At 38.4% G+C, this 72,089-nt stretch overlaps 4 protein-coding genes and 1 pseudogene across 4 annotated transcripts; 1 reads left to right on the top strand and 4 right to left on the bottom strand.

The window, feature by feature from the left end:
- Window positions 1-12,733: 12,733 nt before the first annotated feature.
- On the bottom strand, window positions 12,734-13,372 carry LOC18009138 (annotated as a pseudogene).
- Window positions 13,373-44,280: 30,908 nt separating this feature from the next.
- Window positions 44,281-44,715, top strand: LOC112086121. The gene has a single exon (XM_024154899.1). The coding sequence runs from the start codon at window positions 44,281-44,283 to the stop codon at window positions 44,713-44,715; it is 435 nt and encodes a 144-aa protein (XP_024010667.1).
- A 2,208-nt stretch (window positions 44,716-46,923) lies between these two features.
- Window positions 46,924-47,705, bottom strand: LOC112086116. The gene is made up of 2 exons (XM_024154893.1): window positions 47,082-47,705; window positions 46,924-46,998 (listed from the first exon to the last, which is right to left on the bottom strand). The coding sequence occupies exons 1-2, from the start codon at window positions 47,703-47,705 to the stop codon at window positions 46,924-46,926; spliced, it is 699 nt and encodes a 232-aa protein (XP_024010661.1).
- A 101-nt stretch (window positions 47,706-47,806) lies between these two features.
- On the bottom strand, window positions 47,807-50,847 carry LOC112086111. The gene is made up of 6 exons (XM_024154890.1): window positions 50,836-50,847; window positions 49,771-50,386; window positions 49,333-49,664; window positions 49,105-49,233; window positions 48,618-48,948; window positions 47,807-48,519 (listed from the first exon to the last, which is right to left on the bottom strand). The coding sequence occupies exons 1-6, from the start codon at window positions 50,845-50,847 to the stop codon at window positions 47,807-47,809; spliced, it is 2,133 nt and encodes a 710-aa protein (XP_024010658.1).
- Window positions 50,848-57,678: 6,831 nt separating this feature from the next.
- On the bottom strand, window positions 57,679-58,416 carry LOC112086108. Its single transcript, XM_024154884.1, has one exon. It carries the CDS (start codon window positions 58,414-58,416, stop codon window positions 57,679-57,681), a length of 738 nt encoding a protein of 245 aa, XP_024010652.1.
- Window positions 58,417-72,089: the final 13,673 nt, after the last annotated feature.

The raw sequence follows: 72,089 nt of genomic DNA, 5'->3' as shown, positions 1-72,089 counted from the left end.
CCCAACATCAAAGCCCACTTTGCCATTTCTCTTCAGAAGCCCTAAATGAGACTTGAAAGACCTTATGACCTATAAATACATTGTTTAACAGCCCTAAACGGTGTGTGCTCCTGTAATGAGATTTTGAGCCACCAAACTTTGTTTTTCTAGGGTTAGGCGATGGATATGGGGATTCTTCCCCAAATCCATTGTTCTTCCTCCTTTTTATCTTACTAACTTTTCTGTTTCATTCGTTTGCATTCTTCTATGTGTTTCATTATTCATTGCATCATGTAGATTAGTCTTAGAGAGTCAAGTTGTTTGAAGATATCGACAAGCTTATATATATCGATTAGGATTTCTATTGTTCTTAAACATATTCTGGATCTTATCTCTTCTAACTTATTCGTAAAGCATGAAAGTAGATTCATGACCTATTCTCTGAGCCTAGGATCGATCAGAGCCACGAGAGTGCTGTATCAGATCATCCGTACCTAGCTTCAGAAGAACATAATCGCTATAGGAGTCGAAAGCTACCTACAGAGAAGATGTGAGCAAACAAATTCAATGTCCAATGCATGATCTTAAGTTTAGCATGAGAACGAGAGTTAATTGCTAGATCTAAGAGATTAGTTGATTAAGGTGACGACAAATAGTTAATCATACATATGTCTTTTCTAGTTCAATGCAGATTCCCAGAAACAGATGAAGATAAATCGCCCAGAAGCTAATTGGAAATGCCACCATACATTGATTAGAGTAAATCGGAGAAGTCTAAATCGCCACCTATGAGTTCAAGAGTCTTTAGTTTGAGTCGATATGGTTTAGATGTTCTTTTAACAATTCATCCTGCATTGCATTTCTTGTGAATACTAGATTAGGCTTAGTTTAGGATCTTAACCAAAAACCCCAAATCTTTTATTGGTTTATGAGTTTGCTTACTTCCCAGTTTGTTGTTTCTTGCAGATTAGACATCCTCCCTGTGAATCGACACCCTAAGTCCTACAACGAACATCTGTGCACTTGCAGACACTAGGGTTTTATAAATTGAAAACTTTTGGAGGACCAACAGGCTTGTTAAAAAACAACCCTAGGCCCGCAAGCCCATCAAGTTTTTGGAGCCGTTGCCGGGGAGGGGTTTAAGCCGGGAGGTTGAAGCCGCAGACGACTATGTATATGTCGAGTTTCTGCCAAAGCAACATAGGAAGTAAACCAAATTCATAAACACCCTAACTTTTTCTTTTTGTACTTATTCTTTCTTCTGTTTGCCCTAGTTTCAGAAACCTTTGAAGCATGGATCATCCAAGAAGAAACCCTAACCCCGAGCGAAGGTCCTGCAACCTGTGTGAAGCTCCCTGCGCATGCGAATCACCCTCCAGGCGTGATTTTGATCATCATCTTTGAAACCCTAATCTGAACCACCATCATGGAGACTCGCGACCTCCACACCACCGAGATGAGCCTTATTCGCCACACCTGGTGAACCGTCGACCATCTCACCCTCTTCCTCATCAGATTCTGCACCAGAACTATGAGAACAATCGACTTAACATCCTGATTAATCGATTGGAAGCCAAGCTGAATCAGTTCCTTGCCTCCCAAGCCCTCATTGATGCTGCACTGCGAACAAGGATATATGACATCACCATCGGCCTCAACAAAAGGTTTGATGAACTCTCTGAGCATGTGAAGACAATGGAGGATCAGAGAACCAAAGATAATGATGTGTTAGATCAGAGAATAGAGTCTGTCAGGGAAGAACAAGATAAAAACAAGTTCAACTTTCAGCAAAACGAAAGGGAGCTACAAACCCTAACCTTCAAGATCGATGACTTGGATAAGGAGCTGAATGAGAGCAAAACCCAGACCTACGACTACACATTGGAGCTGTGGCAATGCGTAGAAAAGGTTAAAAACAAGACAGAAGAGCTTGATGCTACTTTAGACAAAGTTGTCTATGCTTTGGATGAAGTAGAAGAGAAAGTTGAAAAAAATTCTAAAGATCATAAGGAGTGTGATCTGAACTCTGGAATCAATGATTTGGATACCCAAGACGTGCCTGACAACCACTGGAAGCAAGAGAATAACAATGGAAAAAAAAGAGATTGAAGAAGCAAGCATGGATAGCCGGAGGGAGCTGACCGCGGCTGCAAGCTCTTCACCCGCGGCCAGAGCCACTCCCACCGCGGCTCCGAGCTTCTCACCCGTGGTGGAGCACGACTTCTCAGACTGGGAGAGTTTTCAACCTCTTTCTGAAGCATGTTCATCAGAAAACCGACCTCATGTGACCAGACCTAGGTTGTTTGATCAAGCTGTCTTCTCAATCACTGCACAAGCATCAAAGGAAAAGGAAGAATCCAACACTTATGCATCTTGCAACATGGTTTACACTTGTGACAATGAGCTTCAAGAGCAATTCTCAGAAGATGAAGAGTATGGTTTGTTTGTAAAAGATCCAAACCCTGGGGACGATTCATCTGATGACAACACCAAACCAATAACCAAGAGCATATCTAGGGAGAGACTGATCAAATTCAACAAGTTTGTGAAGTCCATTCCTCTCTATCTCTCATTCGACGATGTCTGGAAGCAAGGCTGCCTTCAAGTCTTTTTCAGATACAGCAAAGAGACTAAGGAGAACATCTCTACATATTTCAGAAGAGCCATGTATCTATCTTTTCCTAGATCATCACCTGATGCAGCTGTTTACAGGATCCATCTCAAAGATCCCCAAGAAGCCAGTGATTACACAAACAAGATCAGCAAAGAAGCACTTGAAGAGTTCAACCAAGTAGTTCAGACATGCCAGAAGGAATTCGTTTGCCAAAGCATGTAGAGACTACATGATAGGTCACTTCTTTTGTGACAGCAAAGAGTCAATCCAAGAGATGAAAGACTTGTTCACACACGCCCAAGAAGGAATACCAGTTCGAACTCTGCACAAAGTTCAAGAAAAAGGTCAATTTCTTATCTCTTGTGACATTAGTGGTGGAAGATTCTTCAATATTCTTTGTGATTCTGGAGCTTGCATTAACATGATGTCCAAAGCAACTGCTTTGAGACTTGGCATTAAGCACATCTCAAGTACCAGGACAAAGATTAGCTTAGCAGATGATTCAAGTCCAACACCAAGAGGGATAGCCCGAGACATTCCTCTAAGGATTGGAGATTGCATTGCACCTGTCGATTTATATATAGTGAAGACCAAAGATGACTCTTATCCAGTTATTTTTGGATGGCCTTTCTTAGCAACTGCTGGAGCCATCATGGATTGGCCCAACAGGCGAGTTTCTTTTGCCAACATCGACAAGGACATCATCTATGAAGCTACACCACTTAAGAGCAAAATAAGAGAGCAAATAGCCCAAGCATTTGAACCAGAAGAACTCTAGAGTGATGAAGAACCTGCTAGACAGAACATGAGGATTTCGAAAAGGACTTGTCTTAGGACAATATCCTATTTGAACTAAGTCTTTTTCTTCGCAAAGTCTAGCTAAAGACTATAAACCAAAGCGCTTGATGGGAGGCAACCCATTTTAGGTACTTATTTGTTTTTGTTTAAGCTTTCTTTTTCTATTAAAATTTTTGTTTTTCTTATTTAAGACAGGCCTTAGTATGCCACATAAAAAAAAAAAGAAAAGAAGGAAGAAAAGGAGCTGACCGCGACCAAAGGAGGTTCGGCCGCGGCCAACAGGTGTTTTACCGCGGCCACGACGTCCTCAACCGCGGCCGGCGCACGTCCTACCACGGCCAGGATGTCTTCATCCGCGGCCAGCACAGCCGGCCACCTTGGCCACCTCCATTTCATCCTTGGCCACTTTCACCACTACCACCACCTTGTTCAAATCAGTTGTGGATCCCTAACATCCAAGTTTGATTAAGCATCACCAACACCAGGTAAGTTTTCTTTTTCCCAATCTTTTTAATCTTTCACATACTCTATTTCTCATCCTTGCCTAATTTATTTCACACTGGGGGCAGTGTGATTTAATTATGGGGGAGGATTTCATCTCTTTCTAACTACTTTTTCTTGCATGAGCCATTGCATTCTGCATTTTCTTTAAAAAAATTTCTTTTTTTTTTGATTTTCTTAAACCTTTTCAAAGTCTTTTGAGTTTCAAAAAGTGTTTTCAAAGGTCAAAAATATTTGAGGGAATAATGACAAAATCGATGATGATAACCAACCTATTTGCTTCTACACCAATCACTCATAAAAGCTCTTTCAAGGTTTAGTACTAGACTGGGCGATAGCTAGAGTACTTACACTACTAAATCCCACCAGATGACTTCTATTCATGAAGATCTTTTCTGACAGGATATACTAGCTCATTTTACTTGAACTTATCTTGACATCTAATTTTCTCACCAATGGTTTTAAAAAGGCATCATGATATACATCTAGGACATCTTTTCTTTATTGATACCACTCTTTTTTGTCCTAGATGGCTAGTTCATCTTTAGCTGGTACCACACCCTTAACCCAAACCTTCATGTTCGAACCTCATGCATTCTCTCTTAGGTTTATATTGACAGATATGTGCAAAAACGTCGGAGAGGGAGGAACAACATAGTTTTCAGTCACTCAAGAGAAATACTGAAAGAGACCAGAAGGGAGTGTGCCAGAAATCTTATGATGACTCAGAAAAACTCATTTTTAAATGTAATTTTCTTGCTCCCTAAGACTCCAAATCAAAAGGCAGTTTCCCCTTTCTTAAAAAAAAACGAAAGAAGAGAAAAAGAAAGAAAGGAAAGGAAACTAAAAGCCTAAAGAGTCTTAGAAGCCGAAATCACTTGAGCCAAGGCAGTAGGTATTTACTTAAGGGGTTATGGATTCACAACCTGGACAAAAATCTAAGTCTGGGGGAAATATAAGGAGAACCTGAAGAAAGGAGATCAGAAATCTTGAAGCAAGAAGAGTGTGACTGAAACTGTGGGGGCATTTACAGTTCCATCCTCTCTTGCTGTTTTGCATAATGTCCTGTCTCTCCAGAAAAAGGTAACCGTAAACACATCAGCCTTACCATTAAAAAGCCTTTTTGATACCTAACCTTGAATGCCTTGTTTAATATCCTTTTGATGAGAACCACTGAAACCTTTAATGAATGTTAAGAGCTAGTTGACTGGAAGTTAGTTCTAAGTGTGTGGATTTTCGCATGACGGATTAACGGACTAGTTATGTTTGTATTTTGCTGAGAATTTTCTAGACTTGATCTGATTGATGCATTGTCCATAATTAAGGTCTATAAGTATGGTTGCTGATATTTTTGAGTTCCCTCTCATTTTTGTTGAATGATATTTTTCCAGATTAGATCTTGTTTTGTTTGAGGACAAGCAAAGTCTTAAGTCTAGGGGAGTTGATAACACCTGATTTTGACCACTTTTCACCATTGATTTCAAATGCTTTTTCAAAGGTTTTACTTCGTTTTAGGAACTTTTATTATGATTTCCATATATTTGTAGTTTCAAAGCTTTTTTCAGGAAACTTAGGGAATATGATGGGAAAATGGAAGAAATCCACATTTTTAGCTCAGAGTCAGATCGACTTTCTCACCGTCCGATCAGCTCAAATTTGGAGACAATCAAGAGGAGACAACCCGATTTCCATAGCACTTTACATCACAAAGATCCAACGGTACAATCAAAAGATACATGGAGAACAAGTTGACCAAGTTCACCAGTCCCGGAAGACTCTCACCCGCGGAAAACACATGTTTTACCTGCCCTGGAAGACTCTCACCCCTGGAAGACTCTCACCCCTGGTGGACCTTAGGACGAGCCACAAGGCCCAACATCAAAGCCCACTTCGCCATTTCTCTTCAGAGAAGCCCTAAATGAGACCTGGGAGACCTTAGGGCCTATAAATACATTGTTTAGCAGTCCTAAACGGGTGTGTGCTCCTATAATGAGATTTTGAGCCACCAAACTTTTTTTTCTAGGGTTAGGCGATGGAGATGGGGATTTCCCCAGATCCATTGTTCTTCCTTTTTTTTATCTTACTAACTTTTCTGTTTCATTCTTTTGCATTCTTCTGTGTCTTTTATCATTCATTGCATCATGTAGATTAGTCCCAAAGAGTCAAGTTGTTTGAAGATATCGACAAGCATATATATCCATTAGGATTTCTATTGTTCTTAGCCATATTCTGGATCTCATCTCTTCTAAGTTATTCGTAAAGCATGAGAGTAGATTCATGACCTATTCTCTGAGCCTAGGATCGATCAGAGCCACGAGAGTGCTGTATCAGATCATCCGTACCTAGCTTCAGAAAAACATAGTCGTTATAGGAGTCGAAAGCTACCTATAGAGAAGATGTGAGGAGACGAATTCAATGTCTAATGCATGATCTTAAGGTTAGCATGAGAGCTAATTGCTAGATCTAAGAGATTAGTTGATTAAAGTGACGACAATTGGTTAATCATACATATGTTTATTCTAGTTCAATGCAGATTCCCAGAAACAGATGAAGATAAATCGCCTGGAAGCTAATTGGAAATGCCACCATACATCGATTAGAGTAAACCGGAGAAGTCTAAATCGCCATCTATGAGTTCAAGAGTCTTTAGTTTGACTCGATATGGTTTAGATGTTCTTTTAACAATTCATCCTGCATTGCATTTCTTGTGAATACTAGATTAGGCTTAGTTTAGGATCTTAACCAAAAACCCCAAATCTTTTATTGGTTTATGAGTTTGCTTAATTCTCAGTTTGTTGTTTCTTGCAGATTAGACATCCTCCCTGTGGATCAACACCCTAAGTCCTACAACGTACATCTGTGCACTTGCAGACACTAGGGTTTTATAAATTTAAAACTTTTGGAGGACCAACGGGCTTGTTAAAAAACAACCCTAAGCCCGCAAGCCCATCAGAATTCTAAGATTTATAAGGAGATGAAAGCATATAATGACAAGAAGATGGTTCCTAGGACGTTGTCACCTAATGATCTAGTTCTACTCTTCAACTCACGCCTAAAAATCTTTTCCGAGAAGTTTAGGTCACGATGGTCTAGGCCTTTCAAGATCAAAGAGGTTCTACCATACGGTGCTGTAGTTCTCTGGAACCGTCAAGGAGGCGACTTCACTGTCAATAGACAACGTCTTAAGCCATATCTTGCAAACATTGAAGAGGACAAGGAAGATCCAATTTCCTTAGTAGACGCGCCTAACGCCTAAAAGACGATCAAGTCAAGCTAATGACTTTAAGCAAGTGCTTAGTGGAGACAACACACTTGATATTTTATCTAATCTCTTTTAATTTCATTTTAGATTTTTGATGCTTTGCTTTTGTTTCTTTTTTATTTAAGGATTTTAGACAAAAAAACAAAAAACAATTAGAGATGAGTAAAAATCACAAACTAGAAAATATAGCATCACCACGGCTGCGCACAGCTCACCCGCAGCAGACTCAAGATCAACCAGACCCGCGACACTTTCACCCGTGGTAGACCATAGTTCACCCGCAAGCTTGGTCCACAGCAATGGTAAGATCGACCATAAAACACTGCAAGGTAAGTACACCTAAACACTTCAAATCTCAATCCATTTCTTTCTAGTCCTCTCATAGATTTTTCACACTAGAAGACTTTGTGATTTAAGTACGAGGGAGGATATAATCCATTACTAACGAAATTAGGTTTGTTTTGAGTAGTCTTTCATAAAAATTTAAAAAGTTTCAAAAGGTTTTAAAATCAGGAACATAAGAAATAAATATATGATGATTTCAACCAGCGTGACACTATTTCCTCATGCTAGCTCTTTTGTGGTTTAGAACTACGCTAGGCGGTAGCTAAAGTATCTGCACTACGAACTCCCACCAGAGGACTTCAATCCATGGAGATTATTTCTGACAAGATATACTAGCTCATTTTATTTGGACTTAATTTGATATCTAATTTGTTCATCACTGACTATAGGCAGGCATCGAGATTACATCCAGGACATCTTTTCTTCATCTTTATCATTCTTTGTTGTTCTCGATGGCCAGTTCATCTTTAGCTGGTACCATGCCCTTAACCCAAAACCTTTATTTTTTGAACCTCATGCATTCTCTCTTTAGTTTTTATCAGCAGATATATGCAAAAACGCCGGAGAGGAGGAACGATACAATTTTCCATCAATCAAGAGAAAGACTGAATGGAATTTGGGGAAGAAGTGTACCAGCATCTTATCTAGCTTCGTGATGCTTCAGAAACCTCACTATTGTTGGTAATTTTCGTGCTATCTAAGACTCCATATCTAAAAGTGTTTCCTCTTTCTAAAAAAAAATCGAGAAAAGGAAAGAAAAGAAAGAAAAAGAATAAAGGAAAGAAAAAAAGCCTAAAGAGTCTTAGAAAAATGTAACCAATATTCATTCATGGGAGATATAAGGTTATAACCTAGACAAAAATGTAAGCCTAGAGGAGTTATGAGGAGAACTTAAGGAAGAATATCAGAGAGTTTATTGTTAGGAGAAAATGACTGGAAGCTGTGGATCTCAACAGCTCCATCATCTCTTGTTGTTTTGCATAATATCTTGTATCCTCAGAAATTACGGTAACCCTAAACGCTTTAAACTCCACCCCTAAAAGCCTTTTGAATACCTAGCCTTGAATACATTGTTTATTTTTCTTTGAAGAGAACCACTGAAATTTTTAATAAATGTTAAGAGCTAGTTAACTGGAAGTTAAGTCTAAGTGTGTAAATTTTCGCATGACGGATTAACGGGCTAGTGATGCTTGTATTTAATTTGGTGAGAATTTTCTAAGCTACACCCAATAGATGCATTATGTTGGTTATGGTTAGAAGGACGGTCACTGAGATGCTGTTTAGTTCCTGCGATTTTAAGATTCTTTCTTGACTTTGATTTTTGTTTTGTTTGAGGACAAACAAATGTTTAAGTCTAGAAGAGTTGATAACACCGTATTTTGACCACTTTTATGGATGATTTTAAGATCTTATTCAGGTGTTTTAACTTAGTTTTTAATTTCTTTTAGGTGATTTCCATGTTTTAGAGTTTCAAAAGAGTTTTCAGGATAGTTGGATAAAAGAAATACATTTTGGAGCAAAAAAATACAATTTTGGATAAATTCAGTTGTCAAAAGTTTGGGAACGATTAAAAATTTTCTCACCGTCTGATCATTCTAAAATTTGAATACAAGATAGAGGAGACAACCAGCTTCCCAATGCATTTAGAATGGAAACAATTCAATGGTTAGATCTGCGGATATGCTCGGCGCACTGAAGATAAACCAACACAGTCCAGAAGCCAAGATCACTCCCACCCGCGGCCGGAGCACCTTTCTCCACAGCCGCGACTTTTTTAACTGCGGTGGGCCTATTTCGAAGCCTCAGCAGCCCATATTCAAGCCCAAATCATTCTCTTCAATATTCCTGCAAATCTTAAACGTTCTCGAAGACTATAGACACTGCATATACCTCTTTTAGGTCAAATGGGGTGTGCTCGATTTTTAGAAGTCTTAAGGAGGAGCCACCTAGAAGAGCACCATTGGACCTCCATCTCTACCTCTGTCTTTCGTTCTTACTTTTCTTTTATTCAATTTCCAGCAACCTTTAATAGTTTTATGATGCTTTGTTACACTATGTCTGAGTAGTTTCTTAGTTGGATTTTAAAATATTTTCAAAGGGAATTCATGGATTGATTAGTAGTTTGTTAGATTAAGATTTATCTTTAGAAATTCTTAGTTTGAATATGTGTTCGTGTGTTATGGCTTGATTGACAACCTAGCTACTGCAATTAGGTTGATTAACTCACCAAAAGTGTTGCTGAATCACCTAAACTTATTTAGATACTTAGAGGATGAATGGTAGTTCAGTATTCTAAGTGGCTTAAGTTTGTGATTGATACTATGAGAGTAGATTAGTCTTGGTTCAAGTTCTAGAACATATCTACCGAAAATTCTACATCTGATTATCTTGTTAGCTAATCTATGATACCTGGTAAAATTCTTTAATGCCCAATGCTTTTTCATATTAATAGCTATTATTTTCGTCACTGTTCACAACTGCCAAATTAACACCACATTTTTCATCTTAACTCAAGTAAATTCGTAGTGCAACTACTTAATTTTCAGTGGATCAGCCCCTAAGTACTACAACGCACTGCTATGCACTTACAGAAAATTAGAATAAAATCTGAACAATCAATGATTCATCGTTATTGGTTTCTTAAGCAATTTTGGTTTTTTAGTGTCAGAGGCTTAGAGGTAGGCATACCACTATCTGTGTATTAAAACTACATTCTAGGTTTTTGTCATGCTCTTAGTATCTTCTGTTTTTGTTAGTAAAAAAGATGTTTACTTCCCCAAATACATTTGCGAATCAAAAAGCTAGAGCAAGATGATGCTAAGCTGTATTACGACATTTGCTAAATGAGGATGAAGCTAGTGTTACAAATCCATGCTGGTAGCTCTGCAAGGTTTGTTGTTTTCCTCTCTTTTCTATTTTTGGGTGCATCATCGATTTTGTGTAAGTCACTGAGAATATAGCATTTAAGAAAGAGAAATGTTATAGCAACGAGATAAAAAAACTACGATATATATAAATTTCCTCTTAACAAATTAATGTGACTAGATGTAGTTTTCAGTTTATAATTTTTTTTTTTTTTGAATTTCTGATTTTCTTATCCTGTTTTTGCTTTACGTTTTCCATTTTATTTTAAAAACAAACGTACTTCACTTTGGTATTTCTCAAATGATTTGCAATAATTATTGTCTAACTTAAATATTTTTATAACAATTCCAGAGACATGTATTTAGCTTGTCATTAATCTGTTAAAAAGTGGGATAGATATGATCAATGTCAAGCAACTATACATGATTTGTTATATAACTTTAACACACTTATGACTACTGGTATACAGAATGAGGAAGAAAATTGTTGAGCTTTTGCATATGGTTGACATCTTTTAAATTATTTTCAACAATATGATAAACATCTTGTTGAAAACAATGAATTGTATTATAACAATGGAATGATTACTTGCGAGAATACTGTGCCACTACTGATTTTTATTTGATATTCTGCAGCTCGTATGTCAGGAGAAACCCATTTGCAATGTGATAGTCCACGAGTGCTTTGCCAAGATAAAAATAGAAATTGCAAATGAAATAGTTCAGGTTGAAATGTCGTTTGTGTTTGTTTCCTCTTTGGCATTAAATGATGTTTTTTCATAAATGTAAAAGTGGTAATAATAAGAAAAAAAGCAGGCGTTGTCAAAAAAAAAAAGAAAAGAAAAAAAGCAGGCACTAAATGATAGTACTTTTTTATAAAAGTGAATGTGGTTAGTGTAAGAAAGAAGCTAAGCAACTGGCTGCTCTTGTAGCTCTCCTCTCCCTCTTAGGTAAGCACTTTCTTTTAAACAAATAAACAAGAACAAAGGAGATGTCTCGTGGGACACTGATCTTTTCATCTTTCTTTTGTAGTTTTTAAATTTGTTTACTAATGAATATTGTTAATTGTTATAGATGTTCTTCATATGCTACACCAATTTGTGAAGTTACCAAGTCCAAATTTAATGCTTGGGCCGTCTATACTGAGCAATGAGACCTTCTAAATACTCGTGATTGTTCTGTCACCGGAAACTAGTTTAATGCTTGGGCTGTCGATACTGAGCATTGATGTGATTCCTCTTACTTAGCTCCTTGATAAGGTAATTCAGTTTCAGAATCTTAGCTATAAAATGCCAGAGGTTGTGCATCTGCCTCTCAGTAAATCATCGTTCCAATAGAGTTTTTGCCACCACTAGAACACAATCCGACTTATGATTCGATCTTTTCCAAAAAGAGACGAAAAAAGAATAAGAAGAAGGAAATTAAGAGATTGCCAGCTCATGTACAAAATTGAAATGTATGTAAAACTTAGGTACATGATTTAGTAATAGATTAGGTAACCACCATTACCCTATATTGTAAAACTAAAATGTTAGGTAAATGTATATATCTATTATCTTTACATTGATTTTAGAAATAATAAATAAGACTAATATTATATAATTCTTAGATTAATAATTAAAAACTAATTCTCAACGGTACATCAATTTTATAACTGCTTTTTAAAAATTTTAAAAAATAAAGATAACACATAACTGTGTAAAGTGGAGGGGGGGAACATATCAAACAAATGACATGGAATACACAAAAGAGTATCATAAATCCATAACATTAAAAATTATACTCATTCTGATAATAAAAAAACACAACCATAAAAAAATACGACAACATAAAATTGGAAAAGCACTCGTGAATAATTTTTTTTTGGCTTATTAGAATGTTGTCCATTTTTGAAATCAAATGGAACTATATATATCGGTTAGAATTTTGATTGGTAACAGGGATAATACTACTTAAGCTGACTGTGATCGGAGCTGCTGTTGGTGGTGCTGGTGATTATCAACCATGAAAGGAAAACCCATATAGTCAATTGAATAATTCATTTTCTCAAGCTGGTTCATCTCCATTAGCCAGTGTTGAATAATTCATTTTCTCAACAATTTATATTCGTTTACGACGATTTTACGACGAAATTGGATTTACAACGATCGATTAACGATGATTTGATTTCGTAAAATCGATCCAAACACTCATTTACAACGAATTTACAACAAATATGGTCGTTGTAAATGAGGTGTTTTCTTGTAGTGGTTCTGATTATGATTTTGATTCATATTCAGATTTCAAGTTTGATCATAGAATCAAAGATTTGGATTCGTGGGATAACGAAATTGTTGACATTGTTGATGATATTGCTGCTGCTGAATAGAGTTAAAAAAAAAAAGATGTGCGAAGGACAGATGAGGAAGAAGAATAAACGTCATGAATCATAGCGGTTGGAGTGGTTGTAGTTGTAGCAATTGCCAATGATCCAATCCCTTCAAAAGAAGGAGCCGCAGCCGCAAAAGCATTGGAAGTTTCACCCATCTCCATACCAACACTCCCCAGAATCTCGATCCTGCGATTTATATATTTTCATATTTGTTAGCCACATAACCTAAGTCATTAAGATCCATAGTATTTAGATGAAATATCTCTAGGCTTCCAACCAAACATTGGAGCATGACTTCTATCATCTTTTGCTCCATATTATCTTTTCCATGTCTCTTCAAATGCTCAGACGCTTTGGCAATCCTTTGTCTGAGAAAAGTCTCATGGTCTACTATTTTCTTGTGTTGGTCCATCTTCGGCAATGTCCGGAAATCCAAAATTACCATGCACACCAGAATTTGATGGCCACACCTCGGGATTTGAGTCATAGGAACTGTAAATGATGGCACAAGCACTGATTCCACAGAAAGTCGAGAGTTCTTTCACTTTCTTCAATAATCTTTTCTTTCTTTTTTTAAAGGTTTTTTTCCTGGATGAGTCATTTGCAATGAAAGCAAGCTTCACCTTCCTCTTCATCATTGATATACTTTTTTTTTTTTTATAAATTTTCTCTCTTTTCTTTTTCTCTTTTTTTTTTGGTCTATTTGTTTGTTTTGTATAATTGTACACTAAGTTCATGGATGAGTTGTGTTTAAAGTGATGGAGAGTTACACATATTATCTCTTTGAGTTATAGACATTAATATCTTATTTATAACTAGTCAAAATATAAAAATATTAATTATTGCCAATAAAGTTGTGAATCTATTTATTTAGGTTTTATATATTAATCACTTAAATAAAACGGATCACATTAGTAAAAATGCTATGATTTTTTTTTAAAATAATTTCCTTTATATAGGAAATGCTATAATTTCTAAGATTTCATTTGATAAATGGGTCAAAGTTTTTTCAAAATATTTTTGTGATTATTTTTCCCTATTACACACTTTAAATTGAGTTTTTTTTCACTTGTAAAGTAACCACGAACTAAAGTATTGTAGAGATAATTTTCTTAAAGTCATAGTTATCCATCTCATCCTTTTGTGTTCTTTATATACCTAGGTTAGAAATATAAAATACCCATTGTGACGTATGGATTTTGCATAACTTAACATTTGTAATCTTAAGATATATAAATAATTAGTTATTTCTTTAACTATAAAACTGTATTTTAGGGTGTGTAAGTTGAAACATATTAAAAAAAAGGATGGGAGACTATTTTGTGGCCAGCTTGTATTGTCATTCAAATTATAAGATCACATTGGTATATTATACCTATGTTAGAAATCATGTCTTTATAGGTTAATTAAAATTCAAAGCTCAATGGTTCATAAAAATAAATAAATAAATTTTATTAAATTAATAATCAAAAGTTTAACAAAATGTGTATATAATTTTCAAAAAACAACTAATTGTAGATTTATTAAATCTATTGCATAGTTAAATTAGTTTTATAATTTTATCAATAAACTATTGTTCCGTTTACAAAATATTATAGTATTCAAATTCTAATATATTTTTTTTATTTTATAATTTTATAAATTTAATATCAAATTATAGTGGAAACAGGTTAATAAATAAAAATATCCAGTATTTTCTCTTTTAGAAGTATTGAAGAATTAGTAAGAAAAAAAAAGTTTTCAGTGAAAGATATATTGGCATATCTGGAACTATGAACATAATTTTATATTTTTAAATAGAATTTTTTTATTTGGTCAATTGATTGATAAATAAATGTATTTATGTATTGCTAAAAAGAAAGACAATCTAATAATACATATATATACTTATATAAATATTATTCTTTTTGAAACAATAGCATTTTTTATTTACTATTCAAACTATTGCCTAGATCTTTATATATGCTTATATAGAAATAGGCTCCATCTTGAGGTCTAGGAAAAAAAAAAGATTACTTGTAAATAAATCAAAACATCCAGCATTGTCTCTCTTAGTAGTATTGAAGAATTAGTAAGAAAAAGCCTTCAATGAAAGATATACTGACATATCTGGAATTATGAGCTTTTTGATTTGGTCAATTGATTGATAGATTCATGTATTTTATGTATTGCTAATAAGAAATACAATCTAACAAAAACTAGTCAAATATAAATTCTTTATGAAATAATTACATTTTTATTACTATTTAAAATATTGCTTAAATTTTTATATATGCTTATATAGAAATATGCCCTCTCTTGAGGTCAAAGGAAAGAACTATTACTTTGACCCTCCGAATTTTTAAAAACAATGGGAACCCAAATATTAATTAAGATATGGTTCAAATGGTTGTAGTATATTAGTTTGGAGTTTGTGTTTGGTTATTTGCTATAGAAATATTCATGTATTAACTTTATGAAGAAGATTGTAAAAATTTCGTGTAGAACAAGTTCTTTAACAAGAAAAACTTTTTTTTTTGTGACTAAAGTTATTGATGCTCTACTGATATTATATGTTTGTTTGATAAAATAATTATATTTTAAATTTAAACTAATCTATTAGTAGAATATAAAAATAATATGCAGTAAGGTGTATATATAGCTATAAAACTATTGGTTTCAATATCAATTAATATTAATAAAACAATATTCTTTAATTTAGACTAAGCATCAGGACCATATTCTGACCAAACACTCTGACATAACATCCTTTATGAAAAAAAATCTGATGGATTTTGATTCACGACAGATATCTACGACCCATATCCATCGGAAATGTCAATTTCCAATAGATTCTGTATGGCCAAGACCATTTGGAATAGCATCTTTTCTTGTAGTATCATATGAGTCTCAAAAAAATTGATGGTTGACATTTTCTTGTTTCCCAGAGAGATATTGACTTGTAAGAAAAAAAAGAAAGGTTTAATGAAGAAAGTTCTACAAAAGTTCACTTTCTTAATTAACTCTTTCTTTCTATTCTTAAAAGTCTTTAAGCCCGTTGAAATATTGGATGTGTAATGTAAGTATTTTTTACTGTCACACTATTCTTGAGGACACTAGAGTGTTTTCTTTCTCTAAGTTTTGTAATCAATATAATAAAAAGTTATGAAGAGGTTGAGTATATTGAAGGTGTTGTGCTGACTGGTTTGAGATATTGTTAGAACAGAGCATAACATAGCTGCGGAAAATAAGATATGGTATAGATGCCAAGACAGTATGAGTATGTGATTCAGATACTGAGACAGAATCAACATACAAGGTGTGACAGTTCAAAGACATGGATGGAACTGATACGGTTGCTGAGACAGTACGTGATGCAGGTACTAGTTTAGAAAATGCAGAAGCAACGCTTTATGCTAGTGATGATCAGTGATCAACATATGATGGATATACATTGTGGTGAATCAAGAATATTGCAGTTGGATATATCAGCGGATGTATCAGTCGATGAGTCAGTTGATGAGTCAGTTGATGAGTCAGTCGTCGTATCAGGAGACAAGAACTTGGCGTGGCGCAGAAGCTGACTTGGCAAGTGGCTTGTTGAGCTGGATAAAAATCACTGGAACGTATATCTAGTGTACAGATTTGGTAAATAGATAAACTTGGGGAGCAAGTTGTATCTATCTGAATCTGTTGAAGATCCTAGGGTTTAGGATCAATATATATACCGAGAGGGCGTCTCATAAAGACTTGACGCGCCTAGGGTATTGTTAAAAGATGCACACGGGTGTGTGGTGTCGTCCCACCATACGAGACTTGTAAGTTCGTTGGTGATGGTTTGTGGAGTACAAACACATCTGCGAGTTGATGTTTGTATCGGTCGTAGCCGAGCGGTAGTCTTTATAGAGATATCGTGTCCACAGGTTCTCCATCTAAAAAAGAGTGGTAGGCATAGTAGTATTGGATACCACAGCAATTGTAATTGCAATCTTGTTCTAATGGATTTGTTCTGGACTAGGTCCTGAGGATGTAGGAAAACCGAACCTCGTTAAAAATGCTGTGTGTTCTTTACTTTATGCTTGTCATATGTTCGTTATGTTCGTTATGTTCGTCTCATCGAAGTATATTAGAACGCACATAGAGCTAGCCATGAATATGCACTTTCAATTGGTATCAGAGCGGGACTCGATAGAGATTTATACTTATTTTCGGGTATGATCTTGGATTTGTGGCTAGTGGAGAAAATTGAAGCAGATAAGATTCTTGGCCAGTCGTGAAGGCTAAGAGACTGCGCTGGTGAGCAATGAAGATCCCGCTGTGAATCATGGTTTGACGCGGCCACTGGTTTGTTCGAGTTGATGTAGCTGTCGTGAGAAGAAAAGAAGCCCTCGGGAGAGAAGAAGGCTGTAGATTGGGCTAAATGAGGGCGATTGAAGAAGACGATGGTTTCTTACTTCGGCATGTGCTTATTGGTCCAAATTTCTTTGGAGGTTTAGTCGAGAATCATCATCAAAGAAGAATTTATTGGTTCAGGTAAAGTCAAAATCAGCTCAAGGTCGATGTAGATTGTCCCTTATCTGGACTTCAAAACCTGAAAGAAGAAGAGTTGGTGTGAGGCTCGTTGATCGTATTGGAGTCTTGCCGGAGATCTCAGAGATTCTGCCTGAGAGGTCTTAGTTTTGGTTCTAACAGTCAAAGAAGCAAGCTTTTCCTTCTTATCATACAGAGACAAAGCTTCGTCGAAGCAAATTGCGAATCTGGGTGATTTTGAGCTAAAAATGAAGGCAATTGAAGGAGCTCTATGGATTAGAATTTCACCGTCAATTGTAAGCTCTACGGTGGTCTTGAAGAAGTTTGACGACGTGATTATACAGAGATTTCTAAAATCTCCAGAAAAGTGATGTTGTTTCAAACTCGAAGGCAGAAGAGATCGGAAATTGCAGAGACTCCGGTTGATGTCAAGTGTTATGAAGATTATTTTGTCACTCATTATTAGAGAAGTACTCTTGCTGGATTTTGAAGTTCTGTGCTGTTTCAGAACTCAATGATAGATTACGATTTCAAAGAGAGCAGATGGGCCAATATATCCAATTATCCATCAAAGGTTCTTTTATCTTACAAAGAAACTGGGGGACTGATCATGTGAGCTAGTTTCTGTTGCAATGGAGCAATGATGCAGGGGGACTGGGGGAGTGTTACCGGTGTTTTGTTATTTCCATCGATGTGTTTGAGCTGACACACTCTCACAGAAATAAAGGAGAGCTTTCGGTTTTAAGCAGAAGAAGAGATCAGACTCAGATGGGTTGCGGCTCAATGGTGTTTATCAGAGAGAGGCTATCTCATATCTCATGAATTTTTAAATTATCTGGTTGAGCTGAGTTTTCAGAGGAAGGTGAAGTCGCCTGGGCTCGAGTTGGAGTTATGATTTCTGGAAATTTCAGACGGAGTCAGCTATTACGATGGAGGATGGTATTGAATCGGAGCTTGATGGAGATAAGCTTATAAAGATGAGTTACAAGTTTGATAAATTAGGTCGCTGTTTTGGTGTGACTCAGTGGTAATTCGTCATAGAAAAGGGAAATCGTCATATGGGTTTTATAAGGTGATCTTGATTCAAGTCATGTTACGGCAAGCAGAGAGAGTGACGGTGACTGGAACAACAAGATTCATAAAATCATGGAGGTGGAGACGTTCAGGTCTATCTGAAGCCATCACAGCTTCTCATGAGATCAAGAAGAAGATCTTCAATTTCATTGAAGATTAAGTGTTTCACCCTATTGATGCATGAAGAAGACAGAATTTCTGAAAAAAAAAATAGAACAGTGTGACGAAGAAGAAGAACCCATTCTTGAGATTGTGACCTGAGCATGAGTGGCGAGAGAAGATGAAGATGGTGTCACTAATATACCAAAGAGTGACAGTAAAATCCTTTTGCAACAACTCAAGAGTTTCATCACAGAGGACTGTTATGGAAAGGAAGAATTTATGGATCAGTCTTTTCTATGCTAAGTAGGGGATCTGTTCCTTCTTAATGCAAAGGAGTTTGGAGAGTCATCTGGAGGCTTGGCTGATTGGTGGAGTTTAACTTCTTAAGTGGCTATCAAGAGGTTCTTCTTTAGAAGAGAAGAAATTCGATCTTCTTCTTGGGCTGTGTTCTGTTGGTAATTCACAGAGAAGAAATCAAAGTTGAGATGAAGACTGTTTCAACAAGATTATGTTGCCTTATGTTTAAGTACATATCAAAGGATGAGTTTTTCACTAAAGTTTATCATGGATAGAAGGTGAGGATATGAAGTTTCCATGATCAAAGGAGAACTTAAAGATTTGTTGAGCTGGAGTTATAAAACTTAGTGGAAAAGGAGGAGATATATAGAGCAAAACTGACTGTGCTTAAACAAGATGACATTTGAGCCATGATATGGTTCTCTTGATGAAAGGTAGGAAATTTGAAGGAAGAAGAAGACTTTGTGGCTATTTTTGTCTCAGCCTTTTTGTGGAATTGGCTATCCCAAGGATAATTCTTCGAGAAGATTATGACGCAACGATGAGCTGAATTTAAGCGTTATGGTTCTCTAGGATTATTTGGGATTTCAAATGTGATTTTGGTGTCTCACTGAATCAAGGCTGGAGCGGAGGCGAAACAGAGTAACCTTCAATATCGTTCACAAATATTGATCTCTCTGATTACCACCATAGAGAGTCGACGTCTTAGGTGATCGAGAAGAGCAGAGGCTGGAGGTTCATGGAAAACGCTCTAGCTGTTGGGCTGATAAAGTGAGATCATGGACATCTGGGCTCAGTTACTTGTCGAGGAGCACATGTTGTTACCATATAAAAAAAAGGAACCGGTATTTGAGTTATTGGAGAAGATGATTGTGTGATCAATGAAGGAGAACGGTTTCAGAATCTAAATCATATTCTCTTGGCCTGTGAATGGGATATGATTGTCAGGACAGGACGGTGTGGATTGGAAATCTTGTTTCATATCAGCTCATCTGCGAGGGTGGAATGCATAGATTAGGAGATCAACGCGAAGATTTTCATGGAGATTTCATCAGATCAAGCTGACAAAACTAGAAAATTTAGACGAAGATGTGCAGTGTTGTAACTTGCATCTGAGGTGTTCCTACGAGTTAGAGCCATGTGATGACGAGGTGATTGTTTATTGGAACCGTGAGCTTGAGCTTAGTCCGTCAACAATGAGAATCAAAAAAAAAAAAAGGAAGACAAAAGAGATCAGCTAGGCTAAGCTACAGAAGAATCTGGTGCGGTAATTTCAGTTTATTGGGTCTGAGGAATTAACAAGATTGTGTGGCTGATGATGAAATTTGAAGGCTTGATTTGAAAAGATGATGTTTAAATCAAGGAAGAACAGGATTCATGCCTCAGTTTTATGTTTTTCAAATTCCATGCCGCTGGAGAAGGATAGATAAGTTGCATCTGAATGAGATGGTGTTTGATTGGATTTCCTTCGTTTTTTTTATGACGGTGTCGTAATCTGTGTTAGCTGCCATGTTACGTGTATCAAGTGTTGAGCTTCTAGTAAAAGAAACGTGTATATGAGCTCTGTTGAAACAAAATAATGATCAGGCTTGAGAAGAAATGTTGAAGCTTGCATCGGCCATGGAAAGAGCAAGAGGGTCAAGTGAAAATTTCTCTGAGATTTTACAAGACTGAGGTAATGAAGATGTTTCTGTGAGTGGGAGCAACGATCTATATGAAGTTGATGTAAAAAGAGGTTTCTCATCAGAAACGGTTCATGGTTCCGGGTGATTTGTGCTCCAGTATCGACTCAGAGTAGTGAAAATCAGAATTGGTTCATGAGTTCTTAAATTTCAAGGCTTGGAAATGCTTGGCTGGCGTTTTGTTGGAAATCTGAGGTCAGCTCATATTCTAGAGGTCTGCAAAGTGGTTATTTGTTGAGAAATTTTCAGAACTTGAGATGGAAGCAAATTAGCTGTGTTATTTCATCATCAAAGGTATAGAAGCTAACAGGCCTGAGCTCGGAAGTGAAAGTAGACGAAACGAAAAGAGAAATCAAGAGTTCTCATGTTCACTCTGTTTTTTTTTTTTTTGAAAAAAGAAATCAACAAAACAGAGAAGCTCTGAATATTTTGAATTCAAAGGCCATCTCGAGTTGTTTGAGGAAGACAAAGACAAGGAAGCTCGTGAGGCTGTCAATTGGAGCGAGATGAAGAACTGAGAAACCAGAGATCTGAAGTTCTAGAAGTTTGTGATAGCTCAAGACTGAGTTGTTGATGAAAGCTCAAGAATCTCGGTTATTGTGAAAAGGTTATACCAAGTAAGGCAACAGTTGAAGATTTCATAGGAGCCTGAAGGAGATGTGAGATCGTTTGCAGGTGTTGCAGCTTGTGACTCGACGAAGAATTGTGCAATTATTTGAGGTAAAACTACATTATCAGTCGTTTCAATGAGAGAGAAAAGCTGTGAGATCTTGAAGGTGTCAGATGAATTACCGAAATTCTCAGAGATTCTGGTCAGAAGAGCATCAGGCTTGGGCTTGCAATCCGAGTTTGTCATTTGAGATTGATGCAGGATATGTTTTTTTTCGGTTGAACAAGGTCCAGAATGCGGATTGAAATTCATCTAAGAAGTGCAGAAGATTGTGAAACCGAAAAAGTGAATGTATTAAGGCTGCAGTTATGTTCTGATCAACTTTGGATATGGAACAGATTGCTTTGATGAGTGTTGTGAAGCGAATGATACAGATCTGTACCACCAACTTCAGGGGACGTTTGTAGGTTCAAGGAACTGAAGATCACAAATAATTCATTAATTCTCAAGGTCAAAGCTTGGAGACCATTGTGATTCATCTGCTGCAAATCACAAAGGGAAAGTCTCTTCTGATCTCAGATTAACTTCTCATGAAGAACATGTTTATGATTTTAGTTGAGAGCTCTGATAGAGTCTTAGAAGATTGAAAAAGAGTCTGAGTTTTAAGGATTTACGTTCTGGTTGTAAGAGGATAGATGCTTGAAGAAGACAACAGATGTCAAGATCTATCAAAGCGACAGTTGCAGGTTTTAGAGAAGGTTGAAAGATTACTTGAATTCAGACTGGCTGCAGTTATTGCAGAGATCACACCAGAGAACAACAGTACAAGAGAGTTTTTTTTTGTGTACTTAGAAGATGGATTAGATCCTTGTGCTATGGTTTGCTATATCTCTGGTGGTTTGAGCTTCAGGTATATTCAAGGGTATTTAACAGAACTGTCAGGTCATTTTCAGAGCAACGTTTGGAGGTTTGAAAATAGTCTGATCGAGCTGAAATTTTGTGTTAAGCCTCGTCGCACTAGTGTTCTTAGAATCAACGGTGGGATAAAGATTTCAACGGCTGATCTGAGATTTATTCATGCATTTCTGAGACAGGTCTGTAAAGAAAAAGACTGTAACAATCATGACAAGCGAGTGGATTTGGATGGCCAAACGAAGTCCTATTGAGCTGAATTTTGCAGGAATATTCTGGACGTGTGGAAATATTTTCTGGCAAAAAGAGAGCTCATTTGGAGTTTGGATGAACGATGGTCGCTTTAATGAAGTGAAGACAGTCTTTGTAGTGGCAGCAGAGGTTTATAGCAACTCTGTGCTACAGTTTGTGTTCTACTGTCTATGTGAGTGCTCTAAAACTGCTACCATATCAGAAAGAGACTGTTCTATGCGTACGGCAAGCTCAGATCTTGTTCCTATTGGCGAGAGAAGTATCTTTTTGATGATGAGACAGCTGCTTCAAGAGTTTTGCATGTAATAGACATAAAACTCAGAAGTAAAATGCCATGCTTACATCAAGGAGATGATGTTATTCTTGAGGAGGTTCGATCTGAAGCTACTCATGGTTGCAGAGGGAGTAAAGTCTCTTTGTTGGGATTTTCGAACAAAATCTTGATCACGATCAGGCAAGGTAGTAGCAGGAGAATGTTCAGTACTTAGTAATATCTCTTGAGGATGTGTTTTTGTTGATTTTTACCTTAGTTGTGCACTCAAGCAGGGGGAGATGAGATGTGAGTCATCATGATATGTTGATATTGATATACCAAATCAGATGTCTAGATGGTTTCATATTCAATTACTTGCAGAACAGGTTGCTTGAGTATCAAACTAAGCTAAAAAGGGGGAGAATGGAGATACTAGATTTTGTTATCTAAGTATTGATATATGAGACGATGAATCTGATATGAAAAGAAGCATGGCTAAGTGTTTGACTGATCTCGGCAAGCTGATAAATATGATATTGAGGGAGAGTTTCAAGATCATCGGTGTGTATAAGAAAGCTTTCTACAACTCAGTAAACAAGGGAGAGATTGTTAGTGTAGTGTTTGACAAAGTTTAGAAAGTGGTGGATCAATCTGTGACACAACTATAAAAGAGGGAACGATTTAATACATCAGGTGATGTGGTATTGGTTGTGTGCTTGATATCTACAACTCAGTCATTAAGGGAGAGATTGAAGGTGTTGTGCTGACTGGTTTGAGATATTGTTAGAACAGAGCATAACATAGCTGCGGAAAATAAGATATGGTATAGATGCCAAGACAGTATGAGTATGTGATTCAGATACTGAGACAGAATCAATATACAAGGTGTGACAGTTCAAAGACATGGACGGAACTGATACGGTTGCTGAGACAGTACGTGATGCAGGTACTAGTTTAGAAAATGCAGAAGCAGCGCTTTATGCTAGTGATGATCAGTGATCAACACATGATGGATATACATTATGGTGAATCAAGAATATTGCAGTTGGATATATCAGCGGATGTATCAGTCGATGAGTCAGTTGATGAGTCAGTTGATGAGTCAGTCGTCGTATCAGGAGACAAGAACTTGGCGTGGCGCAGAAGCTGACGTGGCAAGTGGCTTGCTGAGCTGGATAAAAATCACTGGAACGTATATCAAGTGTACAGATTTGGTAAATAGATAAACTTGGGGAGCAAGTTGTATCTATCCGAATCTGTTAAAGATCCTAGGGTTTAGGATCAATATATATACCGAGAGGACGTCTCATAAAGACTTGACGCGCCTAGGGTATTGTTAAAAGATGCACACGGGTGTGTGGCGTCGTCCCACCATACGAGACTTGTAAGTTCGTTGGTGATGGTTTGTGGAGTACAAACACATCTGCGAGTTGATGTTTGTATCGGTCGTAGCCGAGCGGTAGTCTTTGTAGAGATATCGTGTCCACAGGTTCTCCATCTAGAAAAGAGTGGTAGGCATAGTAGTGTTGGATACCACAGCAATTGTAATTGCAATCTTGTTCTAGTGGATTTGTTCTGGACTAGGTCCCGAGGATATAGGGAAACCGAACCTCGTTAAAAATGCTGTATGTTCTTTACTTTATGCTTGTCATATGTTCGTTATGTTCGTTATGTTCGTCTCATCCAAGTATATTAGAACGCACATAGAGCTAGCCATGAATATGCACTTTCATATATATAATAGGTAGTGTGAATGGACACTATTTGTTGTTATTTTCATGAACCCACATAAAATGAATATTGAATTTGAGTCAAACTATAAATAATTATTATTACTTAGTTACACCATATATGGTACATAATCTAGCCCCACAATTATATTTCTTTTGATCACAATAATAATGTTTTAGATATTTTTCTTCTATTTGCACAAAAATATTTTAATTAAGATTTTAGGGTAAATTTTTACTAGAAAATATTTAATTTTTGAATACGGAAAAGTCTGAATTTATTTTTTAATTTACTAAAAATTTAAAACAACACTAAATTCGCATTTTTTAAAACATAATAATTTATTTTATGTGGTACATATACTTTGAATCATACAATTTTTTAAGGTAAATTTTGACTAAAACATATTTAATTTTCAATATGTAAATATATCAATTTATTTCTTAATTTACGTAAGAATATCAAAACAACACTAATTTGTTGAAATATTTGTATTTTATTTTGAATCATAATAATCACTTTTATGTTGAACAATTACGTTTACTTTTACTTCTAATAACTATCATTTTTTATTTTATTTTTACGTGTATATAAATATCATATCATTAAAATGAAAGTATAAAAAATGTATTCTTTTGATCTTTTCATATTTTACTTTATCTTTATAATTTTTGATTTTGATAAAATACGAAAAATGAAATATTGTTATTTATCTTTAATTTTCAAACGTAAAAAAAATATATTTGAACTTTTAGTCACTATCTCTGAAAGAAATGAACCTTTTTAATATCTTATGAAATATTAATATAGATAAAATAATTTCATATCACTGAATAATTAACAGTCTAATAAGACTTATTCAGCAAATAATATGCTAGATTTCTTGAATTTTGTCAGAGTTTATGGTTCAAATTGTCACCATGATATATTATTTAAATTAATATTTTATTAATCCAACGATGATCTGAAAAAATATTTTATCTGTGAAATTATAAAGATCTGATTTTGATGTCAATACTCAATAGTGAATATCGATCGGGTTCTCTGGTTTTAGGGTTTAATTCATCTTACTTGTTAGTATATTGGGTATTTTGTTAGAATAACGATCACATTTCAATATTAGAGATAACTATTGCATTTAGAGAGAGATAATACGTACACAAATATATGTATCTATGTGGGTATATTATGTTTAGTTCATATATGACGGATTATTAAAGACATCCATCACTTTTGAAGAATTAATAATGTGTAAATCTTGATAAGCATTTTCCTCTTTTATTTAATATTATAATTTTTCAAGTATATTTCATTTGTTAGAAAATAATATAGTTAGATTTTATTTTTCTTTATATAATAATTTCAGTTTTCTAAAGAAAAGATTTTGTTTTCAAATATAGTGATGTAATTTTTGGAAAGAAATCTGTATATATGGTGATTTATTGAGGACAATATGCATGTATGAAAGGTTGTTATGACATTTATTACCTTTGAATAGTTAAATTGTGTAAATCTTTTCAAAATATTATCCATTTTTGGATCTGTATATGATATGTATGAATAGTTTATTACCTCTAAAATAAGTTTTTTTTAGTAAGAACAATTTGTTTCTATATGAATTTAAAATCTATAACAACTGCATATTTATAAATTCTAAGTGGCTAAACATGTATCAAATAAGCATCATATCAAAATTTTCTTAGTTTGCTATGGAATAGAAGAATGAGCTAAGATGCATATTATGTTCGATATAGTTCTAGTTAGAGGACCTCATAAACCAGAAACAAAAATGGATTCTCTTTAGACCTCTATTTAACTTGACTTTGTACGACTTCATTTATATTAAACAACTCACTAGTGTAATAGTTTTGTGAAAACAAAAGTACTAGTTAGCTAAAACAAGTGCATTTTTTCAAGGTGTTTTAGGGTTACATGATATCATATTTTAAAAATAATCACATAAAACTATACACCAAAACTATATTTAGTGGCGATAAGAAAATTGTATTGTTGTAAGATATCAATAAAGTAGTCTGATAATCTCATCATATCATTCTCTTTCTGTTTAGTTTATGGTCATTCCATTTAAAGCATAAGAAGTTAAATATTTTAGCAAGTCTAGTTTTTTTTTTTTTTTTTTTTACATTCAGCAAGTGTTATTAATAAGTTGTTGGTGATAGAGATTTTGACTAGCGACTAAATCATGTTTGTTTTATAATCATTGGTGAGATGACAGCGACTAGAATATTTTTGCACTATATCGCTGAAACATGTCGGTGATCGCTATCACCAGCGACTACAAAACGAACAAAATTAATGTATAGCTGTTGCTAATAGCTGGTTGCCAACTACAAAACGAACATCAAAACATAATTATGCACATTTAGTTATATGTGGAACATCATAAATGTTCGAAAATAGTCATGAACTTTTTGATTTATCATATGCAATTCGATTATAAGCTTGCTATTAAATATGTTGCTGATGTTATATATGTATTATTATTCATAAAAATTATTTCAATTCTACCCCTTATTCATCTGGTTTTTCGAGAATATTTTTTGTTTTCCAGATCATGGAAAATCTACGAATGCATCTAATTCGCTCTAAGAAGAATGTACACACGAGGAGAGCTCACTCCCAGTAGACTATAGACGCTTTTAGTGAGACGAATTTAAGGAGTAGGACTCTTCTAGCTGATTTCATCTCCATGCAGAAGGAGATTCTTGTAAGAGCTAGAGAAAGGACTTTTATACCTTATGAACCTGCATCACCACCTCACAACACTGCATCTTCGTCCAGAAGTTGGACAGGCACTTGATCCAAACATCAGCTATATGAAGAAGCATGAGAAGCAAAAGATCAAGGCTACACCATAAATTGACTACCCCACTCTCGAGATGCTTGCTATTAGAGAGGATGTGATTAGTATCTTGATTCACTTTGAATCAGATCCTTCATAGAGCAGAACTTTCCCACTTATGAAGACTAAAATAAGGATTTTCTGGCATCTGTAACCATGTGCTATAAGAAGAAGGCCAATCCCAGAACCTTAGATAGTACACTTTTTTTCTCTATTAAAGGACATCTTTATTCATTAACTATTTTGGAGCTGTGTGAAACTTTGAAGCTTCCATACACTGATTAGATGACACTAGAGAAAGATTCAGAAGAGAATCTGTGAAGAGTGATAGGCCTAGGTGTGTATAACAAAGGGGGATCGAAATATTCTCAAGCTCACACTCTCGTGGTCAGGAGAGAGGGAGCTCTGGAAGAAGAAGGGAAGAAGAAGAAATAAAATAAATAAGAGAATGAAATGCAAAATTAGAAAATAACAAAAGAATAATTTAATCATCTCTTTTTTCATTAGGGATAAAATCAAAATATCACCCTCATTTGTGACAGTAGATTGATTTGGGACATGTGAGATTTTTTAAACCCAGTTGTAGCATTTAAACCAAACACTACAAGGAATCAAACAACTTTGTTGTGGCTATTAACTTTGGTGGTAATTACAATTTACCCAAATAAGTGTTGTATGTTGATAACACCGGTTTTTGACTTTTATGGATCACTTTAATATATTTTGCAAGTGTTTTTACTCTGATTTTAAAAGATTTCTATGTTTTTGGATTTTAAAAGACTTTTCAAGAAAATTGGGAGAAAGAAGTGCAAATTGGAACAAAACAACAGTTTTAGATAAATTTAGATTGTTAATACTCTTAAGGAGAGACGAAGGCCTTCTCACCGTCTGATCATCCCCAAATTTAGACACATTTTAGAAGAATCAACCAGCTCTGAAATGTAATTGGTTTGGAGATAATTCAATGGTTAGATCTCAAGATATCCCATTTGATTCGGAGACAATTGAAGACGGCCTTGAAGCTTTGTGACCGAGCCCAGCCGACCATTTACCATGGCCAGATCCATGCAACCATGGCTAACCCCTTCTTCCCCACGGTCACGCACCATGAAACCGTGGCCAGCTATCTCCAATGAGGTCATTTTTAGATATCTCTTCCATATTATAGAGACAACTTTCTTAGCCGTTTTTAGCGATTTGTAGAGAAGATTTCTCAACCTTGAGTTCACCAATAGAGAAGCATTCTTTCATCTCTTTTCTTTACTTTTTTTTAATTGCTTTCATTAAAACCAATATTGATGTTGACCTCAGCTATGTCTGAGTAGATCCCGAATTGGGCATAGGGTTCCCGAAAAGGCTCTTATAATCGAATAAGACATCTAGGTTTTTAGATCTGAGATTTTATTTATGTTCTTCGTTTATTCTTGTTCTTAATGCATATATAGTATGTCTGATCTAGATAGTTAGTGTTGTGAATTTTTTTATTAAGTATCCGACCTAGAATGAAACGAACGATTCTGCCATAGGAGTGGAACCTACCTATGGGTGAATCGTGAGTATTGACGAGTCCTGTGCAAGTTCCTGCGTCTTCTCCCTTCAAGGGCCAGAGTGAAAACCTACTGGTCAGGGTTGCGAGAGACAGTTGGTTATGATCACAACAGTGACATAGTCATACCGCCGTACTCTAACTCTAGAACCCTAGATATTTCAATATCCGATAATCCAAATCTATGACCCTAGTTGTTTGAAACCAATTATGATCCTCATATATTTTTTGAAAGCCCAGCGTTTTTAGTTATTGTTCACATCCCCATCAATTTGTTTACCTGCTTAATTAGATCGTCATTTTTGCTTTCCTTTCATTGGACATTCTGCTTGCTTTCTAGGATAGTTTTATTTGATTTCTTTTGTTTTAGTTTAAATCGTGACACACACCCAACCTCCTAAAACCGATTAGTCTAGACATAAACTTAAAAACCGTAGAAAAATATTTGGCACACAAATCCTTGTAGATTCGATCCCTAAGTACTACAATTGATTAGATGTGCACTTGCGGCTTACGTTTGTTTCTTTAAGAGTGAAACTTGTTCCCTCACACTGCACACATCAAGTTTTTGGCGCCATTTCCGGGGATTTGCTTTGCTGCCTTTTGATTTTTTTGTTCTAATTTCTGCTCTAGACGCCAATCTCTAGTTCCTTTTTGAGTCTCTGATATCTCTTTCCCCTCTTTTGTTTCTCTGTCTTTTAGGGAAGTGCATGAATACCAAGCGCAAACTTGCAGAAAATATTCCGATTCTAGACGAAATTGACAGACACGAAAGAGAACTTCAAAGACTTAGACGAACGCAAAGAATGGTCGACGATGACCAACCTGGAGATCCCGTTAACCCCAAACTTAATGAAGACCATGACGATTCTGATCATGGTGATAACCGAGAGGTTGATCATATGTTGGTGTAATTCAACACAAATACTGCTCTTTCTAATGATCTCATTCAGGATTATGAAGTTATTTTAGAAAATTCTCTATGAATGAGATGAACACCATCACAAATTAGAAAATATTATTTTAATTCACAAGTTTTGCTCTTGTTATATGATCTCTCACTGAGGATTATATAGTAGTTTTAGCAATTCTTGATGAATTAAGTATGTGAGAATCAAAAACAAAGTAAGATTTATTTAAAGATTAACACCATATTTATATGATTATGTGCCATTTGGGATCGCTAGAAGTAAACAATACTTTAGATTGACAAGGTGTTGTATAGTAAGGTGAGCGTGCTATAGTATCTAATCAGTCTATGTTTCTTAGTTTATATGACTACAACATGAGAAACTGGGCTTGCTTAAGGTTAGGCTTTCAAGAGTTTTAAGGGATATATTTCAAAGTCTTTTTTTTGAATGAATGTAACATTTTATTCATAAAAAAAAACGTTTTTACAACTAGTGTTACAGCTTTTTCGATTTAGAACTTAGATCATAAAAAACAAGATTTTATTAGTCCCATTGTAGCAAACCAGAGTTGTAAGCTATCCTCGTACTTGATGTCCTCCATAGCTCGAATTGCTGCAAGCTTGTTGCGGGTCTGCTTGTCGATCAGTTTGATCAAACCGGGCTTCCGGATTCGGCTGTTCTTCATGTCTTCGATTATTCCTCTCTCCAAATACTGTATATTCTAATTTGGAAGACGTATCTAGTCAGAAAAACTTTTGATCGAGCTCCACTGGCACTGCTCATAATGTTGAGAATATTTCTCCAATCCGTTGAGAAGTTATTTCCGAGTAACACTCTGCTTAGTGTCGCCCATATTGTCTTCCCATAGGGACACGAGAAAAACAGATGAGAGCGTGTTTTCAGAGAGCTTTGGCAGAAAACACATTGAGTGGAAAGTCCTGTGTTCCAACTCTGCATACGATCCTCTGTAGTTAAACGATCATGAATCTCTAACCAGGTGAAGAAAGAGAGTTTGGAAGTGGAGTGTTTGAACCAAACTCCATTACACCACTTCACAGTGGCCAGAGGCTGTTGTATATTCATCCATGTCTGCTTCATACTAAAACTCGTCTTATACTTGTCCTCTGCATTTTTCCACAAAACCATGTCTTCTCTTGACAAACTTCTCCTTCGAGCATCATGTAGGGAATCTTCAATGACATTGAGAAGATTTGCTCTGTGGCGTCTTCTTCTCCTTCTCTGACTCTAGGCGTAATAGACTGTTGCAGACATTGGTATACCCAGATCAATAACACCTCGGTGTCCCATGATGTCATGTATATAACCCAGATTAGACCATCAATCATACCAAAACAGAGTTGTTTTCCCATTTCCAATATCAGTTTTAGCAAACTCTTTAGCTCTATCTCCGTATTTCAACAGTTTTTTTCCACATCCACCAGAAGTTCTCCTTCTTAAAGATATTTTGGCTAATCCATTCCACCCACAACGTTGTTTGAAGAGAGGATTCTCCAAATTAGCTTCAGGCAACACACCACATTGTACTCCTTCAAGGGTCTGAGTAATCATCTGAGTTCATTTGTTTCGGTAGAAGTGGAAGACCCAAATATCGAACTGGTAATTGGTCAATTTCAAAAGGGAACCTCGCCACAATATAATGATGCACACTATCAGTAATCTCAGCAAGGTACATCGTAGACTTCTCCATACTGATTTTGAGACCCTACATTTTCCCAAAATCTTCAAAGACTTCACTAATTCTCTGAACTGATCGGATTGTGCCATCCATGAGTACCATAAGGTCATCTGCAAAACTCTGATGGGTAAGCCCAAAGTTTTTACATCAAGGGTGATAGCCAAACCGTTTGTTGCGTGGTGCTTGATCGTGGAGTTTCGAGCGAACGTCCATACAAATATTGAAAAGGTATGGCGATAGGGCACAGCCTTGCCGTAGGCCAAGTTCACTCCTGAAAAAACCTGCTAGCTCGCCATTCACTTGCACAGAAAAAGATGCTGTGACACAAAGCGATATCCACTAGATGAATGGTGGGAAAATTCATAGCATGTAGAGTGTTGAGCAAGAAATTCCATTGAACAGAATCAAAAGCTTTGGAAATATCGATGTTGATTGCACATCTGCTCGAGATAACATCCTTATGATAGTCCTTTACCAGCTCTGTAGCCAGCAACACGTTCTCAATCAGTAATCTGTCGGCGACAAAAGCAGACTGGTTTGCAGAGATGAACTTTGGGAGTAGCTGTTTCAACCGATTCGCAATAATTTTTGAGATGACCTTATAGATCAAATTGCACCACGATATTTGTCTGTAATCTTTCATCACTGTCGCCCCTGTTTCCTTCGAGCTTAAAGCGAGAATGGTAGTGTTTATGCCCTTTGGAAAAAAACCTTTCAAAAAAAAAAAGACAGGACCGCAATTGTGAAATCCTTCTCAACGATATGCCAAACTGCTTTGTAAAATGCTGCCGTATATCCGTCAGGCCCTGGAGACTTGTCGTTTGGCATTACGAAGAGGACCTTACGAATTTCTTCAGCGGATACTGTGTGTGTGTGAGTGCACTTGCGTCAGCCTCTGAAACTTGAAAAGGGAGAAAGGTTTGTAGTCTCTCCACCGAGATACCCTCATAATCTTGTGGTCTATGCTGCAGAAATTCTCTAAAGAACCTCTCTTATTCTGCCTTTATCTTATCTCTGTGCACTGCACTACTACCATCTGGACACTGTATTTCCTTGATCGTATTCTGTGCTTTTCGAACAGTGGCCCCTCTGTGAAAAGTTTTGTTGTTCCTGTCACCGACTTGTAACCATTGTATTTTTGATTGTTGCTTGAGAAATTTCTCCTCCAAACTCGACACCAGATCCCATCGTTGATATGCAGCATTCTCGGATTCCATTGTCTGAACCGATGGGTTTTTAAGATTGTAGTCTTGCTTCTCACAAAGTTGAATGTGCCTCCTTTGCCTTTTCCGATAGATTCCCCAGTTTCTCCTTTGCCAGCTTACTTATCTCAGGTTTCAAATACTTCAGCTTCTTTGAAAACCGATATAGTGATGACGTTGATAGGAAAATCAGTTCTGTGTTCATCCAGTAATTCTGCACCATTGGCACAAATTCCTTCATCTCTGCAACCACATTAACGAACTTAAAAGGTTTTTTGGGCCGAGTCTTTTCCACCTCCCAAGTAATCTTACAACGAAGATGATCAGAGCAGCCTCCAGCGGTGAACACACTATAAGAATCAGGAAAACTTTGCTGCCAAGGGTCATTTATAAGAACTCAGTCAAGCTTCTTTAGGATTAGGCCCTCTTCTCTTTTATTGCACCAGGTGAAAAGAGGCCCTTGATAAGTCAGATTCACCAGCGAACAATACCGAACCATATCCTGAAAATCTCTCATTCCCCAGTGATTGCAGCATTCTCAGATGAGTGATTTGCAAGCTCCAAAGTTTCATTAAAATCTCCGTAAATAATCCATGGTTTATTCCTTACAATTGGGGAGTTGTGATGATCTTTCAGATCTTACAACACTTCCTTTCTTTCTTCACTGAAGTTTGATGCATAAACGAAGGGACATAAAAACTCATCATCTATATCCTCCAGTTTGATTGAACAAGTAATCAGTTGGCCACTCTTAAAGAAAGGAGTAAGTCGCATGGTATCCTTCCATACCACCCATTTTTGACCCCTTCTATTGAAGTCATAGTTTGTTAGAACTGACCAATCCTGAAAGATTGTATTACAAATTTGTTGAACCTTTGCCTCCTTCACTTTTGTTTCCAAAACACAACCAAAAACAAAATTCCCACCTTTCACCCAGTTTCTTACGACAGAATGTTTAGAAGATTTGTTTAGACCACAGACATTCCAGAAGAAACTCGACATGCTTATTGCTTTTTGGTTGTTCTCCTTCTACCTGACACAGGCGGGATTTGCTCCTTTGTGTGTAAGGCTAAAGAGTTTGTTACTTGTTTAGTTGCAGTTTTAGCTGATCTAAGATATACTCGGATGCTCTGATCATGTGTCTCCTTTACCACCTTGGAATCTTCTTTCAGAAGTTCTCCTTCTTAAACACCATTTCCATCTTCTGGATCAGTGACTTTTCCGAGTATATCAAAACACGATGGCGAGACCACAGCGTCAATGGATATAGTCTCCTCTCCTGATCGACTGGCTTTGCCTGGCGAGACTTGAGTCCAAATACCCTCGTCCTCCAAATTCTCAGTCTCTTTACCTTTTTCGTTTTCTTTTTGTGGCAGAGTTTCTGCAACGAGATCATTTTTCTTTATCGGCATAGAGGGTATATCTTTCTGCTGAGATGTTTGTGGAACCGCTTGGACTATACCCTGGTTTACCCTGTTGTCAGATAGGCTGATGACCAGATTTTCCTGCGCCTTTGTATCCGCCTTCTTTTCAACTTCCTTGTTTATCTCAGCATCATCATAGGCTTTGACGAGACAGACTGTTTCAAGATGTCCCCATTTGGAGCATCTAGTACATTTTGCAGGCAACCATGGGTACACAAACTCTTCGTCTGCATCCACCCCCAACTTTGATTTGAATCGGTATCTCTTCGGAAAACCTTTGTCAACCTCTGCCTCAGTGAAAATATTTGCTTCCTCAAAACTGGTATAGATCTCTATTTCAGGATGAAGACGCTTCGGTTTTCCTGCTGCACTGGCAATGTAGCATAAACCTTCCTATGAAAACATCTTGTGTGGAATATTTTTTAGAGTGATCCACATCGGAATTGTTTTGATCTCAGGCTCCGCCTCCTCCTCTGCTATCGGTGACCACTTTGACACCACCATAGGGATATCTGCTATATTCCACATTTCCCTTTGCAGGATTCTGTTTCGAGTGGCTGAATCTCGGATTCGAAACTTTACTGTTGTTTTGTTAAGAACAAAAACATCTATTTTGATAGATTTGTCCCCTAGAGGCCAAATCTTATTGGCGATAACGTGGATCTTTGCAACGTGGGGAGCTTTCAAGAGAAACCTTCCCTCAAGGAGGACCTCCCACAGTGGTACTGAACTTTGAATGATTTCATCGGGCACTTCCACCATGGCTTCTCCCTCAACCATGGTCTTTTTAACATCGTGACTTGACGAAGACGGCTTATTTTTTACAAAGTTTGCCAGGAATTCACCTGTTGAACTGGATTTGGAATAGCTACGTTCATCGGAGGAGTTTCCTCCATCTCCGGCGTTTGCATAGCCAGTGGCTCCAACTTCCATGCGGCGGAAACTTAAACCATAAATTGCTAGAATGATCACGTCAAAATCGCTCTTTGCTGACGTGGCTATCAATCTTTATAAATCCGATTTTACTTGTATCACCCAATGCTTACCAAATATACTTTTTTGATTTATTAAATCTAAAGTTTCAAGGCCACACTTTTAAATTTTTAAGGGCAGAAAGAAGATCACTCCATTGAGGTGTCCTAGCGAAAATGATAAGCTTGGAAAGAAAACCAAGATATAGTGCTACGAGTGTAATGGAGTTGGTCATTTTACAACTGAGTGTCCCACAATCAAGAGAAGTGAAATTCAATGTTTTGGTTATAAAGGTTTTGGTCACACACAGCTGGAGTGTGTGAATGATCAGAATCACCGGAATAAGAAGTTTCTACTGGCAGAAGAAAACTCTGAAGATGAAAGTGACGATGAGATGTTAGAGGAAGTAAACAACTTTGTTATTATCATGTGAAAAACTGAGTTTGAGGAAAAATGAAGAGGAATCAGGCGCTGAGTCAGAGGCTGGTGAAGGCGATGATCTAACTAAAAGGTACAAGGAGTTTTGTGAAATATTGATTCTATGTGAGTAAAATAAAAACCTGTAGATACTAGTTTTGTTTGTTGCCAATAAAAATTTGACTACATGAACCCAATCATTTCTTAGGTAATCAATAAATTTGTGATTAAATAAAAATATAATTATTATTTATTTAAAAAGAATAATCGTTTTGAGCTTGCACCTCTCATCCTGATTTTGTTTAAAATTTTGATATTGTTCCTGAATTGATTATTTTGATTTCGTTTCTGAGTTTTGCTTTTATTAATAAAAAAATTACCCAATTCTTCGATTAGTTTTTGATCTAATCTGACGGCAGTAATAATTGTTTAGCGAACCACCCATCCGGAATCAATTGCACTAATTTTGTGCCTTTTGTTTAAGAATCATTAAGTTTTAAAATTTAGATTTTGTTAGACAAAATTTCCTATGTATCACTGTTCTTGACTTAACTTTACTAATTGCATTAATGATTCACTGCTTTAACAAAGGCTTGTGCGACATAGATATGAAGGGAACATATCAATTGAGCTCTTCGGAGAAGCATACGAGTACTATCCCAACCATCAAAGGTTGTTGGATCTAGAAGAAGGTGCCAGGAGATATCAAATCCCCTTGTCAATCAGGTGGAAGTTTCCAAGTGATTCGGTTATTGTGGACGCTGAACTTGAAAACACTACAGGCCAAATGATTTTGGACACTCTTACTGCTTGACACTGTGAAAACATCTGTGAGCCTCAGAATGTCTTCTTGTTTGGAGGCAATCAGTTTTACCGTCAGATTTGCCAGGATTTGATTAAAGATTAATTCAATGTTGCTCTCATCTTTGTCCCCAAAAATTTGAAGCCTCGACTCATGAACACCTTTAAAAGGTACATTGCGCCTTTTGACATCCAAAACAATATATCGTCAAAATGTTCCTCGAATGCTTGAGGCAAACAAGAAGTAATGGCAACAACATGTGGTTACATTTTTTGGTATCTAAGTCTAAAGACGAATATATGTCGAGAAAACAATTAAGAGATATATTATGTATAAATATTAAAAAAATGTCAAAAAATGATTGATTGTAATTTTTTTCGTTCGTTGTAAATTAAACATAGTCATTTATGGCTTAAAAGGAATTCTCTCCCAGACACGTTCTCTAAGAGAGTTTTAGTTTTGTTGGTTGCTTCCCTTTTTGAATATCTACCTAGTTTGTATCTCAAAATAGCAACCTTATCCACCCATTACCACCTTGGAAGTATTAAACACTGGATTCAAGCCCTTGACTTCTGGTCGGCAGGTCTGCTGCTCCTCTGCTGTTTCCCCCAGAAATGGTAGTATCACTTATCCTTACAAATCTCTTCAGAATCGTGTTGTGGTGACTCAAATGAACGAAACTCGCTTCTGCTCAGCCTCTTCTTTCCTTGGTGTAAACCACTCTTGTCTCTTCCCTACTGCTCTGTACTGGTGTAATCTTCTACTGTATGCGGCTCCTATTAACCTGCTTCAAGTTCCTCAAATCTCCATAAGCTACCCCTCTGGTAGACCCCAAATTGTTGCACCGAAACCCTCTCCATGGAAAGGGGAAAGCCATGGCCTATGGCGACCCATCTCTAACAATCCGAGTCAAGGTGCCTTTCTCAGACAACTCAGAGCTTATCCGCAAGCACTCTCTCATTCTTGTGGGTAGAATCCATCATACATATCAGAAATTATGGTCTATCATAACTTTCTTCACCAACCTCTGTAAGGCTTCCTCACGATTGATTGGTGCTGACCTCGGAAACGAAAAATTCCAATTCCAGTTCGCAAACGAAGAGGACCTACAAATGGTGCTTGACAACATACCTTACCATTATGCTAAATGGATGCAAATCCCCTTCTGGATCCAGATCCAAGGTATCCTTGTGCATCTTTTGACTAAAGAAACTCTTCAGAGACTTGGTGATAAGCTCGGCTTCTGTGAAAAGGTTGAAATCACCACAACAAATGCAAGAATCAAAGTTCACATCAATGGACTAAACCCTCTCATCAAATCTTCTATAGTTGAGTACCCTGATGGAGATGAAGCCTTTGCAATCCTGATTTATGAAAAGCTTGAAAGACATTGTCCGCTCTGCATGAGACTTGACCATGAAGAGAAAGTCTGTCCTGCAAACCTCTCTGCTGTGACTGAAGACCATTCTCTCCCGCCTCCGTTTCATCCTCGGGTGGAGGAAAACCGTCAAGGAGTATCTAACCAATCCTGGAGACATGAGAGAGATAAGCAGAATATCGTCAGCTCTAGGGACACTCGCCACCCCTCCTCCCACCGCTCTGATCAAAATGCCAAACCCAAGTACCATTGATGGTAAAACCCGCGAAGATAACTCAAGAAGCTACAGAGATCTCCGAGATTCCATCTCTGATCATCAAAGACATCCCCCACCCCCTCGAGGTCGAAGGCCGTCTCCTGATTCTGGCAGTGCCTCACACAGCTCCTCAATTCGGCCTAAAAAAGCTGAAAGAGTAAGGTTAAGAGAGAATGCAAACCTTGAGCAGGGTCGCCGGGAAAGAGTTGAGTCTTCCAAATCCCAAAGAACCCCCTCGGCGTCTAATGTGGACCCTGCTACTTCCCTTCCCGCGTTGATCCAACCCAATATCCCCAAAGCTGTAGGAGAAATAAGAGATTTTATGGTACTCTAATTGTCTGGACCCTATGGAGAGTGCTGCCCGAAAAGAGAGGTTCCGCTTGGCTAAGGAATCTGGTCAACCGGAAGCATCTGTTATCCAGATGGTGCAAGCTCGAGATTCTCAATCTCAGTCAGAAGAGGATCTCCCATTTATGCAGGAACGCATCCCCATTCCCAGCGCCTTGGACCTGTAAACCCTGTAATTCCCGAAGCAAATATGCCCTCTGGTGAGGTGATCATCCACCCTCCCTAAGCTCCTCTAAAATGCAAACCAGGAAGATCTCCTGGCAGGAAATCCCAACATGTCAGCCATATTCCTCTGCTCGGGGTAAATTCAAGAAAAGTACAACAAATTCACAACTCACCTCTGAGAAAGCTTGTTAGAGGGTTGTCTTCTCGCTCGAGACCATCATCTTCAGTTCCAAATACAGGCGCTCTCTCTGCTGATTTGCCTTAGAAGGAGGTTCACAGACGTGTTTCCAATGCTCCTGCTCAATACATTGTCCCACTAATAAGGAAAAAGAAGATGGATTTTCATATTTCGTCAGCTCATCTACCTATATGAGCTGGATTTACCAAAGGCTGGGCAACTCCTTGATAGTTCAACAACTTCAGAAAGTGAAGCGCAACTTATTCCTGGAGATTCTCTGCCTGTCAGAGACTAAAATATGAGGATGCTTTCGTCCTCCAAAAGCTGAATTGCTTGAACTACAGCCACCACCTTCTTGGTCCCTCACATGGCATAGGAGGAGGACGTTTGGCACTCTTCAGAAAACAAGAAATCGAGCTGGAAATTTTATCCTCATACGACAACTACATCGTCTCAAAACTATTGTATGAATGAGAAACTTTTTTCATTACTCTAGTGTATGGCGACCCAGATCGTCTGAAAAGAAAAGAGATTTAGGATCACCTTATTCTCCTAGCATCTGCTCGCGAAGCCCCGTGGTTTCTTACTGGGAATTTTAAAAACATCCTCGATAACTCAAAAAAAAGTGGGCGGCACAATACGCACGGAGGGTACATTAATCGATTTCAGATCGTTCTTATCGGAGGGAGACTTATACGATCTGCAATTCTCCGGAAACTCCCTCACGTGGTGATAGATAAGACTTTTGAGGGTCTCAGGGCTATCAATCCCCTTGTCAATGTAGCACAAAGAGGTTGTCAATCCAAAAATGTGGTGATAGACACTAAGCTATGTGACCAGTTTCTCAATTCAAGCAAGCAAGTGTGGTTTTGATTAACTAATGACAACTACAAACTTAAAACAAGATTAATGACTAAGAAGTGATCAAACAAAGAGCTAAGCAAATGACAAGTGATGAGAATGTATGTATGATGATGAGAAAGGTCTTAGACATGATAGTGGATTAGGGTGCCTTCAGTGATAAACTAGTGAGCTAATGAATCATATGATCAATGCTATCCATTCAACTTAAACATCATTGATTAAGTTAATCCTCTGATGAAGGTATCAACTCCTATGCTAAAACAGTTTCTAACCTAATCATCATTAGTGAAACATGAATCAACAAGCATTAAGAAACAGCTTAATCTGTCATTTAAGCACATAGACAATCATTCCCATGATGAATAACACTTAAACCTCTAACAACCTTGGTTCAGACATTTCATCAAACACTTTTGGTGCATGAAATGTCTAGAATCTAGACCACATATGATTTGTATGGATCTAGCATTAAGAACAGGTTGTAGAGAATGAAATATGCATGATCTAACCCCTAAGCTCACTAATCTACCACTTAAGCACCCTAATCTACATATCTAAGACCTTAATATGGGATTACTCACTAATACACTAGATCCTTTGCAAGATGTGTTGTTAATCATGATTAGAAGTGTGATTTGATGATGAGAAATGATAAAAACAAGATGGAAAACACTCTTCAAATCGATATTAAACTCCAAGACAAGGTATTAGCAAATGGTTCTTTCACCAAAAAGGAAAAGAAGACTAAAGATAAGATAAGGTCCTTTCCAAATTAGGTCTAGAAAGTATTTATAGTAGTCTTGGATAAACCGGGTCAGCCTGGAACAAACCGGTTACTGACCCAGCTTTGGTGGGTAAAGAAAGAAGTTTGCCACGGTCTAGCAGGTTTTGGTCAAGCCGTGGCAAGTGACCGTGTCAAGTCCTGTGTCTCTTGTTTTTGGATGAATCATGGTGCCACGGGCTCCCTCTGGCCGTGATGCATGGCTGTGTCAAATGCCGAAGGATTGCATAACGTTGCCACAGTCAGGTTCAAGGTCGTGCTGCGTGGCCGTGTCAAACGCCGAAGGATTGCATAAAATTGCCACGGCCAAGTCTCAAGCTGTGGCGTGTGGCCGTGTCAAATCCCGAACGTCTGAAAGATCACAAATGTTGTCTTGCCACGGTCAAGTGTAGACCGTGGCATTACCTCGTGGCAATTCCCGAATGCAAGTAAGATCATGCCGCGGCTAATTCTATCTTGACACGGTCAAGTGTAGACCGTGATGTGGAGACCGTGTCAAACCCCGAAGAAATGCAATCAAATGCCACGGTCAGATGTGGACCGTGGCCTTCCACCATGCCATCTTTCCCTTAGCATAATTTCAAGGCTTTATGAGGGTTATCAATCTCGCAACATTCAGGGCTCCTCGGACCACTTCACCTTCAGGGAGGCGTAACTTCTAGGGTACTGGTCCGAATGGTGTGATTCTAGTTTCAGTGGATAGAAGACTCAGACATCTTCAACTTTGGTGAAGGAACCTTCGGTGCTTGGGAAGTGGAAGGTTTCCTGGAGGGCTCATCTTCGCAGTACATTGACACGATCAGAAAGAGGCTTCTAGACATGTGTCCATTCCGGAAACGTTATCTTCTTGCTCTTAGCTCCGAATTGAATGATCTCAGACGTTCTGGAAAGAAGACTCAAATATATCGGATTCTGATGAAGTCCCTGTAAACTGAATCGGTCTGGAAGTGCACCGTCCTTCGCATTCTTCGGAGCTCATCGGGTCAGTCCAAAAGGACAGCGAGACAGGAGTTCCTTCCGACGAGCTTAACTCTCTGTTCACGCCTCCAAATCTTATGATTCCACCTGATCTGGAACCATGATCCAATCTTCTCCAACTTTGATGAAGCACCCGACAGCTGAATCGGACCGGAAGGTTCCCCGGACAGGCGATTTCGGAAATGTGTCTGCATCCGGGAATTTTGGCCGAGAAACTTAACCAGCCGGTACGCGTTTTGGCCGAGGAATCCACCCGCGGTACATGCGAATTGCCGAGAAAAACCTTCCTGCAGTACGTGCAAATGGCCGAGAACCTCCAAAAACCCATTTTCACCATCTTTCAAATCCTGATCGCCATTCCTCTTCCTGGATCCACCTTTTTAACTCCAAATAGCTCCAAATGCACCTGATAAACACTCCAAACATGCAAAGACTCATTGGGACCTAATGCAACTCCTAAGTCCTAAAACAACCCCTAAAGACCTAAAATGCATGAAATAAGATATGATTTGGAATGAAATATACAACCTAAATGATGCAAATTATGAACGTATCACGTGGAGAGGAGTTAGACATCAACACTTGGTTTGTTGTCATCTCGACAGGGCTCTCGCAAACACTAACTGGGCACAGCTCTTCCCAGCGCTAGGAATGAATATCTCTAGTTCCAAGGTTCCAAGAACCGCCCAACCATCTCCCAATTTGATCTCTCAAGAAAGAAGAAGGACATCTTCAGATACGATCGCCGGCTCTCCGGCTCTGAGAAAATGGTGAAGTGAAGGATCTGATCAAAGAGACTTGGGCTCAAGGCCCATCCGGGCCTGTTTTCCATCGTATCTCTAATTATAGTTGGGGCATCATCAAGTGGAACAAGGCCCATTTCAGAAACAGTCAACTCCTTATTGTCGATGGCAAGAAAAAACCCGAAGATGCCATGGTAAACCCGATTCACGACGGTGCCCTCATCTACAAGCTGAATGAAGACCTCAAATTGGCATACTCTGCGGAGGAAGATTTCTGGAAACAGAAAAGTCAAAACCTATGGCTTAGCCTAGGTGACCGCAACTCTGGCTTTTTCCAACCTGTAATAAAAAACAAGAAAGCTTGAATCAGCTTCTCTTTATTGAAGATGAAGAATGAGTCCCATAATTAGAGGAGAATCAGATTGTGGAGGTTGTAGTCTCGTACTTTAAAACACTTTTCACTCCCATGAATGGAAATAGAAAGGATATTGTTGATGAAGCTATAGTTTCCAAAGTATTGGATGACGTGAACCGCAAGCTTACTGAAGATCCCACAACTAAAGAAATCAAACTCGCTGTGTTTGCGATCTATGCCGACAAAGCTCCAGGACCTAATCGTTTCTCTGCCAGCTTCTTTCACTCTAACTGGCACTCTGTTGGTCCTGAAATTATGGAGAAAATCCAATAATTTTTCTTCTCGGGCTATTTCCCCCAATCATGTAACAAAACTTATACCGAATTATTCCCAAGATTCAAGGTCTGAAGAAGATGCCAGATTATAGACCGATTGCGCTCTGTAATTTTAAAATCATCTCGAAACTGTTGACCAGAAGACTCCAACCCTTATCAGAACTCATATCGGAGAATCAATCTGCTTTTGTGCCTGGATGGGCCATTTCTGAAAACGTATTCATTTCCCATGAGGTCCTTCACTACCTCAAGAACTCGAATGCAAAGAAATAATGTTCAATGGCGGTCAAGACCAACATGAGTAAGGCGTATGAACGCCTCGATTGAGACTTCATCAGGTGAATCCTTACCCAGTTTGGCTTCCATCATTGCTGGATTGAGTGGGTTATGCAGTGTATTAGCACAGTCTCATACTCCTTCCAAATTAATGAGGAGCCAAAAGGTTCACTTATTACTTCTAGAGGAATCCGACAAGGAGATCCTCTATCTCTGTACATCTTCATTTTGTGCAGTAAAGTGTAGTCGGGTCTCTGCTCTAATACACAAAGAGATGGAAGTCTTTTGAGTCAGACAGTGTCTTGAGGCAGTCCACGAATCAATCACTTGTTATTTGCGGCAATACCATGTTTTTTTCAACACAAGTGAAGCAAACTTGCGGCTTTACTCAGCATTCTCCAAAAATATGAAGAAGCCTCGAGTCAATCAGTAAATCCTGCCAAATCTTCTATAAGCTTCTCTAGAAAGACTCCGACGCAATCAGGGAGAGTGTCAAAGACATCTTGAATATAACTAAAGAGAGAGGTGTTGGTAAATATCTCGGGCTCCCTGAACACTTAGGTCATAGGAAGAAGGACCTCTTTACTGGAATAGTGGACAAAATCAGAAAAAGGCCCTGAGGAGGTCATCTAGATTCCTGTCTAATGCTGGTAAAATGGTTATGCTGAAGAGCGTTTTGGCCTCCATGCCCACCTACGCAACGACCTGCTTCAAACTCCCTGGTTCATTATGTAAAAAGATCTAATCTGCTCTTACCCGTTTCTGGTGGGATGCAAAAGCTGACAGAGAAATATGTCATGGATCTCCTGGAAAAAACTGGCTCAGCACAAGAGGAATGGAGGCATTGGCTTTCGTGATATCAACTGCTTCAACGATGCTCTTTTAGCGAAGCTCAGCTGGCGCTTGGTGAACAACCTGCATAGCATCCTGGCCCGAACCCTTTTTGGTAAATACTGAAAATCCTCTGACTTTCTGAAGTTTCTGTGTCCTACCTCTGCATCACACAGTTGGAGAAGTATCCTGATTGGCCGTGACTTGCTTGCCAACAGCTTGGGAGGGGCCATTGGTAATGGCAAATTCATTCGTGTTTGGGGAGAAATTTTCTCTCTACTTCCTCCCAACAGTTCATGGGGCCCATGTTCCCTCGCAGACTCTGATCTCAAGGTCTCTGATCTTATTGATGAGAGTCTCAATACTTGGGATTCAAGAAAAATCCAGAGAATTCTTTCTAACCATGAATCCAAAATTCTGAAAATCCAGCCGAGTTTGCTTGATGCAAAAGATAAAAAGATTTGACTAAAGGAAAAGTCTGGTGTTTACTCAACAAGATCTGGTTACTACTCTGCTTAAGATGCTTTATGCCAAAAGAAAGTCTCAACCTCTTTAAGCTGGATCTCTGATGTCTGGTCAGTAAATACCACCCCTAAAATCAAAACTTTCATCTGGCGTGTGGCTAGTGGTGCCTTACCAAGGAATCAGCGTCCGATGCATCCGGTATGGCGCATCGGAATTTACCTCTCACCTACTCTTCAACTATGACTTTGCATCTAAGGTATGGAAAGAAGCTCCCTTCTCTCCTACCTTATGTCTCTCTACTCACCTCTCTATCGATGACCTGTGGAAAGTGGTAAAAGATGCCCCCTTATGATGCATCTCTGGGCCTGGAGAGAGGATCTCTCGCTCTGTGGCTTTGTTGGAACATTTGGACAGCCCGCAACAACTTATGCTTTAGTGACAAATCTTTCTCTGTGAGTGATACTATTGCAAAGGCTATATCCAATGCCAAAGAGTGGCTTGAAGGACAGAAAAGTAAACTCATGTCTCCCCAGCCACTGGTGTACTATGCTCCAGAAGAATTCCCATCTGAATTTGTCTGTCACACTGATGCTGCTTGGAATCCAGACAACAAGTGGGCCGGTTTAGGATGGACCTTCTCGCACCACAACAAAAGCGAAGTCCATTCTTTCTCTCGAACTCACGCCTCAGTCAACTCCCCTCTGGTGGCAGGAGGGCTCGCTTTGAGAGCAGCTCTCTTACAAGCGATGAGCGACAATATAAGGACAATATAAGGAGTATTTCGGTAAGTAAACTACAAGAAAACATGTCATATTCCTACGAAAACATTTGGTAGGAATATTTTTAACCAATTTCTTACGCAATTATGACTAAAAAATAGAAGTGGTAGGAAATAGGTAAGAAATTTTATACGAAAAGAAAATGTCAAAAAGTGGTAGGATATATCCAACCAATAACCTACCAAATTTATATTCGTAGAAAATACGGTCAAAATTTGGTAGGAAAGTGGTAGGACCCAATTGATTGTTACGCTGGTCGAAATTTCGTAGGAAATAGTCCTACGGATTTCCTACGAAATATTGTTTGTAAAACAATTGTAGGTATTTCGTAGAAAAATATATTTTTTGGTTTATCCAACATCGACAATCTAAGATAATTTAGTTGAAGAAGCTGGACTATAAATAAGAGTCTCCACCTTCTCTTTCTCATTAATTAATAATTACTCAATTAAGTTATAGATTCATAATAATTAATGAACTTATTTTGTTTTTATATATATATATATACTTTTTTTATTAAAATCAAATTTATAATTATATTTAAATTTAAATTAAATTTCTGATATTAATTTTATTTTTGTTTTTATAAAATCATTTTATTATATTGGTAGGAAATTGGTAGAAAATATTAGTAAAAAATTCATAGGAAATAGGTAAGTAATGTTTCGTTGAAAATTGGAAGGAACAAAAATCGAAGGAAAATGGTAGTAATTTGGTAGGAAATTTTTTACCAAAATCCTACCAAAATTTCTGTTGAAATTTTTCTACCAACATTTTCGTAGGAAATTTTCTACCATTTTCCTACCTTTTATAATTTTCGATGGCCGATTTCCTATGAAACAATTTCATAGGAATTTGGTAAAAAAACAGTTTTCTACGATTTTTTGTAGGTTTTCGGCATGTTTTTCACTTGAATAAAAGTAGAAAGAATCTCTACCAAACTCTGACACCAAGTTAGATCCAATGTCTGAAGTTTTTTAGCACTTGAAAGATGTAATAATTGTTTGGAGAACCATCTATCCTGAATAGATTTGTAAGTTTTAAAATTGGATTTTGTTAAAGAATATTTCCTATGTATCAAATAGTTTGTTGCATAAATCTTGTCTGTTTGTTTCTTTTTACATATATAATTTTCGGCTTTCAACAATGCATACAATCACCGCCGTTAACAACTTGATTCGCAATCTTCTTCTTTTTTTTTGAAAATATGTTAAATTATATTTCAAAAAAGAACTGTTTGCTTTACATAATCTTGTTTAGAGATTTGAAAAGACTAAAGTCTAAAACAGAAAAACCAGAGAGCTATAAACTTTTCCAGAAAACAGAGTATGAAACAGATGTTAAACTCTGGAGTTGAACCATATTTCGAGTCCATCTACGTAGCTGTGGTCTCCCACAGATCGGAGTGAGCTCAACCGATTTCGCATTCTCTTATCCAAGTCCGATATTATTCCTTGTGGAGAGATCGGGTCTTCCCCATGCCGTCGTCTATTACGCTCTCGCCAAATCCACGTAATGGATGTCTGAAAGATATATCGTGCAAGGAACAGAGTGGTCGGGCCTAGAATGTTCGATGAGAGAAGTGAGGTAATCTCATCCCAGTTTCTGGTGTGTCGAGCACCGAGAAGACGGTAAGTCAGGTCATCCCAAATCTGTTGCGAGAAACTGCAGTAAAAAAAGAGATGCGATCTTGATTCTATGGGAACAGAGCAAAAAACGCAGGAGATAGAGGATCCACAATTCCATTGCCGCATCCTGTCACCCGTCGTTAATTGATTCAGCATTGCCAGCCATGTGATGAAGGCGCATTTCAGAGTCGCACCTTTGAACCAGACTAGAGGGCTCCAATCTTTACGCGTCGATACTTGTCTAAGGTTGTGCCAAGTTTGTTTTGAGGAAAACTTTGGCACAAAAAGGTTCTGTTTTGCACGCCATAGGGGTTGATCTTTGGCATCACTGCGGTGAGAATGGGCTCGCCAGACTTCATCTTCAATAGAGTTCAGGATTTCACTCCTGTGTCTTCTCCTCCTATGTGTGCACCACACAGAGGCAACTGTAGCTTGAGCCGAAACCTCATAAGTGATAAAACCTCGGGTACCCATCACATCGATTAAACGCCCCATCGAAGTCCAAGCGTCATACCAAAAGGAGGTCTCCTCACCATTATTTACCTGAATGCGATGATAACTTGCTGCTTCGTTTCTAGTTTTTAGAAGATGCTTCCAAATCGATGATCCAATCACTTGTGACTGTGTTAACGACCAGAAAGCTCTTCCTCTAAAAAGATATACCCGACACCACTGTTCCCATTGAGAGGAGCTACACGAAAGCAATCTCCATACCAACTTTAGACTGCAAACCTTGTTTGCCTCCACTAGAGATCGAAGCCCAAGCCATCCTTCAGCTTTGGGTTTGCAGACATCCTTCCATTGAACCTTTGCTTTCTTTGTACTCAAAGTCGGACCTGCCCATAAAAATGCACTACATAGAGACTCCACCTCAGCCATGCATGATTTTGGGAGTTTGAAAGCCGATATCCAGAAGTTTGTAAGGCCAGAGATGACCGATAGTAAGAGTTGCAATCGTCCTGCATAGGATAAGTGATGAGCGGTCCACGATCCTATACGTGTGCGTATTCCTGCGATTAAAGGGGCATAGTCTTCCTTAGCCATTCTTTTCGTCAGCAAAGGCAGTCCAAGGTATCGAACCGGAAGCTCTCCTACAGCAAATGGGAATCGATCTATTATTGATTGGCGATTGTCCTCTGAGACCCCTGCCATATAGATAGATGACTTCTCTAAGCTGATTCTCAAGCCCGAGTATGCAGCAAACTGATCAAATACTGTAACAATGCCCTTAATTGACCGAGCCTTTCCATCGCAGAAAACCAACAAATCGTCCGCAAAACAGAGGTGTGTTAGATGTAGCTTACTGCAGTTTTGGTGATAGTCAAATCGCCGATCCACAGCCGCCTTGTCTAACATACTTGACAGCACATTCATACACAAGATGAATAAATATGGAGATAACGCGCAACCTTGGCGTAATCCCCTATTACTTTGGAAGTAACTTACCAGTTCACCATTCACTTGTACCGAAAAGAAGCTGTAGATACACAGATTCTGATCCAATCAATGAAAGTTTCAGGAATGCCAACTGCAGAGAGAACATTAAGGAGAAAACTCCACTGAACCGTATCAAAAGCTTTGGCTATATCAATCATCATAGAGCATCTAGAGGGCCCCTGATCCTTGTGATAATCATGGACAAGTTCTGATGCCAGTAGCACGTTTTCGACAAGTAGGCGATCCTGCACAAATGCAGATTGGTTAGGGGCAATGAGACTCGGAAGAACTCGTTTTAATCGGTTTGCAAGGATCTTGGAGATTATCTTGTACAACACGTTACAACAAGATATTGGGCGATAGTCCTTCATCGTCTTTGCATCATTCTTATTTGGGATTAAAGCAAGAATGGTTGAATTCACTCCCTTTGGTAAAAAACTGAATCTAAAGAAAGATTGGACCGCAACAATGACATCACGACCAACTATCGCCCAAGCTCCTTTGAAAAACTCCGATGTATAGCCATCTGGTCCTAGAGATTTGTCATTTGGCATTGAGAAGACCACTTTCATCACCTCCTCGTCAGTGATTTCCTCAATCATACTCGCGCTTTCAGCCTGAGAACACTTGCGCTCCAGCAATCCTTCCAGTTCCTCAGTAGAGATACCCTGATACTCTGCAGGCATTTCGGTTAGAAATTCACGAAAATGCCTCTCCGCCTCACCCTTTATGTCTGCAAAATCTCTCAGAGTTGTGCCTTCACTGTTTACTATTTCCCTAATTGTGTTTTGAGATTCCGGATGCAAGCAGCTCGGAAAAAAACTTTGTTACATTTATCCCCTACATTGAGCCAGTGAAGTTTCGATTTCTGTTTCAGAAAGACCTCTTCTAGCTCCGAAAGATGTTCCCACCGAGCAAAAGCTAGAGATTCTGCTTGTGCTCCACTCTCAGAGGGAGTTAAAGCATTTAACTCTTGCTGGTTGCAAAGCTGGTCAAATGATTCCCTTACACGCTTTGTTAAATTCCCAATCCTTTGTTTTGCTAAAGATCGCAACGTAGGTTTCAGGTTCTTAAGTTTCTTCGTCAATCTGTACATCACAGAAGTTGAGTGAAAAAGCTCCTCCGACGTCTCCCACTGCTCTTTTACCATCGGAGCAAACTCCTGCATTTTAGCCATCAAGTTTATGAACTTAAATGACCTTTTAATCCTCTGGCTTTCAGCTGAGAAATGTATCTTCCCTCGTAAGTGGTCCGAACATCCTCCCACCTCGAAAATGCAATATGCGTGTTGCTGCGTTAGGAGCCATTCCTCATTTACCATAACCCTATCTAGCTTTTGGTGAACAAGCCCTTCGCTTTGCTTGTTGCTCCATGTTAGCCACGGCCCATGGAAACCCATATCAACTAAACCACAGTATCGAACAGCCTCCTGGAAATCTAAAGATCCCTGTGCATCATTAGCAAAATGCAGACTCGAGTGATCATCGCTAGAGAGGATTTTGTTGTAATCCCCACATAAACACCACGTTTACCCGTGACAAATAACCGTATCATGTATCTGCTTCATCTCTTCCCACAAAACTCTTCTGTCTGAAGCAAGGTTTGCAGCATAGATAAACGAACACACAAAATCATCGTCTTGATCAGCTAATGATACCGAGCAAGTGATCATCTGTTCACTTTTCCGTATCACATTCAACTTCACCTCATCACTCCACACAACCCATATCCGGCCTAGTCTATTGTATTCATAGTTTGAAACTATAGACCAGCCCGGAAACACAGCACCAGCAATCCCCAAACACTTGGTTTCAGCCACCCTTGTTTCCAGAATGCAACCAAACTTAAGAGAATTGCCATGAACCCAATCCTTTACCACTGTATGTTTACATTGCTTATTAAAGCCTCGTATATTAAAAAAAAACCCGACATTAATGATGATTTTTTTTGTTGTTCCTCCTATTCCGAGCCGACGACTTCTGACCTGCATTAGGTGAAGAACGCCCGTTCGGATGAACAAACCTGTGAGCTGATTTAGCCGCACGCGTGAGAGGAGCTCGGTTTCCTTCTAGTTGAAGCTCCGAATTCCTGACCTTTGTGTGCTCTATCTGCGCTGCATTCGCCACTTCTTTCTCATGGTTACCATTGTTCAGAGAGTTTAGAGCTTCAAGCTCCGTCATCTCTGCCGTCTCTGTTTCCTCTGTTTCACATATTTCTCCAGATTCCTCAATTTCGCCTTCCTCCGAGACCTCCTCCAAACCCGAAAATCTCGATGCAGTGGCGAGAACAACTAAATCATCTTGTTCCACACGAGCCTGTTTTGACGTTTTAATTGGAGATTGCCAGACATCCTCCGCTACAGGTGTTTCCGAGGGAACCATGATCACAGGCTCCTCCAGAATATTCATCTGCTTGACAAGAACAGACTTTTGACCATCATTATTACTTCTCTTCTCCTTAGAAACCGAAGACAAGAGGTTTGTGATAGCCGCTGCTACTGGTAGAGTAGCTGCACTCACCACATTGTCTGTTGCCTGGCTACCTTTTTTGGACTGGATTTCCCTCCATTTGGAGTTTTTGGCTGTACCCCTGCAGCCTCCCTGCGCAAGATTTCAATAGGTCCATGTACAGCTCTGCACTCCAAACTTGATTCGCAATCTTCACTAGGTTCTTGCATCAATAATCTTCAAAGAAATGGATAGATAGGTCCAAAATACGATCAATGTCAGGAGATGCAAGCGTCATTTTTGGGAGCTTAATAGTCTTTGACTCATGATGAAAATTACTATGTCACGATTCCATTTTTTCTTTGTTTTTTATTTTGTTTTTAACAAAACAATTATTTCTTTGTAATGCACCAAAGTTCATTTGTTTTTTTATAAATATATTTTATCTAATAAATTACCAAATTTAATTTTTGTATTTAGATATAATTTATTTTTATAAAAAATTCTAGTATTAAATATGATAATGATTATAAAAATATAATTCTAACCTATTTGTTCATATTAGTCCAGAAAAATTGTGATTGTAAAATTATAATTCTAACCTGTTTGTTCATATTAGTCCAAAAAACTGTGATTATAAAATCATAATTTTAAGTTATCCGTTTATATTACCGTATAATATAGATATTTATTAATTTTGAATATCAAAAGTTTTAGGTTGATTGGTATGATAAAAAATGTTATTGTTTATCATCTTCGTCATTATGATAATGTTATTTAAATTTGAGTCAATATCTTCAGGATATAGGTGCAACAGGTATTAGATTGTGTATGTATGGAACATTAGGAATATGTATATAAGGAGGTGGTTGATGCAATATTTTTTTTATAGGGGGCAAACATAAAAAAAGGGCAAAGCAATTTGACCCCAAAAAAAAAAGGGCAAAGCAATTTTTCTAGTAGGGACAAATGACTAAAGCTTTTATATATTACAAAGAATTTGGAATTCATAGGAGGCAAGTGCCACCCTTTTGGCTCATGTAGATTCGCCACTGACGGCGTTAAAATAACTTTCTCCATATTAAATGCTCAAAGTTTTCAGATTTAATGTTTTATACTCTAAACGAAAACCGTTTGAAAATCTCTTGGAAAATTCTACAGCACAAGGTTCAATATCCGCAAATTTCCAACAATACGACGCTCAAGTTCTGAATCAGAGAGGCAGAATTAGGTCCTCACAATGAGAAAATATCAAGTTTCGTACGATATAAAGTTAGAAACTAAAGGAAGACTAATTGTATATTGTAACAGTAGTTTAATCCCGCAAAATTAAATTAGTAAAAAAAATCTTATTATTCCATATAAACCACAAATGGAGAAGTCAACATCTGGCATATATCAATCGACTCATGAACGCAAATCACATCTATTATGTTATTTATGTGTAACTAAAACCGACATATCAAACTTCTACTATCAAATCCTTAAATAAATCACCAACCCTACTCACACCCACCAAAGCAACCCCATAAAATACATCAAAATATAACAAGTGTCAATTTTAGCCTTTAAAGAAAAATGCTTTCATGTGATTGGACAAAACGAAGTCGACGACACGAAACTGCTTGTTTATACTCGGTTTATCATGTGAATAAATGTACTAGGTTGTGTGGATTTATACAAGACATAGCTAGGATTAAATTAGAGGAAAATTGCAAAACCAGACAGAGGGAAATCAACAAATCTGATCCAAAATAACAGACAAGAGCTAATTCAGGACGATGACCTCGAAGATGAAGTAAACTTACGATTGGAAGAAAGAATAGAGGGATGCAAAAGCTTAAGCACGACGGGCCTATCTAACAGGAAAGATCGAATTTTATAACTTTTGAGTTACCATCAAAAAAATTCTTAAATACGACTAAAATAATTTTTGATTCTATCACTAACTTTTTTCTTTCTAAAACTATGATTTTTTTACAATTACCACGAATACTAAAGAAATGAATTTTGAAGATTTATAATATAAATAGAGAGGATTACTAAATTATTCGGTTTACCCCTAGAGGAGAACCTCTATATTCACCCCCTCATTTTTTATCGGATCAAATGAAGACATCTAGTTTATTTAATTAAAATAAAAATTAATAAAAATAAATAAATAGGACCCAAAAACTCAAAATTTGTCATAATTAAAAAAAATAAATTTCCTTCATTCCTTTTTATTTCTCTTTCACTATGCCTAGATTTTTATAGATTTTTATTAGGTCTTTTTTTGCTGTATCCAAGTTTAGTCATTAAAACCCCTAAACTTTTAGTGTAAAAAGTTCCACATTGGTAAAATATAGGCATAACCAAGTTTTTGTAATACTATATAAGACAACACATTATCAGTATGATGGTCTGTAGATCTTTTTCCTAAATCGAAAAAGGTGAGATTTAATGTAAATCTAAAGTTTATTCCGGGATGATAAATTATACTTTTCCCAAGTTAATCGTTATGGAAGGCTAGGCCTGGAACGGAGCCGGATATCCGGATTTTTCAAAATATCCGGATACACCGGATAATCAATTTTACTATCCGGATCCGGATCCGAAAACTCCGGATATCCGGAGACCGAATCCGGGTTGAACCGAATATTTACGGATATCCGACCGGATATCTGGTTTCATTGATTTACTATCCGGATCCGAATATACGGATATTCGGTTTTTACGAATCGGATAGGACCGGATACCGGATCGGAGATTGGATACCGGATAATAATTTCAGGCCCTATGGAAGGCTATGCCTCCACGATTATGATCACATAGTATTTTTGTCTCCTTAGATCATATTTATAAAAGAGAACGATCATCGTTATTGATGCTTAAATTTGCACAATTTTTAAATCTGCACTATTTTCCTTTTTCTCTTGATAACTTATTAACAACATTGATATTATTGTTATTGTTTTTTCTCTTATACTTTGACGTGTAGACTGCAATGGAGAACAATCATTCAAGTGGTCGTGAAATTGTTGTTGATGATCAGTATGGATCCAGTTTGCAACTCTCACATGAATCTGGTTTGTTAAGTCAAAATTCGATTGCTTTGTTAGAAGAGGAAAAAGATGATTCAATAAGTGAAGACGAAGCTGCACTCAGTGAATTCGAAGAAGAAGAAGACATAGACGAGAAAGAGGATTATGTTCAAACTGATGATGAACTGTGTATTGGAATGGAGTTTAGTTCTGATGAGACTGCATATATGGCTTATCAAAAATATGGAGGCAAACATGGTTTCAACGTTAAGAAACAACGGAGGAAGAAAAAAATGCTACGGTTGTAAGGCTTCTTTATGTTTGCTCAAAAGAGGAGTATAGAAAGGAACCTACGGTCAAAAACTCGTATTCACAACCAATCACACGCTGTGGTTGTAAAGCTCATATGACTTGCTACCTTCAGAAGACTGGAAGATATAAGATTGTTTCTTTTGATCCGAATCATAACCATGATTTAGTGAAGACACCAATGAAGCATTTGTTGAAGGGCAATCAGACAGTTTCTTTTGCTCAAAAGCAACATGCTGATGATGCCGAGATGTCAGGAATTTCAGCAAAAGGAACCGTTGAAATTATGAGTAGAGAAGTTGGGGGTCAAGGAAATCTGGGTTTTATGGAGAAAGACTATAGAAATTACATTTATCGAAAGCGAATGGAAGAAATGAAAAAGGGAGATGCTGGAGCAGTTTTGGAATACCTTCAAAAAAGGAAAGAGGATAATTCATCTTTTTTTTATGCAATGCAACTTGATGAAGATGATATGATCACTAATATCTTCTGGGCAGATGATCGGTCTATAAGTGATTACAATCTTTTTGGAGATGTCGTTTGCTTTGACACAACTTATAAGACCAATGAATATGATAGACCATTTTCTCCATTTGTCAGAGGTTAATCATCATAAGCAAACAGTTGTGTTTGGGGCTGCTCTCTTATATGATGAAACCATTGAGTCATTTAAGTGGCTTTTTGAGACTTTTCTTGGAGCAATATCTGGAAAACAACCAAAAACAATTCTAACAGACCAATCTGCAGCAATGGCGAAAGCAATAATGAATGTGTTTCTTGAAACAAAACATAGGTTATGTGTATGGCATATTTATCAAAACGCAGCAAAGAAGCTAAGTCATGTATTTCATGGAGCAGAACAGTTTGCCACAGACTTTGGAAAGTGCGTATATGACCACGAGGAAGAAGAAGATTGGTTATTGGCATGGAATAATATGCTCAAGAAGCATAAATTGACAAAGGATAAATGGTTGAAGAATTTGTTTGAGGTGAGAGAAAAATGGGCAATGGAATATGGACGTCATACTTTTACAGCAGATATGGTGAGCACACAGCGTAGTGAAAGTATGAATAATATATTAAAAAGATACTTGAAGCGTAGTTATGACTTGTTGTCCTTTTTTGAACACTATGAGAGAGTGTTGGATAATCTGTGATATAAAGAATTAACTGCTGACTTCAATATGATGCATACCTCGCCGGTATTAAGTGTTACTGTAAAGATGTTGCAGCATGCTGAGAAAGTGTATACACCAGAAGTTTTACCTTATTTCAAAAGCAGTATGCAGTTATCGGTGATTATGTTGCCAAAAAGGTCAGTAAGTCTGAGATGGTGTATGAATACAAAGTATCTTATCGTGGTGAAGCACGAAAGCATGTGATTAGGTATGATGCTACAAATCAAACAATACATTGTAGTTGCATGAAGTATTCATTTTCTGGGATTTTATGTCGGCATGCGTTGAAAGTGTTGGATAAGAAGAATGTTAGAAGAATTCCATCTAACTACATTCTGAATCGATGGAGTAAAGAGGCAAAAGCACGAAGTGTATCTTCTTATCATTCAGAGCAACATAATGAAAGAGTGAATCAGTCGATTGGAAAGCGTTAAAGCCATTTATGTCGCAATTTCCGTGAGATTGCATCTCTTGCTGCTGAACATATAGAACTGACGTTATGTGCAAATGAAGCTGCCTCTAAGTTGCTTAAAACATAGGAGGAAAAGGAAAACGAACTTGTGAAAGCTAATGCATGGAAGCTCCCAACTTCAGATGTTAAACATGTGGAAGAGGAAGCAGGAGATTACAAGGAAGTTCCAAATGCACGTGGAATTAAAAGAAAAGCTCATGTTGGACGACCAAAGAACCAAAAAGTCGGACCCTATGGTCGATATTTGAATGTTCTTGAAGTGAAAAAACGTGGAACATCAAAATCATCAAGTACTGCTACAGCAAAGAAAAATTTATTATTTTAGGTATTTCATAAATATTTTTTAATTGAAATAATTTAACAAAACGTGACTTGATCAATATATATATAAATGTTTCATGACACAACTCTTACTTCTGATACCCAGTTATCTGTCGCTACCACTAATTCGACCTTACAAATTGGACCACGTTTCTCACAAATGCTCCAAGTAAATATTTTATTTTCTTTACTATTTTTTATCATAATAATTTTATTTATGTCCAATTTCCATCAGATGTGGCTAGCTATATATATATATTGGATAAATTTGAAAATTGCTTCAAGATACAACTCTTACTCCCGATACTCAGTTATCTGCTGCTACCACCAGTTCAACCTTACAGAATCGACCATTTTTCTCACAAGTGCTCCAAATAAATACTCTATTTTATTTACTAGTTTCTAATCATACTAATTTTTTTGTTTATCTAATTGCCATTGAAACGTAAGTTGATCAATAAATATATATATATATATATATATATTTTTTTTTTAATTATTGGATAAATTTGAAAGTTGCTTCAGGATACAACTCTTACTCCCGATACTTAATTATCTGCTGCTACCACCAGTTCGACCTTATAGAATTGACCATTTTTCTCACAAGTGCTCCAAGTAAATACTCTATTTTATTTACTATTTTTTAATAATAATTTTTTTTTGTTTATGTCTAATTTCCATCAAAACGTGAGTTTATCAATATATATATTGATTATTGGATAAACCTAAGTATATATATATATATTGAATAAATTTGATAAATGTGTCAAAATACAACTCTTACTCCTGATACTCAGTTATCTTCTGCTACCACCAATTCGACCTTACAGAATCGACCATTTTTTTCACAAGTGTTTAGAGTTTTTATTTTATTTACTATTTCTAATCACTATAATTTTTTGTTTATGTCTAATTTTCATCGAAACGTAAGTTAATCAGTATATATATATATATATATATTTATTAATTATTGAAAAATTTTGATAACTATTTCAGTATACAATTCTTACTTCCGATACCCAGTTATCGGTTGCTACCACCAATCCAACCTTACAAAATGGACCATTTTATTCTCAAATATTCGAGGTAATTATTTTATTTTGTCTAGTATTATTATTATCATTATTTTTATTATTTAAATTTGAGTAATTTATCAAATTTTTAATAATATAAAGTTTTATATTTGATAGGAATTTGATAAAACTTATGGTGGTTCATCATAAGCAAAAAAGAGAGCAAAGAAGATAAAAGAAAAATACTAGAAAAAAGAAAAAAAAAGTCTAAAATGAATCGATAGAGACAGATGGAAAAAGGAAGAAGGTAATTTTTTTTTTAATTATGACAAATTTCGAGTTTGTGGTTCTATTTATTTATTTTTATTAAATTTTATATTAATTAAATAACCTAGATGACTTCATTTGATTGGATGAAAATAAGGGGGTGAATATAGAGGTTCACCCCTAGGGATGAACCCAAGAATTGTCCTACCCAAAATACATTTTTTGCATTTAGTGAAAAAAACCTATTTACAAAAATATCATTACTTTTTTGTGCCACGTAAGCAAAAGATAGTGCTTTAAAACGATAAATCTACTAGGTTTTCACGGTAGACTTATCAGATATTGGTCAACGCAATTTTTTTGGATGGCTGATTTGTTAGGACGATGGTAGATTTGTTCGAGAGTTGGTAGATTTATAAAATGTTGGTAGACTTTTTTTTGTAGAGTTTTGACAATGACACGGTAGATTTGTTAAGTTTCAGTAGATTTGTTGTCATGTATGACACACTTGTTAAAATGTTGGTAGACTTGTTAAGGAATTCGTTGACTTACTCGCATAATTGACTTTGTTGGTAGATTTGTTGACAATTGGGGTAGATTTAATACCCGAAATGGTAGACTTATTTCTTTTGGTTGTAGATTTATTCACTAAAATTTAAGATAACATGATGGTATAGTTATCCCTATTTTGGTAGATTAATTATGAAATTGGTATAGTTAAATCAAGTTGGTAGATTTATCGCTTTTTTTTTTAATTGAATGTAAAATTTATTCAAAAAAAAAGCCAATGTTTTTACATCAAAGTTTTTCGAAACTGAATGATGCTAAGCTGTTTTAAAAAAGTACATTTGGTAAAAAAATTCTATCTAGTGGCAAACCAGTGCTGAAGGCTGCCCTCCAGCTTGGAGAATCCCGATGATCGTATAGTGGAAAGCTGATTCCAAATCTGCTTGTCGATCTGCTGAATTATACGAGATGAAGCATTTGGAAGTTCTCCATGCCGTCGCGAGTTCCTTTCTCTCCAGATAGTGTGGATTGAGCATTGTAGCACATATCTGGTAAGAAACATAGGTATAGGGGCCAAGCTGTCATACGAGATGATTTGTGTTAAGCTGTTCCAATCCATAGTGAATCGAGAAGAGAGCAGACCTGATGCTAAACATGTCCATATTGTTGCAGAGAATGGACAAGGGAAGAATAAATGATCCCTTGTCTCTATTGATGCAGGGCAGAAGATACATCCCGAGTTAATACCTGGATTCCAAGCGATCATACGGTCACCTGTTGAGAGCCGATTTTTGATTGCCAACCATGAGCAGAAAGCATACTTTGGCATCGCAAACTTAAACCATATACCCTTATGCCATTGGACCAGAGGATGAGCCTCACGAAGCTGTGCCCAGGTATTTTTTGAGCTGAAACAGGGTTTAAACTTGCCCTTTGAATTCCTCCAGAGGCTGAAATCCTGCTCTTCCGATAATGATAATGCATTTATTGCCTTGTCAACTGAGAGCAGACGTCTTCGGCGAGCGGTCTTCGCCATCGCAATTGATGCATTCAGTGGAATCCCTGTGTCGATAACACCTCTGTATCCTGTCATATCGTATAGACATCCTAAAACTGACCAGATATCAAACCAAAAGGATGTAGTTCGACCATTCTTTATTTCCCTCCTGTGGAATTCCCTTACTTTGTCTCTTTATTTCAGCAACTTTCGCCATATCCACGAACCTGAACTTTGTCTTTCATCAATAGACCAAAACGATCTCTGCTTGAGAAGATTTTGTTGAACCCATTTAACCCATAAAGATGGTTTTGCAGAAGCAACATTCCAAATGAGCTTATAACAGCTAACATCATTAATCTCTTTCAGGGATCTGATCCCTAATTAAACCTCCTTCCGACTTGGGTTGACAGACTTCGGACCAGGCAACTTTTGCCTTTTTCGTATTTAGCTCAGCGCCAGACCAAAGAAACGCAAAACACAAACTCTCAATTTCCCGGATGCATTTGCTTGGAAGTTTGAATGCAGAGCACCAGAAATTTGCAACACTTATGAGAACTGAACTGATCAACTGAAGATGACCTTCCATTGACAAATAGTGAGCTGTCCAAGAACCAATTCGCTTTCTAATTTTTTCCAACAAAGGCTGGTAATCGCTCCTTGTCATGGACTTTGTTGTCAACGGTAGACCTAGATACCGAACTGATAACTGCCCAAGTGCAAAGGGGAAACTATTTGACATGTCCTGTCTAGCATCATTCAACACACCAGCCAAAAAAAAGAGTTGACTTCTCCATACTTATCTTCAGTCCTGATATCCTCGCAAAATCATCTAATACTCGGATTATTCCCTCCACTGATCTCTTTTACCATCTGATAGAATCATTAAGTCATCCACAAAACTCAGGTGAGTTAGTCCATTGTTTTTACACTTTGGATGATATCCCACCTCTCTTTTAGATGCTGCTCGGTCCAAGAGTTTGGACAAAACGTCCATACTAATAAAAAACAAATATGGAGATAGAGAGCAACCCTGCTGCAGTCCTCTTCTACTTCTAAAAAACCCTGCTAGTTCCCCGTTCACTTACACCGAGAATGAAGCAGTCGTAATGCACAAAGATATCCAGTATATAAACTCTTCCGGGAAATTTAGAGCAGTGAGAGCATTTACCAAAAAAGACCATTGCACAGAATCGAAAGCTTTTGAGATGTCAATTTGAATCGCGCATCGAGCAGAGATGCCCTCTTTGTGATAGTCTTGAATCAGTTCTGTAGCTAGAAGGACATTTTTGATGAGTAATCTGTCTTTTACAAATGCAGATTGATTTGCAGCAATGTATTTTGGCAGGATTGTTCTTAGACGATTTGCGATTATCTTCAAAATCACTTTGTAAATGACATTACAGCATGAAACCGGCTGGTAATCTTTCATCTCCCTCGACTCTGTCTTCTTCGGAATCAATGCCAAAATCGTCGAGTTCATACCTTTTGGCATGAAACCTTTTACAAAGAAAGATTTAATGGCAGCAGAAAAATCTTTCCGTATAAAAGGCCATGCCTCTTTGTAAAACTCTGCCGTATATCCATCCGGACCAGGCAATTTTTCATTGGGCATTGCGAACACCACTCGAGTAATTTCCTCATATGTTACTTCTCAAACAAGAGAAGCTCTATCTTCGAATGAACATCGGAAAGAAAGGAGATCCTGAAGTCGATCAGTGGTGATACCATCGAAATCCTCTGCCTCATACTGTAAGAAATCCTGAAAAATTTTCCGCCTCCACTTTAATATCACCCAAGCTGTTTGCCACACTTCCATCAGGACAAACGATCTCTCTAATGGAATTTCTTCTCTCCCGAATAGTAGTAGCTCTATGAAACACCTTGTTATTACTATCACCAACATCCGGCCAATGTAATTTAGAATTTTGCTTCAGATAACTCTCTTCCAAGCCCGAAACTATATCCCAGCGTTTGAAAGCTGCAATTTCCTCATCCATCGCTTTTTGTAATGGGTTAGAAAAGTTTGCCTCCTGTTTCAAGCATAGTTCTGCATAGGCCTCTTTCGATTTCTTTACAAGATTTCCCATCCTCTCTTTTGCCAAAGACTGAATACCCTGCTTTAAACCTTTCAGCTTTTTCGAAAACCTGAATAGAGCTGAAGGGGATATGAATAATGGCTCTGTTTTGCTCTAGTAGCTGTCAATCAGTGGTTTCTTTTTGCCAGTCGCACTCGGAGGCAACTCTTTTGTGCTCAGGGCTAAAGAAATCTGATTATTTTTTGCTGTACCTCTGGTAGCTCGCGGAGGTGATGGGCTTGCGGGCCTAGGGTTGTTTTTTAACAAGCTCGTTGGTCCTCCAAAAGTTTTAAATTTATAAAACCCTAGTGTCTGCAAGTGCACAGATGTACGTTGTAGGACTTAGGATGTCGATCCACAGAGAGGATGTCTAATCTGCGAGAAACAACAAACTGGGAAGTAAGCAAACACATAAACCAATAAAAGTTTTAGAGTTTTTGGTTAAGATCCTAAACTAATCGTAATCTAATATTCACAAGAAATGCAATGCAGGATGAATTGTTAAAATAACATCTAAAGCATATCGACTCAAACTAAAGACTCTTAAACTCATAGATGGCGATTTAGACTTCTCCGGGTTACTCTAATCGATGTATGATGGACTTCCAATTAGCTTCCGGGTGATTTATCTTCATCTGTTTCTGGGAATCTGCATTGAACTAGAATAGACATATGTATGATTAACCAACTGTCGTCACCTTAATCAACGAGTCTCTTAGATCTAGCAATTAACTCTCGCTCTCATGCTAAACTTAAGATCATGCATTGGACATTGAATTCGTCTGCTCACATCTTCTCTATGCATAGCTCTCGACTCCTATAGCGACTATGTTCTTCTGAAGCTAGGTACGGATGATCTGATACAGCACTCTCGTGGCTCTGATTGATCCTAGGCTCAGAGAATAGGTCATGAATCTACTCTCATGCTTTACGAACAACTTAGAGGAGATGAGATCCAGAATATGGCTAAGAACAATAGAAATCCTAATCGATATGATGCAATGAATGATGAAAGACAAAGAAGAATCAAAGAGAATGAAACAGAAAAGTTAATAACATAAAAAGGAGGAAGAACAATGGATCTGGGGAAGAATCCCCATCTCCATCGCCTAACCCTAGAAAAAACAAAGTTTGGTGGCTCAAAATCTCATTACAGGAGCACACACCCGTTTAGGACTGCTAAACAATGTATTTATAGGTCCTAAGGTCTTCCAGGTCTCATTTAGGACTTCTCTGAAGAGAAATGGCAAAGTGGGCTTTGATGTTTGGCCTTGTGGCTCGTCCTAAGGTCCACCGGGGGTGAGAGTCTTCCAGGGCAGGTAAAACATGTGTTTCCCGCGGGTGAGAGTATTCTGGGACTGGTGAACTGGGTCAACCTGTTTTCCATGTATCTTTTGATTGCACCGTTGGATCTTTGTGATGTAAAGTGCTATGGAAATCTGGTTGTCTCCTCTTGATTGTCGGTAAATTTGAGCTGGATCAGACGGTGAGAAAGTCTTCATTTGACGCTGAACTTCTGACGGTCTGACTATGAGCTAAAAATGTGGATTTCTTCCATTTTGCCATCATATTCCCTAAGTTTCCTGAAAAGAGCCTTAAAAATAAAAATACATGGAAATCATAATAAAAGTTCCTAAAACAAAGTAAAACCTTTGAAAAAGTATTTGAAATCAATGGTGAAAAATGGTCAAAATCAGGTGTTATCAACTCCCCAAGACTTAAGACTTTGTTTGTCCTCAAACAAAACAAGATCTAATCTGGAAAAATATCATTCAACAAAAATGAGAGGGAACTCAAAAATATCATCAACCATACTTCTAGAACCAACTTCCACTCAACTAACTCTTAACATTCATTAAAGGTTTCAGTGGTTCTCATCAAAAGGATATTAAACAAGGCATTCAAGGTTAGGTATCAAAAAGGCTTTTTAATGGTAAGGCTGATGTGTTTAGGGTTACATTTTTCTAGAGAGACAGAACATTATGCAAAACAGCAAGAGAGGATGGAACTGTAAATGCCCCCACAGTTTCAGTCACATTCTTCTTGCTTCAAGATTTCTGATCTCCTTTCTGCAGGTTCTCCTTATAGTTCCCCCAGACTTGGATTTTTGTCCAGGTTGTGAATCCATAACTCCTTAAGTGAATACCTATTGCCTTGGCTCAAGTAATTTCGGCTTCTAAGACTTTTTTTTAGGATTTTGATTTCCTTTCCTTTCTTTCATTTTCTCTTTTTTCGTTTTTTTTAGAAAGGGGAAACTGCCTTTTGACTTGGAGTCTTAGGGAGCACGAAAATTACTTTTAAAAATGAACTTTTCTGAGGCATCATAAGATTTATGGCACACTCCCTTCTTGTCTCTTTCAGTCTTTCTCTTGAGTGACTGAAAACTATGTTGTTCCTCCCTCTCCGGCGTTTTTGCACATATTTGTCGATATAAACTTAAGAGAGAATGCATGAGGTTTGAACATTAAGGTTTGGGTTAAGGGTGTGGTACCAGCTAAAGATGAACTGGCCATCTAGGACAACAAAGGTTGGTGATGTCGTGTCAACTGCGTGAGGGAACAAGTTTTACCCTTAACAAAACAAATGAAAGCCGCAAGTGCACAACTAATCAATTGTAGTATTTAAGGATCGAATCCACAGAGATTTGTGTGCCTGGTATTCTTCTACGGTTTTTTAACTTTATGTCTAGACTAGATTGGTTTTAGAGGTTGGTTGTTTGTCACGAATTAAACTAAAATAAGATAAAGCAAATAAATCTATCCTAGAAAGCAAGTAAAGAAATCAAATGAAAGGCTAATAAAGCAAGTAGAATATCGAATGAAAGACTAATAAAGCAAGTAAATTATCGAACTAAGGAAATTGAAATGCAGGTTATAAGTAAACAAACAAAAATCGATGGAATTGTAAACTATGGCTAAAAACGCTGAGCTTTTGGGAACTCTAAGGGATCATAATCGGTTTTAACACTAGGGTAAATAGATTGGGATTGACGGATAACGATATATGGGTTCTAGAGCTAGAGTACGGCGGTATGACTACGTCACTGTCGTGATCATAACCAACTGTTTCTCGCAACCCTGACCAGTAGGTTTCCACTCTGGCCCTGGAAGGGAGAGAACGCAAGAGCTGCACAAGACTCGTCAATACTCACGATCTCGCCGCAGGTAGGTTTCTACTCCTACGGAAAAATCGCCTGTTTCATTCTAGGGCTGATACTTAATGAAAACTTTCGCAACACTAACTATCTAGATCAGATACTAGGTGATCAATCAAGCATACATGCAATAAGAACAAGAATAAACAGAGAACAGGTCGAAATCCCAGATCTATAAACCTAGATGTCTTAATCGATTATGAGAGCCCCTTTCGGGAACCCTAAGCCCAACTCGGGATCTACTCAGACATGGCTGAGGTCGACATCATCATCGGTTTTAATAAAAGTAATGAAAAACAGTAAAGAAAAAAGATAAAGAAAGCTTCTCTATTGAAGAACTCGGACTTAAACAATCTTCTACAAAAATCTCATAAAAACGGCTAAAGGAAAAGGGTTTATGTAAAGTATGAATGGCTCTATCTAAAAACGACCTAAATGACATGTATTTATAGTCTCCAATACTCCATGGTCTCTAGGGTTTCGGAATTGAGGCTGAGAATGACTTTGGGCTTCAGATACATGGGCTTTAATTCGGAACTTGATTGCCGCGGTCGGGAGTGTCGTGACCGCGGGAATTGGTTAGTTGGCCGCGGTCGGGAAGCTTCTGACCGCGGGAAATAGGTTGTTGGCCGCGGTCGCGTGACTTGCTGGCCGACTTCGAGTGGCTCCGGAGCTAATGGAATATCTTGAGATCCAACCGTTGGAAGGTCTCCAAACCAAGTGCATTTGAAAGCTGGTTGATTCTTCTATAAGTTGTCCAATTTTGAGGGTGATCAGACGGTAAGAAGGTCTTTGTCTCCCTATGAGAGTTCTGACGGTCTGCATTTATCCAAAAGAGTCTTTTCGTTCCATTTTGTGCCTCTTTATCCCAAATTACCTGAAAAGTCTTTTAAAATCCGGAAACATAGAAATCCTTTGAAAACCTTTGAAAATGGAGTAAAAACACCTGTAAAAGATATTAAAGTGATCCATAAAAATTGTCAAAATCCGGTGTTATCAACTCCCCCAGACTTAGTCTTTTGTTTGTCCTCAAACAAAACAAAGGCTAAATCTCGGCGAGAGGTTTGAAAACGCAGGAACTAAACAAAATCTCAGAGACCAAACTTCTAGACCAATATTAAATCAGTATGCATCAATCGGGAATAGCATAGAAAATTCTCACTAGCAATACAGGCATAACTAGTCCGTTAATCCGTCATGCGGAAATCTATGCACTAAGTTCTAACTTCCAGTCAACTAGCTCTTAAAATTCATTAAAAATCTCAGTGGTTCTCATCAAAGAAAGTCTAGGCAAGGCAATCTAGGCTAGGTGTTAAAAAGGTTATTCTAGGGGTTAGGCTTAAAGTGTTTACGGGTTACCTGAAGATCTGGAGGATGCAGGATATTATTCAAAACCGCAAGAGAGAGTGAAGCTGTTGGTATCCACAGTTTTCAGTCACTTTCTTCTTGACATAGATTCCTGGTCTTCTTCCTCAGGTTCTCTCCTAACTCCCCCAGACTTAGATTTTTGTAAATCTTTCAAAAACATAGCTCTATAAACGAATAATGGTTGCTTATTGCTCCACAAATTTCATCAATCTAAGACTCATTAGGCTTTTTGTTTCCCTCTCTCTTTCATTCGTTTTTTTTTTTAATTAAAGGGAACACCTTTAGATATAGAGTCTTAGAGAGCACGAAATTACCAGTCAATATCTGTCTTGTATAGCTTCATGAAGTTTCTAATACTCTTCCTTCCCAATTCCATTCAGTCTCCTTTGTGAGTGACTGAAAACTGCGTCGCTCCTCTTCTCTCCGACGTTTTTGCACATATCTGCTGATATAAACTAAAGAGAGAATGCATGAGGATTGAAAACAAGGGTTTTGGGTTTAGGGTATGGTACCAGATAAAGATAACCTGGTCATCTAGGACGACAAAGAGTGGTAAAAGTGAGGGTAGAAGACGTCTTAGATGATTATGTCGATGCCTGCCTAAAATCAATGTTGAGAAAATTAGATATCATTAAGTCCAAATAAAATGAGCTAGTATATCCTGTCAGAAAGAATCTCCATGAATAGAAGTCCTCTGGTGGGAGTTCGTAGTGCAAGTGCTCTAGCTACCGCCTAGTCTAGTGCTAACCACAAATGAGCTATTATGCATAATGTAGAAGTGTGCAGGTCTAAATCATCATAGTTTTGCGTCAAACATTCCTGAAAAAATACTTAATGTCGAATAGGTTACATATTAAAATTTAAAAAGTACTAAAAGCAAAAGCAGGAAAATGATTAGTACGGATAGACATCCTTCTCTAGACTTAAATCACACTGTCCCCAGTGTAAAAAAGTTGGTGAGAAGATGGTGAATAAAAGTGAAATAAAATAAGATAAAAGAAAAGAAAATGATGATAGAACCGTGATGGTAGTGAAATGCCGATCAATCACTCATCCTCTGATGTGTCGTCTGTGAACTGGTGCTGCTCCTGTAGGAAGGTGACAACGCGCTCAAAGCATCGTCCCTGTCTCTCAACTCTGCGCTCCAGATCGGAATGAGCGTGCGATGATGTAGATGATGAGGTGTGGCCGGTCGAAAGAGATGGCTGAAAGTGAGCACGGGCCGCAGCTGCATCACGCTTTGCCTTGGCCACTATGTATTGGCCAATGGTGAATGGTAGACAAGGTACAGATGGCAGAAAATCATCAGGTTTCGGAGTCCATCGCAGACGTTCTCCATTACACAATCTCGGGATAGATGCTGAAGGCATGCTGACTCGGTGCTCCTCAGTGCCAGTGCAGTACTTGTAACCAAACCTGTCTGGATCGAAAGCAGCACGAGAGATAGTGTGATCGCGAGAGAGATAAAGTAGGTCATACCAGACATCGGGAAGTGGCTCATCAGATGAGAAATCAAATCCTACAGCCTGTAGTATCGCTGTAATAGCACTCCCGAAAGCTGGAGTAGCGTCCTCGCAACCATGTAAATCATGCTTCACCTTTACCATATTATGCGCTATGATCCAGGCAAAGCAAGCAAGTCGTGGATCGTCTGTAAATGGAACCTGAAGTGTAATGAGCTCAGTCTTCAAAACACCTCCCATGTTGGCTCTAGAGAAGATCGTGTGTGCTAAGAGTTTGTGCACAACTCTCACTGCTGGATGAGTAAGAAGGGCTGACTTCGATCTCCCACTATCATAGACTCCATGACCCATCTCTCTCCACAGGTTAAGATCAGGTTCATCTTCAAGGTAAATGCCATCAGTGTATGGAAGCTTAAGAGCTTCACAAACCTCAGAAATGGTGAGAGAGTAAGGCTGTCCGCGGATAGAGAATGACAAGATGCCATTTGATGCTCTGGGGTTCCTCGTCTTCGTGTGGTGGAGTGTAATAGTTGTTAAGAATTCACGGACTAGCTCATGATAAGTCGGAAGGTTCAGCTCCATGTAGGGTCTTAGTTTAAGTGCATTGATGTACCAGATCACATCCTCTCTGATTCCAAGCATCTCGAGTGTATGATAATCTATGCAAGGCGTGGGTTTGATGTTCAGCTTCTTGAAACGTCTTGCATAGTCCACTCTCGGGTTTGTCTCCCTCCCAATGTATCGAATCTGTTGTGGCTCAGGAGCTGCTCGTGTTTTTCTTGATTGCTGGAACAATCTCATCACATAGTTTCTTCTTCTCGGTCTGGCTTGGTTCAGCATGTACTCTCCTAGAGTAGCATCATCGGGAATGTCCTCAGAGCTGCCACTAGTGCGACGGCTCCTTTGGGATCGGGAATATTTCGGGAAACACCAGGAATCACCAGGTAACACCAGGTAAACACCAGGCAACACCGGGAAATACCAGGCAACACCGGGAATCACCAGGCAACACCGGGAATCACCAGGCAAGCACCAGGCAACACCGAAAAGCGGCAGAAATCCGCGGCGTTACCTCAACGACCAACGGCCGCGGTCAGGAGACGCGCGACTGCGGTGATCGAGGGCTCGGCCGCGGTCACATTCACGGTGCCGCGGTCGATGCTTCCTTGGCCGCGGTTCCGTCAGTCGCGACCGCGGCTCTTCTTCCTGCGGCCTATGTCCAATCTTCTCGTCTTTGCGGGCCGAGCAGCTAAAACCTACCTTTTTCTTCTTGTTTTTTCTAATTTTTTGAATTTTTTGTGTTTTTGTTTTATAAAATACCTAAAACTTAAAAAGAAAAAGAAAGTATAAATTGTAAAAAGGAAAAGAAAACTAAAAGAAAGAGTACTTAAATGGGTTGTCTCCCATTAAGCGCTTTTGGTTTAAGTCGTTTAGCTCGACGTAAGCATGAGGAATCAGGCTGATTTGAATGGCACTCCAGTTAACGTGCCCTTATCACTTCCGGTCACCGGAGGTTTTACTTCTTCTCCTTGAGGAGCCGTCTTCTTACCTTTACTCTTCTTTCGGACTTTAATATTGTTTAAAACCCTTTTTGTGTTTTCGATCAGCTCCTGGATTTGGTCCTCACTAGTTTCTGTTGCATCTGGTGGAATGATGATCTTGATCTTTGCAAAAGCTTTCGGCTTCTCCTTTTCTTTCTCTTTTGACCTGTTTCCTTTGCTTGGAAAATCGTCTAAGATAGTCGGATAGTACCTTCTGCGATCCACATTTAGGAAAACAGCATGCCGGTTTGCGTGATCGATTAGTGCTCCTACTGTAGCTAGGAATGGTATCCCGAAAATGAGTGGCCACTCCTTGTCTTTATCCATCTCCAGGACTTGGAAATCTGCTGGAACGATTTTGTCTCCCACTAGAACTTGTAGATCATGAATCGCCCCTTCAATATCTTTTTGAGATGAATCTCCAAAAATAACCTTAACCGTCGATGTCCTCAGGGTTTTTATGCCCAATTTTTCGGCAAATGTCTTCGACATGATGTTGACATTGCTTCCGGAATCACACAGGCAGTCTGTAAACTTGATTCCTGAAATGAAACATTGGAAAACAAAACGTCCCGGATCATCGGCTTTTGGAAGCCTTTGAAACGGTGATCGTTCAGGTACCTTAAACGGTGGCTGCTTGGGATCGATATCTTTGTACAGTGGTACAAAGATTGGGGTTTCTTCTTTCTTTCCATCAGTTCTGGCCTCTTCTTTGGGCAATGTGGTTATGGCATTGCAAAACTTCCGAACTGCCAGTATCGATGAGTATGCGGCTAACTTCGACGTCTTCTAGAAGGAGTTCAACGATGAGGGCGTCGTTGAACGGCTTGTGCAGTCCAATCGTGTCAGCTTCGGTAAATACCAATAGAGTTTCTTACGGGGTATCGTGCAGGAGCTTAGGCGCGGTGGCGGCCTGTCGGCTGTACTCCTTGATTGCCCGAACTGAGTAACAGCAAGCTTCATTGGCTCCCATGATCATGTTGACGCGTTTTTTAGCTTTGGGAGCATGATTCTCGGGTGCCGGCTTGTCGCAGTTGCGTTTCTGTTGCTCGGATTGGGCGGGTAGATTTGGTGGAGGAGGTGGTAACGTCGGAAGGTCATTTGCAATGGTATTCTCGGGCTGTGTATTATTAGGTCGGGGTGACCTGCTTCTTTGTGCGGTTAAGCGTCAAAGGTCGTCAAGCAAGATTTGCCCTTTCCGGTACTGCGCGAAAAAGTATTCTCGCAAGTGTCTGCAGTCATCGGTGTTGTGCCCTTTGAAATTGTAGAATACGCAGAACAACAACTCGTATTGGTCCTCGTTACTACGAATCCACTCGTTTTTCCATTGCTTGTTCGGCTATTAGATGGCGTTGGTGTAGAATCCTTTACGTTTCTTGAACCCTCTGCTGTAACCTGATTGGGACTCGTAAGCGTCAGTCTTAGGTCGTTCGGGCTGTTTGGCAGTGTAGCTTTGCTCGTGAGCTGCTTCCTCCTCCTCTTCTGCTATGTAAGTATTAGCTCGGTGCAATGCGTCCTCCAAGGTTTGCGGTGGATTGTGTTTGATTGCACTTCAGAAACTTATCTTTATCCGAGCTCCTTTCTATAGACATAAGAGGGCGGCTTCGTCGCTCATTGTGCAATGGGCGACTATTGTCTTGAAATGATGGATGAAGTTGCGGAGGCTCTCGTTTACACCTTGACCTATCTGCCACAACTCAGAGTTCTTGGTGTTCAGTCCGATGAACATGGAAAAGTGCTTGTTGAAGGCCGTGGTTAGCTCCTTGTAATTATTTATCGAGTTCACCTCGAGCCGTGAGAACCAGTCGAGAGAAATTCCGCCCAGATTCTCAACAAATAGCTGACATTGGACCGCGTCTTTCTCTTCAGCAGACCTAAACTGGTATCGGTTCATGTAGATCCCGAACGAGGTCAAGAAGTGTTGGGGATCGGTGTTGCCTTCGTAGATCTTGATCTTGAGTTTCTCATAGTGTCTAAGGGTGTGCTCGCTATGCATGGGATGAATGGTGTCTTGGATAACACGATCGATCTCCGGTGCCGCACTCGTTGCTTGATGAATATTTGAAGTGATCTGGCAGAGTTGTGCCTTCATTGCCTCGAACTCGGCATCACAATTCGTATGTGTCGGTGTTAAAGCGTTTGCTGACCCGAGAAAGGCAGATCGCATGGTCCCGGCTGGACCGCTCTCCGTGTTGAGGTCGTCGATGATATTACGGACTCGCAGTGGAGTTTAGGTTTGACTGAGTTCGGCGATCTGGGCCGACATCTGGCTGAAGCGTTCTTTGCTCCTTTTGTTGATAGCGTCGAACTGTGCATTGAAAACTTGGAGAAGCAGCTCTGTGACGAGGGTTCCCACGGCGGGGGTCACCGAAGTCCATGGTTATTGTTGATATGCGATATCACAAAAAGGGGTAAAACAGTAATTCAGATCGAAAACATGAATTTTATTAGATTGGACAAAATACAACTGAGTTCGTTTATAGAAGTGATAAACGAACTAAGACTTAGGAAACTAAGAAGCTAGCGTTATCTTGAGTTCTCGGTCTCTATGTCTCTTGGAATTTCTTGTCCCTTCTGGTTTTGATTCCTCTCCCTTTATATATGTGCTCTAAGTCGGTCTTCGCGGGACATCTTCTCAATATGGGATCGAGAAGACTTTCCTTTTTCTCAGAATTTTCCTTTTTCCCTTCGGGAACTTCCCTTTTTCATCCGAACACAGGATCCTTCTCGATTCCTTTCAGAAGTTCCGACCGACTTTGGTTTATCGGGCCGTGTTTGGTTCGGCCCAGGAACTTGCATGGCCCAATCTCCCCGGTACAATTCCCTCGTAAAACAGACTCAATTCGTGCCGATCTCGGTTTATACTGGAGAAAACCATGGGTGCGGTTTTCACCTCCAACAGTTACGCAGTAATTTGGTGGCACCAAGTTGTCACCATCCGGAGGAGGAACGGAGATAGACCTGTTGAAACGCGGGACGAGATGGCACGGATAATGAAACGCAGATTCGTACAAAGCTAATACCAGCAGAAGTTACACACTCGACCTCCGACGTTTGACCCAGGGATCCAAAACTATCGAGGAGTATTACCAAGAGATGGATCGGTTGGTGCTGAAAGCCGATACGGTAGAGCCGGAGGATGCAACGATGGCCCGGTTCCTAAGCGGTCTAAACTGTGACATACAAGGCCGAATGGAACTGCAGTACTATCGGGACATTGGTGAGATGTACCACAAGGTGGTACTAGTGGAACAGCAGCTGAAACACAAGGGTACCAACCGAACTGCATATGGACCCAGTCCGCGACCTACCCATAAGCCGATCTACCCGTCTTGATTTGATACTAAACCCAGGATGAATTCCAAACCTAGCTCCTCTACACCCGACTACAAAGGAAAAGCCGAGGCTACACTGGCTAGACACTGCAACATTGAATGCTTTAAGTGTCGAGGTAAAAGTCATTATGCTAATAAATGTCCAAACCAACGAACTATGTTGTTTCTTGACTCAGGAGAGATCGTGTCCGATGGTGAGGAAATCGGACTGATTTATGATGATGAGGAGGAAGAGGAACGAGCAGCAGAAGGTGAATTACTCGTTGCCCGGAGAGTTTTACTAGCTCAGGAACCCATGAGAGAGGAGGATCAGCGCGAGAACCTATTTCATACCCGGTATTTGGTAAAAGATAAGGTTTGTAGCCTGATCATCAATGGAAGCAGTTGTACGAACGTGGCAAGCACTACCATGGTGGAAAAATTTGGCCTGGAGACGCGCAAGCATCCGCAACCTTATAGCCTCAGGTGGCTAAACAACCAAAGGCAGTCGAAGGTCACAAAGCAGATTTCGGTGCCATTGTCTATAGGATGACACGAGGATGAGATCATGTGTGATGTGTTTCCGATGGAGGCCGGTCATATCCTTTTGGGCCAACCTTGGCACTATGACCGCAAGGCCATTTACGATGGCTTCTCCAACAAACACATGTTCGAACACCAAGGCCGCAAGATCACCCTGGCGCCTTTGTCTCCGCAAGAGGTCTATCTAGACCAGATCAAACTCGAGCAAAGCCACAAGGGTAAGCACTGTAAGTGACCCTCTAAACACTTCTTCTACCAAATCTGAGAATCTGAGAAAAATCCCATAAACGGCCTTAGAGAGTATACCT

This window comes from Eutrema salsugineum, unplaced genomic scaffold (assembly GCF_000478725.1).
Source record: "Eutrema salsugineum unplaced genomic scaffold, Eutsalg1_0 scaffold_9, whole genome shotgun sequence".
In the NCBI taxonomy this organism is placed as follows: Eukaryota; Viridiplantae; Streptophyta; class Magnoliopsida; order Brassicales; family Brassicaceae; genus Eutrema; species Eutrema salsugineum.
The sequence above is the reverse complement of the archived record's forward strand: the minus strand, read 5'-3'. Positions and strand labels throughout refer to the sequence as shown.

Excerpts from the sequence above, each read along its gene's own strand:
- LOC112086121 (XM_024154899.1), top strand. The coding sequence starts at position 44,281 with ATGCCCCCTTATGATGCATCTCTGGGCCTGGAGAGAGGATCTCTCGCT.
- LOC112086111 (XM_024154890.1), bottom strand. Across the intron at positions 49,234-49,332 it reads TGAAGCAGATACATGATACG|GGATCTTTAGATTTCCAGGA; the intron begins GTTATTTGTCAC and ends AATGATGCACAG. Across the intron at positions 48,520-48,617 it reads GCTCAATGTAGGGGATAAAT|ACATAAAGGGTGAGGCGGAG; the intron begins GTAACAAAGTTT and ends GAGATTTTGCAG.
- LOC112086108 (XM_024154884.1), bottom strand. The coding sequence starts at position 58,416 with ATGACAGGATACAGAGGTGTTATCGACACAGGGATTCCACTGAATGCA.
- LOC112086116 (XM_024154893.1), bottom strand. The coding sequence starts at position 47,705 with ATGTTAGACAAGGCGGCTGTGGATCGGCGATTTGACTATCACCAAAAC. Across the intron at positions 46,999-47,081 it reads CTCTAGTGGAGGCAAACAAG|AGGAAGAGCTTTCTGGTCGT; the intron begins GTTTGCAGTCTA and ends ATATCTTTTTAG.